A 53,829-nucleotide genomic window follows, 5' to 3' on the forward strand; every position below is an offset into this window, starting at 1 on the left:
CTGGCTCCCTTCTGGCGCCTCCCTGCCCAGGCCTGGGGCCTAGCTCTGTGGGGGCCCCCTCGCCTCCCCCAGAAACACAATCCCTCCCTCTGCCCCCTCCCAGCCTCCCAGGGGCATATCTCATGCCTCCTGCACAGTCGCTGTCAGCCCAGCCCCGGCTACGATTTCACACACACCACCCTTCCCTCCTCATTCCCGGTTTCCCAGGACACCTCCCTCGGCCCCACCTGATGCCTGCCTCTGGTGACCTTGAGTCCTTCCTGAATAGTAGGGTGGGTGCCAGGGCCTGGCAGGCACAAACGTTGCCCAATCCCTGAGAATGCCAACTTTGAAACTTGATCGTTCGCACGCTGAAGAAGAAAGAGCTGTTTCTGTTCTTCACTGACGTCCTCCCGGCCACCCACGTCAGGACTGACACACATTTGCTGTCTTGTCCACTTCAGCCCTCTTTGCACCCTGAGAGGCGACCCTCCGCCTGGGCAGCCAGCCCTTGGCTGGCACGTACTGAGGGAGTGTGGTGTGGCCTCCCCGTGTTCCTCCCAGAGCTAAACGGCTCTGAATAATGACGCCACTCAGATGGAAAAAATTTCGGACCCCCGGGGCCACAAAGGGGCAGGGGTACACAGCAGCCGAATATGGGAGGCTTTCTGGAAAGGTGACCGGCAGGAAGGCAGACGGGCGCCCGAGGCCTGGCACCCACCCCTGCTGAGGGGGCAGGAGACAGACCAAGTCCTCCTAGAAGACAGCTTTGGTGGGATTTCCGGCAGAGGGACGAAAAAGTCTGGCTGTTTGGGGAAGGACGGGGGAGCCCAATGTACGAGGGATGTTGTTAGCTCGCTCATCTTCCTCCCCCGAGTCAGGGACTGGCCATAGGGCCCACCCCTCCCGTCGGCACTGGTGGTGTGGCCTCTGCCCTCACATGACCACCCAGAACTCCCAGCCAGGGCCTCCCAAAGACCAGTAGTGGGGTAGAGGATTCAGGCCTGGGAGGGGGAAGGGGGCTGTGAGGTGGCAGGCATGGGCTGGCGGGCAGGAACAGGTTTCAGCTGGCTGCCTGCACCTTCCCTGGAGCTGCGTCATCCCACTTGATGTCTGTCACAGGCCATTAAGCTCTCAGCAGGTGCTGTGCTTGACTGAGGCTGGGGGCGGGGTTGGGGACAAGGAGGAGCCCTGAGAACACACCAGCCTGTTCCCTCCCGGGCCTTGGCTCACTGGAGATAAATGCTCTTCTTGGGAATCTTCATTCCCCCTCGACAAAGCTATGCCCTCACAAGCCCCTGGAGATTTCCTGTGTGTGCGTGCGCGCGCACACACACACGCACACACACACACACACACGCATAGCATCCAGGCCCTAAATTCTGATACTTCTTCCCTGGTGGCCCCCAGATGCCCCCTGCTGCCCCAGGCCTGCCAGTGAGAGGCCCTTTGGATGCCCCTAGTCTGCACACAAAGCCCTCTTTGCATCCCAGGGCAGAGTTCTCTTGACAGCCAGCCACATGACCCAGCCCTGCGGTTCCTGGTGAGGCATCCCTCCCAGCCTCTGTCCCTCCCTCTTTCCACCTCTCTGGGCTGCAGGGAACTGAGCTCTTCCAGCTTCCTTTATGGCTTTGAAAGCAGAAGGGAGAAAGCACGAGACTTATTCATGCCAAGGACCCCAAGAGCCCTGAAATAGGGATCTCCCCCCGTAGAAGGAGATGTGTTCATGCCCATCAGATCAGGGGCTCCTCTGCTTAAAACTCTGTACCCACTCCCCTTAGCTCACAAGCACATCCACTCGGCAGACAGAGCCTGCCAGGGCCAGACCCTTGGAGTCTTCTCAGCCTATGTCCCGTCATTCCCCAGCCCCTGGACACCCAGATGTGCTGGACTGTCAGCTCTTCTCCCCAGTCAACCTTGGTGTCTCAAGCCTAATGCCCCTCTGCACATGCTGTTCCTTCTGTTTTGAATGCCTTTTCCACCTTGTCCACCTGGAGAGTTAACTCATCCTTCACCCTTCAGGTTGCCTCTGCTAGGAAGGCTTCCTTAATAGCACCTACTATTCCCTGCAGACTTTGATGCCCCTTCTTTCGATCCCTTGTTCAAAGCATTTCCCACATCATAGTTTAGTGGTTAACAGGCCCATCTTCCTCATTAAACTACGAGCTAAGGGGTAAGGGACTGTGTTTAATCTATAGCTTCTATCCTAATGCTGACACATAGTAAGTGCTTAAGAAATATTTGTTAACTGCATGCATGACTTAATAATGGGGCAGAAGAGATCAAAGTAAGCAGAGAGGAACACCAGTTCTCTGAGGAGAGGAAGCAATTCCAGTGGTCGATATCAAGGAAGGCTTCCTGGAGGAAGTGAACTGTGGAGACATTCCAGGCAAAAGGAACTGATTGGTTAAGGCAATGTGGTAACCATAGCAAAGGTCTTCCATCAGGATCAAGAATGTGTGTACCCAAAGTTCCCTGAGTGTCTACTCTCTCCCAGGTCTCACTCTGAGCCCTTACACATGGCATGGTCCCATTTTATCTTTCCAACCACCACGGGAGGGTGGCGCTCTAACGATCCCCATTTCACACGAGGAGAGTGAAGCTCAGTTACTGGCCCAAAGCAGATAGGTTGGATTTGATGAAAAGTAGAGGGGCACCTGGGTGGCTCAGTTGGTTGAGCGTCCAACTTCGGCTCAGGTCATGATCTCGCAGTTAACGAGTTCGAGCCCCGCACTCTGTGCTGATGGCTCTGTGCTGATGGCTCTGTGCTGATGGCTCTGTGCTGATGGCTCGGAGCCTGGAAACTGCTTCGGATTCTGTGTCTCTCTCTCTCTCTGCCCCTCCCCCAGTTGTGCTCTGTCTCTCTCAAAAACATAAAAATATTAAAAAAAAAAAAAAAAAAGAAGAAGCAGAGCCCCCAGGAGTGGCGGAGGATGTGGGGTTTGACCTTTTATGACGCGGAAGCTACTTAAAATATCGATGCTTCTGAGTCCAAGATCATCAAAGCAGGCAGTGGGGAAGGGAAGATGGGTGTAAAATGGGGGGAGCAAAAATGGACTGAATCCGCAAAGAAGGGCTGGGGCTCAGCAGGATGAACAGGCAGCCACCTCCAAGCCACCAACCTCCATGACACAGGTGACCTGCAGAAGCAGCAGGCCCCCTTTGTCCTGGAGCCAACCACACACCTGTCCCAGGAGCTAGACGAGCTGGTGGTCTGTGGTGAACCCACTGAACTGGTGGAGGGGGTGTGTGCTGAGCCTCGGGGGGATGCCTGCAGGCGAGAAGCAAGTCAGGCAGAAAGGCCGGCAGCACAGTGAGGGGCTGAAGTGGGGGGACCGAGGAGGCAGGGCCCCGGAAGATTATTTTGGGCGTGGGCGTCTTGGCTCTCCTTCCTGGGCTGATGCAGCTCTGAGGGTACCTGTGCCATGTTCAGAGTTGAGCTACTAGGTGGCCTCCTGCAGGTGCCCCTGGGCCCTCTCCTGGCCCGTGTGAGGGGCACATCTTGCTGTTTGGGTCTAGACTCTGCTCTAGAAGCCCAAGGCACTGGCAGCTGAGGGCTGAGATAAGCTTCTGGGCTCAGGGTGTAACATTTGTCCATTCCACATGGCTTCTGAGGCCCCACTATGTTCTGGACACCAGGCTGGGCTGGGGACCAGACAGGCAGTGCGTGTCCCCGGGCCCTGCCTGCAGGGAGCCAGTGTACAGTCTGGTGGGAGGCAGGGGAGGAAGCTGGGCACCGGGCAGTTGAGGGGAGAGGGGCATCAAGGAGAGAAGCCTCCCCAGACCTGGGAGGACATCCAGGAAAAGTGGCATTCAAGGATGAAGCTGATCAAGTCCCCAGCTCTAACAACCATGGACAGGTTGTCCAGGAAATCAGCCCTGCAATTGGCAAAGTCCTGACCATGGGACCTGTTGGGCCAGCAACTCAGTGTCCTCTTAACTGTATTGTGCGGGAACACGAAAAGAACGGAACAAACCTGTGGGTGGAGAGTTAATAATTGTAACATGTGGACGTTATTTGGATCCTGATTTTTCTTTTTATTTTTTTAAGTAATCTCTACCCCCAACACGGGGCTCAAACTCATGCCCCCTGAGATCAAAAGTCACATGCTCTACCGACTGAGCCAGCCAGGTGCCCCTGGATTCTAATTTAAAAAAAAAAATTTTTTTTTTGGGGGGCGCCTGGGTGGCGCAGTCGGTTAAGCGTCCGACTTCAGCCAGGTCACGATCTCGCGGGGTCCGTGAGTTCGAGCCCCGCGTCGGACTCTGGGCTGACGGCTCAGAGCCTGGAGCCTGTTTCCGATTCTGTGTCTCCCTCTCTCTCTGCCCCTCCCCCGTTCATGCTCTGTCTCTCTGTCTCTAAAATAAGTAAATGTTAAAAAAAAATTTTTTTTAATTAATTAATTAATTTATTTATTTTTTAAAATTTTTTTCAACGTTTATTTATTTTTGGGACAGAGAGAGACAGAGCATGAACGGGGGAGGGGCAGAGAGAGAGGGAGACACAGAATCGGAAACAGGCTCCAGGCTCTGAGCCGTCAGCCCAGAGTCCGACGCGGGGCTCGAACTCACGGACCCCGCGAGATCGTGACCTGGCTGAAGTCGGACGCTTAACCGACTGCGCCACCCAGGCGCCCCCTGGATTCTAATTAAAAAAAAAATGCTGATGGATCAGTCTACGCAGGCTGCCGTAACAAGATACCCCAGCCAGAGAGGCTTAAAAACAATACAAATTTATTTCTCACAGTTCTGGAGGTTGGAAATCCCAGATCAAGGCACTGGCAGGTTTCCCTTTCCGGTGAGGTCTCTTTTCCTGGTTTGCAGCTGGCCACTTATCTCCACGTGGCCTCCCCTCAGAGGGAATGTGGGGTGGGGGGAGAGGTGGGTATGAAGAGATTGTTCCTATTCTTCTTCTAAGGCCACCCATCCTTTTTTTTTTTTTTTTTTTAAACAGTCAAGTTTTTTTTTTAATGTTTATTTTTTTTAATCTTTTTTTTTAATGTTTATTGATTTTTGAGAGCAAGAGAGAGAGAGAGCGCACGCGATCAGGGAAAGGGCAGAGAGAGAAAGAGACACAGAATCCCAAGCAGGCTCCAGGCTCTGAGATGTCAGCACAGAGCCCGGCGTGGGGCTCGAACTCACAGACCACGAGATCATGACCTGAGCTAAAGTTGGACACCCAACCAACTGAGCCACCCAGGCGCCCCTTTTAATGTTTATTTTTGACAGACAGAGCATGAATGGGGAGGGACAGAGAGAGAGGGAGACACAGAATCTGAAGCAGGCTCCAGGCTCCAAGCTGTCAGCACAGAGTCCGATGCGGGGCTCGAACTCACGGAACCTGAGATCATGACCTGAGCTTCAGATGCTTAACCAACTGAGCCACCCAGACGCCCCTTATTTTTTTTTTATTTTTTAATTTTAGAGAAAGTGAGCTGGGGAGAGGGGCAGAGGGAGAGAGAGAGAGAGAGAGAGAGAGAGAGAGAGAGAGAGAGAAAATCCCAAGCAGGCTCCATTCTCAGCATGGAACCCGACTCCGGACTCATTCCCACAATCCTGGGATCATGACCTGAGCTGAAATCAAGAGCTGCAGGCTCAATTGACTGAGCCATCCTGGCGCCCCAGGCGACCAATCCTTATAAGGACCTTACTTTTCTGACCTCATTTAAGCTTAATTACTTCCTAAAAGCCCTATATCCCCTATACAGACACATGCTGGGCTAAGGCTTAATAGATGAATTTTAGGGGGGGGACACAATTCAGTCTGTAGCAGATGACATTTATGAAGAATTGGCACTTTGAATGTTGACTAGGTATTTGGTTATATTGGAGAATTATTAGTAAATATCTCTCGGGGTATGATAATGCTAATATTATTATATATATATATATATATGTACATGTATATAACATATATATGTATGTATGCATATGTAGAATAATATTACCCTATGTGAGTATATAATTTATATATATAAATGTTTTATATGTATTTATATATATAAAATATATACACACACACACAACATACACACATATACGTATATAAAATCTCCTTATCTTTTAGATGCACACCAAAATATTTATGGGTACAATCATCTGACCTCTGGGATTTGTTTCAAAATGATAAGGGGTAGTGAATGTGGCCGTAGATGAAGCAGTATTAGCCATGAGTTGATGATGGTTGTTGGGTCTGGGTTATGGGTTTTGGGAATGCATTATATTTGTCTACTTTTGTATGTGTTCTAAATTCTCCATAATAAAAAGTAAACACAAAAAGCGAAGAGGGTTATCGAAGTTAGGGAGGAGCCAAAGAAATTGCTAGAAGAAATTGCTCTGAGCTAGTGAAGCAGTTGGGTGTGTGAGGCCCCAGGGGTTTACAGGTGCTGGAGCGTGAAGGTGTGCCAGTCACTTCAGATATCAAGATGATTGAGGCTCTGTCCCCACACTCCAGGACAAAGACAAGTCTTGATGGAGAGCCCTGGTTCGGGACCAGCGAGACTAGAACCCGGTGGGAGAGGCTTGGAGGGCCAGTAAGGCTTGAAGAAGGGGAATGCAGGCGATGGGCATTTGTTGTGGAAGGGCTGGGAGCCCAGATGGTAGACGAGGCATCAGGCAGAAACGACCCAGCATGCTAAGACAGGGAAGTCTGAGGAGGACACGGCAAGAACGTGATCATCCGGGTTCTCAACCAAATCTTTGCTGGAATTGTAGGCCACTCATCTTTGCTTTGGAAATCTGACTACTTTTGCGTTCTTACTGGGTGACTTTGGGCAAGTTACTTAATCTCTCTGATCCTCAGGGTTTGTTTTTTGTTTTTGTTTTTGTTTTTGTTTTCTGTACAATAGGGATAGTAATAGGACCTACCTCATAAGGCTATTGTGGGATTAAATGAGAAAATAGTTGTACAGCACTAAAAAGAGTGCCTGAGTTAGCTGTTATTATCTGAGTTTCAGGGAGAAAGCCACGCTCCCCTGGGGCAAGGAGATGGAGACAGCGGTCATTAAAAGACTGAGACCCAGTAGAGAGGTGAGAACAGCACTGTACCCCTCCCTGCTAGCCCTTAACAGGTTTGTGATCTATTTTTAATTAAAAAAAAAAAAAAAAAAAAAAAACCTGTTTCCTCACAGCAGTGAGCAGGTCAGATGCAGAAAAGAAGCTGCTGAGAAAGCCCCAAGTAAAATCCATTGGGCCTTATGAGAAAGTGTGGTTGGCCAAGCTCAGCCAAGGGCTGGCTCCAAAAACTACCTCTGGACCCCACTGCCCCCTGGGGGTGGCCTCTGGAATGGGGTCTACAGGAGTGAAAGGTCAGACCCTGGGTGGGTGGGCGGGGCCTGAGTGGGCTCCTCCCTCTAGAGGAAGCAAGGGCCTTTCCCCTTTGGGGCTGTGGCTCTGGGACCACTTCCTCCTTCTTACTCTGAAGCTGGGAGCAGGCCTCCTGAGCCCTCTGGAGCACATTCCGGGATGCCTTAGCCCATCTGTGACCCCGGGTGGGGGTGGCTGAGGGTGCCGTTGGAGGCCACCTTCTCTGCTTCAGGGGTAGTTGAGGACCACCCTGGAGGTCTGCAGAATGGAGCAAGAGAGTAAGGAGAAGCTGGCATCTGTGTCCAGTCTGGTGACTGTGTTTGAGAACAGCAGGTATGGGGTGGAGGGGGGTGGGAAGGGTCACCAGGGCGGACTGGTGGCCTCCCTTTAGCTCCTCTGCCCACCCTGGGCCCCCCTCTGCCCACTGCCAGGCCCTGGAGCACATGTTCTGCCAGTCTTCAGGCTGAGGATCAGGGCCAGGACTGCCCTGGGGCCTCACAGCAAGCAGTTCTCTCTCTGGGCCCTTCCTGGACACCTCCTCCTGTCTGGGCAGTGCCTGGGTTTATCACAGCATCAGGCAGTGTCATTGGGCACCAGGAACTGGGCAGAAGTGAGAGTGTGTGTGTATATTTTTAAATGTTTATTTACTTATTTTGAGACAGAGAGAGAGACGTGCATGCAAATGGGGTAGGGGCAGAAATAGAGAGACAGAGAGAATCCCAAGCAGGCTCTGTGCTGTGAGCACCAAGACTGACCTGGGGCTTGATCTCACGAACTGTGAGATCATGATCTGAGCCGAAACCAAGAGTCGAATGCTTATCCAACTGAGCCACCCCAAGAGTGCGTATATTGATATGTTGGGGAGAGTCCAGATGTGTGTAGTTATGAGCGAGCGAGCGTGGGCGGACCAAACAGTGTTTGGACTGCAGGACTCCACCCATTGGAAATACTAGCTAATACTTATCAAGCACTTACTCCTTATAAGTAGGACAACCATATAATTTATCATTCAACTCAGGGTACAATTAAAACTGAAAGTGGATGCCATTCAATTTTTTTGGCAGAAGGGAGAGGGCAATAGGAAAAGCTGAGCCTGTATCAGGCAAACCAAGATGTATCATCAGCCTACCTTTGGGGCATTTTTCTATGTGATTTTTGTTACTTAATTCATTTAATTATCTAACAGCCTCCTGAGAGTAGTTCTGTTTCTATTCCCATCTTATAGATGAGACAATGGGTGCACAGAGAGGCAAGGGGGCTTAAAAAGCTTTAAGTTCACGGGTAGGGGCTTCCATTTGAAGGAAAAAAAAAAAAAAAAACTGGGCCAGATGTGTGGAGGTCATTGGAGGCCCTGGCAGCGGTGGTGGTGATGGTGTGTGTGTCTGTGAGTGTGTCTGTGTGTGACATTAGTCTACTCTGCCGGCATTCCTTAAGCCCAGGACTGTGCGAGGGACTGTTGTAGGTCCCTCTGGAAATAGACTCTAAGATAGAAATTTGCTTCTGGGGATAGTTTTGGGAATAACACCTGTTGGGGCGAGGGATACAGCATAGGGAGAAGTTGAACTGTGTGCACTTGAAATAGAGGCCTCAGGCTGTCCCAAGTTGCTCTGAAGCTGAGATGTCCCTCAAGTCGTTCTAACTGAGGCAAAGGGATGGGTCTTTATACCTCCACATGGGCTAGTCATTGGATGTGGACTTGACCTGAGATGAGGCAGTTGTCTTCCAGGGAGGGCAATTCCCAGTCGGCCACCATACCACCAACAACTGGGGAGAAGAGCTCCTCAGTCCTGCAGGGGGCGTGGTTGGTACAACACAGCATCACACAGAAACTGTAGCAGACACAGGAGCCGAAAGACTGATCCCTGCTGGGATGATTTTCGTCTTTGGATGCCAAGCTCATGAAATTACTATGATGCCAAGTCATAGACAATAGATATCCTGAGTGAAGCCTAGATTCTGAGTGCTGAGGGCACTCAGAGCAGATGAAGACTTCTGTGGCCTTCTAGGTGGATGTGGCATAGATGTGGACCTAGAAGAGCAATTCAGCTTCCTGAGCCAGGGACCTTACCCTGACTCTCCCAGAGTCCTTTGCCAAGCACGTTCTGTTCAGCACCAAGGACAGCTCCAGGCACCGCCTTCCTGGACCCCCACCCCCACCCCCTGCTCCCTTCTGTGTGGGGAGAGAGCACCACCTCACTCAACATGCCAGGCATGCTCAGTGGAGATCCTCAGCAGGTGTGTGGTGCCCAGGCCACACCAGGCAAGAGGAGGCAGCCCTCAGACCAGAATGGGGTCAGAGGAGGCCTTGTCTGCAGGGTGAGAGTCACCTCTTATCATGTGAGAGGCCTTGTGCCAGCAGCCTTGGCTTTGGCTTTCTTGTGAGGTCTTCCAGCCCCCTAGCTGATCTGAAACTGAGGGGGGAAGAGGAAACAGAAGCTGGCCTGGCGCACTTGGAGGGAAATGCAAGTGCTGAAATGCAAGGGAAATGCAAAAGCTGAAACCAAATGTAGAACAGAAAGCCTGAGGCCCAGCTGTTTCCGCGGGTTGAGGAACCAGGCACTGAGGTGCCAGAGAAGGGTGGAGGAGCCCATGAGGAGCCACTGGGGACCGGGTTCCAATCCTCTCTGCCACCAGCTAGCTGAGTGACTTGGGGCAGACATGTTGACCCGCTGGACCTGTTTCTTCTCGACCCAGAAGGGGAGGGGCAGTTTAGGGATCAGATGCCTGATCTGAACTCCACCTTTGCCACCCCTTCGCTGCAAGTTACTTATGCTGCAAGTTACTCTCTGTACCTCAGTTTCCTTAGCTGCAAAGCTGGGGTAATGAAAACCTGTCTCAGAGTTTTGGAGATTCTGTACCTGTCTGGTCCTCCATTGCCCAGACTAGCTGTCTCATCGCAAGCCTTTCCATACTAAAGGGAATGAGCACAACCCAAACCGTGGGCTATAACTCAGTGAAGGTTACTAAATACTTTAGCTGGTCTGTAGACCCTGCACTCAAAGATACCCTTCAAAGGCCCATCCCGGGAGGAACAGGGAATTGCTGCCAGACTGGCTTCCCCCCACCCTCCACCCACCCACTAGAGGTGTGGAAGGCACGGCTCCCATTGCAAAGTCCCAGCTTTAGCAGTCCTGCCCTCCCTTTAGAGTGTTCCATGGCTCCCTCCTTCTCTCCTAAGATTTTAGGGCCTTTCCTGCTGCAGAGACTTAACATTAAAACAGACATGAGGTGTACAAGTGAGGGTGACCTGTGGCCACCTAAAAAACACTATATGCAGAAAGAGGGGTTCCTCCTGGCATTTTAAACAGGGAAGTATGTAGTTTCCCAGAAAACAAAACAAGTCTACGCTGACTCATTTTGAAAACTGGAGTTCCCTCCAAGAAGATGTTGGAAAGGAAGTGGATGTTTTACTTAGCAAACTCCTCCTGAGTGCCAGGCACTCAGGGGCCTCTTCACACCTGTGATGTGCACTGATCACTCCTAAATCCCTGACCAGGGAAGTGCTAGTCTTCTTCCTACTTTGCAGACAGGAAACTCTCAGATCTGTTCTGTTCATTTCAGGACTCCAGGAGCAGCAATCAAAGTCTCCAAACTGGAGGCTGAACGTCACCTCCCCGGGTACAGCCTTACCCCGTCTGCAGAACCATGGAAGGAGTCCCACGTTGGGGAGAGCCTGGGGTCTGAGCCCAGGACAGTCAGCAGGAGGTACCTGAACTCCCTGAAGAACAAGCTGTCCAGTGGAGCCTGGAGGAAATCTTGCCAGCCCGAGATCCACCCTGGGCCAGGGACGCAGGTGCCTGAGGTCTGGAGCGGATGTGGGGAGCTGGGGGACCCCTCCACGGACTTCCCTGCAAATTCTCTCCCAGCCCAAACCAGCACTTCTCCAAGCAGGGTCTTTTTTTTTTTTTTTTTTTTAAATTTTTTTTTTCAACGTTTATTTATTTTTGGGACAGAGAGAGACAGAGCATGAACGGGGGAGGGGCAGAGAGAGAGGGAGACACAGAATCGGAAACAGGCTCCAGGCTCTGAGCCATCAGCCCAGAGCCTGACGCGGGGCTCGAACCCACGGACCGCGAGATCGTGACCTGGCTGAAGTCGGACGCTTAACCGACTGCGCCACCCAGGCACCCCTCCAAGCAGGGTCTTATGTCACCAGAAATCAGTTGAAAGCTGGATTCTACTCCCTTAACAGCCTTTGATTACATGCCTACAGTTCACCCCATTGTTCCATTGTTTCACATTCCCTTCACTGTAGGAGTTTTTTAGGCAAAGACATTGAAACTCAGATGGCTTAGGGGTGCCTGGGTGGCTCAGTCAGATGAGCATCCAATTCTTGACTTTGGCTCAGGTCATGTCCCAGCGTCGTGGGATCGAGCCCTGCATTGGGCTCCAAGCTGAGCATAGTAGAGCCTGCTTAAGATTCTCTCTCTCTCTACCCCCCTCCCAACTCTCTGTCCCTAAAAGAAAAAAACAAATAGCCCCATAAAACTCAGACAGCTTAAAAACTTGTCCAAGGCCACACAGCTTGTGTGAACCTGGCATCCTTCCCTGGAGTGGCCTCAGTTTACCCACCACAAGAGGCAATAATCCCCAACTAGAGATAGAGATTAGTGCTGATCCTACCCTTAGACTGATCCTGGACAGGTCACCTCCCTTTTCTGCATTTCAGCTTCCTTGTCTGTGGAGTTCAAGGGCTAGGCTGCGTGGTACTGTGTCCCCCGGGAGCCAGACTGCCAGTGATCACACCCCAGCTCTTCTGCTTCCTGTGTGACCTTGGGCAAAGCACTGTAGCTTCTTTGTGCCTGTTTCCTCATTTATAAAATGGGAATGGCGATCACAGTAGTATGTTGCGGTTACCAGTTGCTGCGTAACAAGCACCCCAAAATGTGGTGGCCGAATACGATTTATTATTTCTCACAGTTTTGTGGATTGACCAGAACATATGGATGGTTTTTCTATTGGTCTCACTTGGGGTTTGTCTTAGTCAGGTTGGGCCGACAAAATACCACAGACTGGGTGACTTAACAGAAATATATTTCCTTGCGATTCTGGAGACCGGAAGTCCCAAACCAAGGTGCTGACAGGGTTGGTTTCTGGCAAAGCCTCTCGCCTTGGCTTATAGACGGCCATCTTCTCACTGTGTCCTCATGCACATAGTCTCCTAGTGTCTGTCCCTCCTCTTATAAGGACACCTAATCCAATTGGATTAGGACCTCACCCTTATGACTTTATTTAACCATGATTATCTCCTCAAAGGCCTTATCTCCAAATACAGTCATATTAGCAGTTATGGCTTCAACATATGGATTTAGGGAGGGGAGCACAATTCAGTCCATAAGAGGGTCTCTCACGTGGCTGCGGTCTGATGGTGGCCGGGGCTGGAATGCCCAAGATAGCTCAACTCTCAAGCCTGGTGCCTGGGCAGGGACAGTGGAAGGCTGGATTCAGCTGCGGTGCTGGCATTGCTGGGCCTTTGGCTCTCTCTATGTAGTCTCTGGGCCTCAACGTGGCCTCTCTATCAGCCAGACCTCCAGAAGTGGTGGTTCATGGCTCCCAAGAAGCTTCCAGGCCTCTTAAGCCTTAGACCCAACCTCACTCCTGCCCCATCCTTTGTTAAAGCGACCCCAGCGCCGGCCCAGATGCATTGTGGGAGGCCATGAGTGTCGGGAGGTGGGCGCTCACTGGGGCATCTTTGGAGACTACATTGGGGTCCCCAACAGAGGAGACCAAAAACTGTGTCTCTCCTTCTCCTCCTGTTCAACCGCCCCCCCCCCCCGGCCCCCCCTCCCCCACAGATGCCAGAGGAAAAGAGAATCGTCCAGGAACTACTGGAGACAGAGAAGGCCTATGTGGCACGCCTCCATCTGCTAGACCAGGTCAGTGGCCAGAATACCACCTCGTCCTGCCCTGAGCCCCAGCACCCAGGTCTCCTCACCCCGCCCCTGCTCTGCCTTCTGTACACCTCACCAGAGCTGAGAGGTAGGGTCTGGGATTTGATTCTAGGGCGTTCAGTCCCCGTTGGCCAAACTTAGGGCACAAATCAGGAAGTAGCATTAATGCCACTTGCCATTTCACCCCCAGCGCTGGGGCTGGCCTCACGTGTAGCAGAGTGCACACATCCTTCCAGTCCCCATGCCTCATCTGTCACCCCAATGCTCGACACCCTCACCGTTATTTATTTATTTATTTTTTTTACTTTTTTTACTTTTTTTAAACTTATTTTGAGAGAGAGAGAGTGCAAGGGGGGGAGGGGTAGAAAGAGGGGGGAGGAGAAAGGATCCCAGGCAGGCTCCGTGCTATCAGCACAGAGCCGGATGTGGGGCTCAAGCTCACGAACCGTGAGACCGTGACCTCAGCTGAAGTCAAGAGTCAGACGCTCGACTGACTGAGCCACCCAGGCGCCCCAGGAGCAGGATCTTTAGCGTGGCGAAGTTCAAGACCTTGACAGATGCAAGATGGACCCATCTCTGACACTCACCAGCTGCCAGCCTCTCTGACCAAGTGTGTCTGAGTCTGGAGGCCTTCATTTGCCCATCTGTAAAATGGCCAGAATACAACCCTCCCTATCTCTTCCTGAGGTTGTTTCGAGGATGATGGGAGACTGAAGAGGTGAAAGCATTCAGTAACCTAGGTGGGGGTGGGGGGGGGGCTAAAGCCCCTGGGCTGTGCTTGTCTCCCCCTGGGCTGCTGTGTGGGTGGCTCTTCTCTGCCACAGGCCCAGTGACCGCAGGGGCCGTTCCAGGTGTTCTTCCAGGAGCTGCTGAGGGAGGCCCGCAGCAGCAAGGCCTTCCCCGAGGACGTGGTGAGGCTCATCTTCTCCAACATCTCCTCCATCTACCAGTTCCACGCGCAGTTCTTCCTCCCGGAGCTGCAGTGGCGGCTGGACGACTGGTGAGGTCCCCCACGGAGCCCTGAGGCCCCCTGACCGCTGCCCCAGCCAGGTCAGGGTGCAGCCCCCGGGGCACGAGGTTTGGCCTTGCTGCGTGGCCATAGCAGTCTCCTCCTCTGGGCTCGGTCTGTGTCTGTCCTCAGAGTAAGGGGCTTGGACAGATGAGTGCTGAGGGGCTATGTGTGTGTGTGTGTTCTGGGGAAGGGGATAGATCAGGTCCTTGCTAGGCTGAGTGACTTAGGAGGCAGTGGAAATAGCCCTCGCTGACTGAGGGCTTCCTACATGCCCGGCCTTGGGCTTCACACCTATTAATGTTACTATTACTCCTCTAATTTGCAAATCAGCCCACTACGTGATCATGGTTACGCAAGAAACTGTCTTCGTTTTCAGAGGTGACCATTGTAGCGTTTGGTGATGAAACTACTCGCTGTATACATTTTGCCGAAGCAATGCCATGACGTCCGGCATGTCTTTTAAAATTCTTCAGCAGAGAGGAATGTCCGTAACTGTTAAATCCAGTGATGGATACATAGAGGTTCATTATTATGTTCTTTTTAGTTTATGGTTGCTTGAGGTTTTTTTTTTTTTTTTTTTCACAATAAAATGTTGGTTTGGGTGTGGTGTTTTTTTTTTATTTTAATTTTTTTAAATGTTTATTTTATTTTTGAGAGGGAGAGAGAGAGAGAGACCCAGAATCCGAAGCAGGCTCCAGGCTCTGAGCTGTCAGCACAGAGCCCAATGCGGGGCCCAAATCCACAAACCGCGAGATCATGATCTGAGCCAAAGTCAGACGCTTAACCTACTGAGCCACCTAGGAGCCCCTGTGGGGTTTTTTTGTTTTTAAAGACAACCCTATGCCTAGCATCATTCCCATTTTTTTCCAGTGGGAAAAGGAAGGGACAGTGAGGGTAGGTGGCCTGTCCAAGAACACACAGCTAGAGTAAATGGAACAGTTAGGAATCAAACTCAGGGAGGCCAGCTCCAGATCGCGGCCCCTCACTGCTCTGCTGTAACGGTCCCTGGGCTGACCTTCGGGCCTTACCACAGGATGACCCTGGATCCGTTCTTATCTCCTGAGCCTCAATTTCCTCATCTCTAAGATGGACCAGTGACCATCTCTTGCAGAGTTAAATGAGATGAGACATGTGGCATGTTTTGAGCAGTGCTTAGCACGTGGCCCTCGCTGCTGTCACGTCGGGGGCCTTGAGTGGTTACTGGATACGTGTTGTGGGCCCAACACTATGCTAGGTCTTTGGGGTGAAAGAGAATAGCATCTGCCCTCCAGGGCTCAAGGTCTAAGGGAGGTTGGACCGTACATGTTTGGGCGAATGCCTACACCCAGAGGTGCAGTGGAAAGACTGTTACGGGGAGTTCAGAGAGCCTGGCCTAACCTGACCCTGCCTGAAGTCAAGGGAGGAGGTCCTCAGGCTGAAGGCAGTACCTAGGTGGCCCTCTTGCAGGACAGCCACCCCCCGCATCGGCGACGTGATCCAGAAACTGGCCCCGTTCCTGAAGATGTACAGTGAGTATGTCAAGAACTTTGAGCGAGCCGCCGAGCTTCTGGCCACCTGGACTGACAAGTCTGCACCCTTCCAGGAGGTGATCACCCGCATCCAGGTGAGGTTGGGTGAGGGGCGGGACAGAGCCTGCATTGCCATCCCCCAGTGTGCACGGGCTCAGTCTCCCTGAGTGACTCTGGCCACCTCCAGGCTCAGCTGTTTGCACACGCTCCGGCATTAGTCGGCCCTGCCCACGCTCGTGGCCCTTGGGGCAGCCTGCCCCCCACCCCTGTTCTCGCCTCCACTCTTCCTCTCCCCATCTCTTCCCCAAGAGCAGCGAGGCCTCCGGCAGCCTGACTCTGCAGCACCACATGCTGGAACCTGTGCAGAGAATCCCACGCTACGAGCTGCTGCTCAAGGAATACATCCAGAAGCTGCCAGCCCAGGCCCCAGACCGGGCAGATGCTCAGAGTGAGGACACCCGTCCCCCCCAGAAATCCAGGGAGCTGGGGAGGCCTGAGCGACTCCCATTTATTTATTGAACACCTGCTAACATGCTTGGAATGACTATCAGCTATCAGGCACTTCTTAGACATTATCTCTACCATTAACCTTTTTTTGGTAGACATCAGGCCAAGAGAGATCAAGTGACTTGCCCAAGGTCACACAGCCAGAAAGGGGCAGGGGTGGCATTTTTTTTTAATTTTTTTAATGTTTTTTATTTATTTTTGAGACAGAGAGAGAAAGAGCACAAGCAGGGGTGGGGCAGAGAGAGAGAGAGCAAGACACAGAATCCAAAGCAGGCTCCAGGCTCCAAGCCACCAGCACAGAGCACAACGCGGGGCCCAAACCCACAAACCGTGAGATCATGACCTGAGCCAAAGTTGGACGCTCAACCGACTGAGCCACCCAGGCGCCCCCAGGGGTGGCATCTGAAGCTATGCCTGTATTATGCCAAAACCCATGGTCTTTCCAAAGCACCCTCTGGGTCTGGCTTGGTTTGGCCAGCAGTGAGAGTCACAGACGCCTAAGCCCTGTCTTCAGTGGCGTCCACTCTCTCCACTCTGGGTGGGAAATGGCCCCCATGATCCAAACATCTCATGTGCCAGGCTACACAGTCAAGGCTGCTCCTATGGTTACTCATGGCAGTCCCCCTAGGCCACTTTGTTAAGCCTCAAGGACTTCCTGCCTCAGCCCCCAGCCCCAGATTTTCAGGAGATAACGCTGGCCCTGCGTCCCCCTTCAGAAGCGCTCGACATGATCTTCTCAGCCGCTCAGCACTCCAACTCAGCCATCACTGAGATGGTGAGCTGCCAGCCCTCGTGGGCGGGGGTGGGCGTGGGGCCCTGTACCGCAGGCCTCTGCGGGGGCCCTGTACCTCCTTCCTGCAGCTCTCAGCCTCCCCCAGCCCACCCAGGTCTCTATCTGCTCATCCCCTGATCCTACCCCATGACACCTGGCCCTCTGCTGTCCTCCCCTTCACATCCCGTCCCTGTCCACACAAGGCAAACCTTCCAGAAGCAGGTGGGCCCTGCCCGGCTTTGGCTGAGGGTGCACCCCCTGTCCCAGGAGCGGCTACAGGACCTGTGGGAAGTGTACCAGCGCCTGGGCCTCGAGGATGACATAGTAGACCCCTCCAACACGTTGCTCCGTGAAGGCCCTGTCCTCAAGATCTCCTTTCGCCGCAGCGACCCCATGGAGCGCTACCTTTTCTTGGTAGGGGATGGTGGGGGGCCCATCCCGCATGGGGAGGGAAGTCCGGGGGCCACACTGCCCCAGGTCCTGCCTGCCTGGTGTCTACCGGCACCTCAGGAGAAACAGGGAAGAGCCCGCCTCTCTGTCCTTCCCTGATTTGGCATCCAGGTGATTTGGGACAGGTCCCTTGCTGCCTCTAGGCCTCAGGGATTTCCGACTGAGGGGTTTCCCAGACAGGCCCTGGGAAGCAACAGAGTCAGATTTTGAACCCAGACTGTTTGGCTCCCAACTCTGAGGTGTTAATCTGTGCTCTAGGGAATGCGTAGCAGGAAGGAATTAGGTTACTGTTAAGAACTGCCCAGATTTGCACTGAAGAAGCCAGGGGGTCTCCTGGAAATCTGGAAACTGGCCCTGCCCGGAGGTCTGGAGGAGGGAGCCCTCGCCACCCTGAGCCTCCATTAGAAAGTCCTTGTGAGTTTGATGCCCACAGATATGGCGGCCCTTCAGTGACAGTCCTAGGTGGATTAGGGGCCAGACCACCCCTTCATCATCACACCTGTGACTCCCGTGAGTAGCCCAGAGTGTGGCGAGAGGAGAGGGAGACACAGTGGTGCCCCGCCCACCCCCAGGGAAGCCCTGCCCTACCACCCTTCCTGCCCCGCCACTGCGCACGCGCTCACCGTTTGTGTCTCCTGCAGTTCAACAACATGCTGCTGTACTGTGTGCCCAAGGTCATCCAGGTGGGCGCCCACTTCCAGGTGAGGACCCGCATCGACGTGGCCGGGATGAAGGTGAGTGAGAGGCACCCCAACCACCGTCAGGCTTCATCCCAGAGGTGGATTGAGTATGGGGAGTAGCAGGAGGGACCACGCTGTGTTCTCAACCCAGGAACCCTAATCTGGTAGGTCCTGGGCCACCGTGGAGGTGGAAAAGTTTGGGGTTGGAGGTCTCCCCTGTGGGCTCCCGTAGGCCTGGCCCACTCTTTGGGGCAGTGCCCCCCACCCCGTCCTGGCCTCGCTCTGCTTTCCCTACCCTCTACAACAGTGCTTTGAAAACTTTAATACATGCATGAGTCCCCTGGGAGTGTTGTTAAAATGCAGGTCCGGATTTAGTAGGTCTGGGGCAGGGCCCAAGATTCAGCATCACCCCCGGGTGATGCTTCTGCTGCAGGTCCGCAGGCCAGATTTGGAGTTGTAAGGGTCTACACTGTCAGCTCAGCTGCTGGATCGTGTCATGTCCCCATCCAGAGGTGGCCACAAATGAGCGAGGAGGGCAGCCCATAACATTGCCCCATGGATTGGGCGCTGCATCATCCCATCAGATTCTCCCGGGATCCCTGCAGTGTAGGGACTGTTATTTTCCCTTGCAATTTTGATTTTTCCTTTTAAAAATCACACTTTTGTTACTTAAAAATATAGATAACACACATTCCAGGGGCCCCCGGGTGGCTCAGTTGGTTAAGTGCCGGACTCCGTGTCGGGCTCAGCCCTGGGCATGGAGCCTGCTTGAGCTTTTCTCTCTCCCTTTCCCTCTGCTCCTCCCCCCATCTCAAAAAAAAAAAGATCGTTAAAATTTTTTTTTTTAAAAAGATAATACAGGGGTATCTGGGTGGCTCACTCAGTTGAGTGTCCGATTTCAGCTCAGGTCGTGATCTCACAGCTCATGAGTTCGAGCCCCGTGTCGGGCTCTGTGCTGACAGGTCGGAGCCTGGAGCCTGCTTCAGATTCTGTGCCTCCCTCTCTCTCTGCCCCTCCCCTACTCATGCTGTCTCTTTCTCTCAACAATAAAATAAACATTAAAAAAAATTTTTTTAAAAAGATAATACATATTCCAAAATCAAATATAAAAAATATATACAGTGAAAAGTCTCCTCCCCACTCCATCCTCTAGTCCCCCTTCCTAGAGACAGTCTTTCCTTCTTTTTTTAATCTAAAAATTTTATATAAAAATGTTTTAATGTTTATTTATTGGGAGAGGGAGAGTGTGTGTGGGCACGAGTGGGGGAGGGGGAGAGAGAGGGAGAGAGAATCCTAAGCAGGCTCTATGCTGTCAGCACACAGCCTGACACGGGGCTCTATCTCTGGAACCATGAGATCATGACCCGAGCAGAAATCAAGAGTCGGACGCTTAACCGACTGAGCCGCCCAGGCGCCCCTAGATAGCCTTTGCTTCTTATGAGGCCTCCCAGAGGCAGTTGTTACCTACACAAACTAATAACATGTTTATTACTGCTTTTTCACTTTTGTTTCGCATAACCAGTGAAACTGTTTTTCGTAGACACCGTCCTGCACTTCGCTTTTTTTTTTTTTTTTTTTTTAACATTTGTTCATTTTTAAGAGACAGAGAGAACGGAGCATGAGCAGGGGAGGGGTAGGGGCAGAGAGAGAGGGAGACAGAATCCAAAGCAGACTCCGGGCTCTGAGCTGTCGGCACAGAGCCCGACGCGGGGCTCGAACTCACTGACCGAGAGATCGTGACCTGAGCCGAAGTCGGACGCCCAACCGACTGAGCCACCCAGGCGTCCCCTGCACTTTGCTTTTTTAACTAACTGCTAACTCTGGTGATTGCTGCACGTGAGTTAAGATACCAGCTTCCTCACCCTCCGTGTAGCCACAGAGTATCCCAGTGTGTGGAAAGTACTGGAATTTGTTGGTTCAGCCAACCCACCGCTGAGGGACCTTTAGATCGTTTTCGGTGAATCCCTACCAATGAATTAACTACGTAAGAGACTGCGTGTGAGTATATCTGTAGTTAATCCCATTTAAAAAAAATTAAAGAATAAACCATGGTCCATCTAGACAATGGAATATTATTCAGTGATAAAAAGAAATAAGCTCTCAGACGTGCAAGAAACTTAAATGCATTTTGCCAAGTGAAAGAAGCCAGTTTGAAAAGGCTACGTGACATTCTGGAAAAGACAAAAGATCAGTGGTTTCCAGGGGTGGAAAGGAAAGGATAAGAAGGTGGAGCACAGAGGATTTTAAGGGCAGTGAAAAACTACTTTGTATGATACAATATGATACATGCCACTACATATTTGTCCAAACCCACAGAAGGGACTACACCAAGAGTAAATCCTAATGGAAACTATGGGCTTTGGGTGACAGTGCTGTGTCAACGTAGGTTCATCAATTCTAACACATGTGCCGCTCTGGTGGGGGTGTTGATAATGGAGAGGCTCTGTGTGTGCGGGCGCAGGGGGTATATGGGAAATCTCTGTATCTTTCTCTCAATTTTGCTGTGAACCTACGACTGCTCTAAAAAAAAATTAAAAGTCTTTGAAAAGAAAACCGAGGCCCAGAAAGGTTATATTTTGCTTGGGGGTCACACAGCAAATCCTGGTCTGAGCGATCAAACCAGGTATAGCCGCGGCCAGAGCCCCTGTACCTAATCACCATACTGGACTGCCTCCTGTTAAGGCTTCAACTCAGAGGGGCAGACTTATGCTGAATCACAGGCATAGTGGAGTAAGTGGTGGGGGAACCTTCTTGACAACTCCTCTCTGATCACTCCTGAGTCCCGGAGCGTCCTGAGGGCTGGGGCTGGGAGAAGCAGAGGTCAGGTCCGGGCTGTCCTGGTACCCTTCCATTTCTCCATCTCTTACCCCTATCACCACCTCCCTGTCCTCACCCAGGACCTGTCCTAGGAGGGAGGTTCAGGTAGGAGTTGAGCCAGGACCCTCCGTCCTCTGGAGAACCCCTGGGCCTCAGAGAGCCCTCAGCAGGAGGGCCTTGCCCTTGCTCCCGACTAGGCTTGCCTGGCATTTGGGGCCCAGTCAAGGGGCCTGGAAATGAATGCAGCCTGAGAGGGTAATGAAAGCCAGTAGAGGGACCTGGGCAGCCTGTGGGCATTCCAGCCCACTCCCCGTGCCTGAGTTGACTGAGGTCTTTTATGAATGCAGCCCCTCACCCTGGGACATCCAGCTTCCCTTCCTCAGTCTTCAGAATGTCCCAGAGGCCGGGGTGTGTGTGCAGGCTTGTATGTCTGGGAGCCTTGGTGAGGGAGACTGAGAAAGGCATGTTTAAGGAGAATAACAGACAGACAGAAGTGGAGACAGGCGGCCTTGTCTCAGGGCTGGCAGAGACCCAGGCATAGAAAAAGAGAGGCAGAGATTGACAGAGAGAAAAGCCAAGAAATAGAGAGGCCGAAACAGAGTCATAAAGAGAATATACACGGAGAGAGGACTGAGAGCGTCAGACCCTTAGAGAATGTGTTGAGGGGTCAGTATGTGCCGGGTTCCTGGTGCCTACCAGTCCCACCGAGTACGTTCCCTGCACAGTGTGTCTGATGTTCCATTGGCCACACAGCACCTTCTCTTGAATGGCTCAGGCAGGGCAGGCACAGAGCTATCCGCCTGTCCACTTCTGTGCAGGAACCATTTTCTGAGTCTGAAGTCTAAAGGCAGTTCTGGCCTTTGATCACCATGATGGTTCCCACCGGTCTATGACCCCCTCGCCTCCTCCCTTCTGGATATTGGGGGGGCCTAGTTCTCACCAGCTGATTCTCCCCAAGGTCTGAGTTGGTCCTAATGTTGTGCTGTCCTGCACGAGGCCAGCCTGGGGAGAAGGAAGGGATAAAGGCACACACATACCCAGAGTCTCCATGTACAACTGTGCAGGTTGGGCACTGCACCAGCATGCCTCCCCTAAGATGAGCAAATCTCATCTGGATTGTCTATTTACAGTTCTTACTTCTAAGTTTTTATTTATTTATTTTTGAGAGAGAGATGGGGGAGGGGGGACAGAGATGGAGAGAGAGAGAAAATCCTAAGCAGGCCAAACGCTGCCAGCGCAGAGCTCGATCTCACAAACCTCAAGATCATCACCTGAGCCGAAATCGAGAGTCTGGGGCTCAACTGACCGAGCCACTCAGGTGCCCCTTTAGTTACAATTCTTATTGTCCGGCAGATGGCAGTCAAGCGACTTGTTCCAACGAAACCTCAACATTATGCCAGTTTGCCAACAGATGTCAGTAAAGCGTTTTGAAGAAGGGGTGTCTTTTTCTAATTAGCACAAAGGCACCGTAGGGGTTAGCAGGGGCCTGAACCGGCCCAGACCTGGGGAGTGGTTGACACTGGACACAGCAGAGCCTGGGAACTGGCCTCCAGAAGCTTCCATCCTGCCCCTCTGCAGAGGGGATCCTGGAGTCTCAGGCCAGGAGCTCCCCTCGGTTCCCCTTTTTCTACTAAAAGCATCATATTTCTTTTTAGCTCTGGATCCCAAACCTCAGATTTCTCTTTTTTTTCCCCCCTCCCCTCTCTCTCCATTAGTCATGGAGTCTTGCCAGATTTCCCGATACTGTCCCCCAGGGAGAAACGTTCTCTCTTCCCAGGTAGCAGGCAGGCCCCTCGTCCCCTTGCACACAGCTGCGGGAGGGGCTTTCTCCGACACCTCTCCAACAGCTGCTCCAGGTATAAATCCTCGGAGCCTCCCCATTGCCAAGAGTTTGAGTCCAAACCACATCAGGCCCCTCCTAGAGGGAACAGACTGATTCTGTGGGCCTGAAGGTGAAGGAGACCTAACGTGGGGCAGGATGTACCCAGGGTCACTGTTCTCCGGGATGCGGTGGGCCACCCTGAAAGTGGGCAAAAGCCTGGCCACCACATGGCTGGGAGCCAGCAGAGAGTCTCGAGTGTCAGTGGAACAACAAAGTTCTGCCACACTAGGGCTCTTGTCTATGTCTTAGTTTCCCTTTGTGACTCTCTCTCTCCACACTGCCTGGAAGAGGTCTGTGCTTGTAAGACTCTGGGAGTGGCGTGGAAATAGATGTTCTTGCCCCTTGGGGGCCCCAAACCTGAATTTGAATCCTCATTCTACCCTGTAGATGCCGTGTGAGCTCAGGCAGGTCTCCTGCCCTCTCTGAGTCTCCATCTCCATATCTCCTAAAGGAGGGTGTAACATCTCTCTCTCTCCCAAGATTGCTGTGAAGATTTTCTTTAAGTTCCTATTACAGGCATTTTTGAGCCAAGAAAGTAGTACAATGAACCCCTGTACGCTCATCACCCGGTTTCAACAGTTGTCAACCCCAAACCAGCCTTGTTCCCTCAGGAGTCTCCTTCCTAATCCCCTTTCCACTGGATTATTTAAGAGCAAATCTCAGATGCATAATCATTTCACCTATAAACACAGTATGTGTCTGAAAGAGAAAGGACTGTCCTTTTTTTTTTGCCATAAAAGGTGACAACGGTACTGTTATCACATCTGGCAAATGAATAATAATTATTTAATAATATTAAGATCCTTTGGTTTTCCTTGACTGTCTCATAAATGTCTTCTCACAGCCGATCTGTTTGAATCGTTTGTGATATGTTTCTTACATCCCTTCTAATCCATTACACATCCCTTTCCTCTTTTTTCTCCTTTGTTAATTGAAGAAACCAGCTCATTCCCTGGAAGCATTTTGCAGTCTGGATTTTGCCGACTGCACCCCTGTGGTGTCATCAACGTGTCCCGCGGTCCCCCATATTTCCTGTAAACTGGCAGAGAGCCTAGAGGCCTGACCAGATTCAGCTATGCAAGACTCTCGCTGCCTGTCGCTGTCCTCGAGAGGCGTGTAGAGGCTAAGTGCTAGGGTGGATCAGTGGGTTCAGCAGTTGTGCGAATAAAAAGGGAACAGGTGTGGAGAAGCCCTGAGGTCAGTGGCCGGGACATAGTCAGCGCTGTCTGACTGGCAGCCTTCACAATGACCTTGGACCTGTGGGGTTCTGGGACAAGGGGACAGTGAAAGGCAGTAGAAGTGGGGGGTCTGTTGGGTTCTATGAATTGGGCAACCAATGTCTTCCTTCACTGTGTGGGGTAGAGGGTCTTGTTCTAGGCTTTAGGTTTGCTCTTGAAAAAGCTGTGTCCCCAAACCCAATTTATGACCCAATTTGCGTTTCTGGGGAGTCCTTTGTGAGGAACTGTCACTCCTACCTCACACTGGGCCAACTTAGCCGCGGCTAAAATTCCAGGAGCCTTGACACCCCGTGTTCTCAGAGTGCAGCCTGGCTGCGGGTGCCTTTGCTTGGTTCCGCGGGTGTAGGGAGGCCTTGGACAAGGTTGCGATGCCCGACCCTCGATTTTGAACCGTCCCCTGGGCACAGTCCGCCTCCATCCACCCCGCGGTGTCTGGGGGGCAGGGGCTGACAAACCTGAGCGAATCCCCTCCCTCCCAATGCCGAGCAGGTGCGGGAGCTGACCGATGCGGAGTTCCCCCACTCCTTCTTGGTGTCTGGGAAGCAGCGCACCTTGGAGCTACAAGCGCGGTAGGCGGGGAGGGGGTGGGGGGATGGGCCCGGCGGGAAAACTGGGAGGGGCTCCTCTCAACACCGTGTTCACTTTCCGAGCAGGTCCCAGGAGGAAATGATTTCCTGGATGCAGGTATCAGAACGATCCAGGGCCCCTAGGATTCTGACCCCACACTACCCACCCAGGCTGAGGGGGAGGGTGGGGTGTGCGTGTACATGTTCATGGTGGGGGGGCAGGTGTGTGTGTGTGTGTGTGTGTGCGCGCGCGCGCGCGCGCGCGCCCGCGCGCGCGCATGCCCAGCTGCTCCCTGTGCTTCTTCAGGAGTCGGTCTGTGGTAGTTTGAAATCAGATCTGGGGTCAAATCTTGCTGCCTTTCCCTGCCTACCTGGGTGGCCTTGGGCAAGTCACTTAATGTCCTCAGTTTTCACATCTGTCACCTGGGGCTAACACTCTCTCCTCCCTTGAGTCAGCCAGTGTGTGCTGAGAATCCAGTGCCTCGCACCCAGTAGGCTTTCAGCAATGTCTGTTGGCGGTGTGGATGGATGGACAGATGAGCAAGCCCTCCCTTTCCCCCCCCCCCCCCCACCCAACCACCTCCCGTACCCCCTCAGGCCTGCCAAGCAGCCATTGACCAAATTGAGAAGCGGAACGAAACCTTCAAGGCTGCGGTCCAAGGCCCGGAGGGAGACACCCAGGAGCAGGAGGTAAGTGAAGCCTTTGCATATCCCTCACTGGAGCCACCAGCCTCACACATGCTTATTCCCTCACTTTGCTCTGCCCAGCCCGGCTCGGAGGGCAGGGGAGTGTCACCCACCAGGAGTGATTCAAAGGAACCAGGGAAAGCCCACCCACCCCAAACATCAGAGACTCGGTGCCAAAGGTTCTCCCATTAGCAAAAAATTCCTTTGGGAGCCTCTGTATGCCACAATCCCTAGGAAAGATTTCACATCTACGCAGCTCGGACTGCTAGCCGGAGGTCTGGGTTGAACGTGCCTGAGGAATGTAAGACCAAGGGAAGGTGGGGGGTCGGGGGGAGAGGGAGAGTGTCTGTGACTGGATTTCTAATCTGAGTTCTGAACTCTGGCTTCCTGGGTGTCTTTGCTGAGTCCCTTGACCTCTCTGGGCCTCAGTTTCCTCACCTGTGAAAGGGGAGTAATAGTGACTGACCTAGCATATAGTCTGTCAGTTCGGTCAGCTTCATGTGGAAGCTGCTGGGAAGCACAGCACACGCGACCCCTGCCACGAGCAGGTGGCCAGAGGGCCCCAGGGCGAGGCCAGAAGGGGGTCACGAGCAGGTGGCCAGAGGGCCCCAGGGTGAGGCCAGAAGGGGGTCACGAGCAGGTGGCCAGAGGGTCCCAGGGCGTGGCCAGAGGGTCCAGGGGGAGGCCAGAAGGGGGTCACAAGCAGGTGGCCAGAGGGTCCCAGGGCGTGGCCAGAAGGGATTCATGAGCAGGTGGCCAGAAGGTCCCAGGGCGTGGCCAGAAGGGGGTCACGAGCAGATGGCCAGAGGGTCCCAGGGCGTGGCCAGAAGGGGGTCACAAGCAGGTGGCCAGAGGGTCCCAGGGCGTGGCCAGAAGGGGGTCACGAGCAGGTGGCCAGAGGGCCCCAGGGCGAGGCCAGAAGGGATTCACGAGCAGGTGGCCAGAGGGTCCCAGGGCGTGGCCAGAAGGGGGTCACGAGCAGGTGGCCCGAGGGTCCCAGGGAGAGGCCAGAAGGGGGTCACGGAGTGCCCACCCTACTGCCCAACAGCTGCAGTCTGAGGAGCTGGGCCTCCGGGCGCCACAGTGGGTCCGGGACAAGATGGTGACCATGTGCATGCGCTGCAAGGAGCCCTTCAACGCCCTGACGCGCCGCCGCCACCACTGCCGAGCCTGCGGCTACGTGAGTCGTCCCGCCATCACCCCTGCCTCCACCCGTCCCTCCCCTGCCTTCCCCTCCCTGGCCCAGGGCCCCTCTCCCCTCCCCGCCAACTCTGCGGGCTCCCACCCACGCAGCCCAGAAGCATCAGGTGCCGACTCTGAGCCAGGGATGTGAGTGTTTGGACCTCCCGGTGCCCACCCGTGAACCAGGGGCTCGTCATCCCCGTTCTGCAGATGGGGAAACGAGGCTCAGAGAGGCCAGACGATGTGCTCAAGACACTCCCCAAAGCTGGCCCTGCCAGCTCCTGTTTGTACCACCATTTCCCGAGAGCCCAGACCCAGCACCGGGAAATGGGTTCCCGTTCCAGGTGGGGCGTCCACACCCCTCAGCCCCTCGCGGGCCTTGCGCCCACCACCTCATCAGCCCCATGCCTGTCTTTCCTGTCTTCTTAACCGACCCTGGCTAACTGTCCCCTCCTCTCCTGGCAAGCCCTCGGTGCTCCAGCCCCTGGTCAGTTCTGTTCCTCACCGTGCCTCAGTTTCCTCACTCGTACCGTGGGGATTGTAACACCTACCTCCAGGGTGGTAGTGAGGACCCAACAAAGAAGGTTCAGTGCCTTCCCTCTCCTTCTCCTCCTTTCCTTCCTCAGCAGTTCAGGAGGGGCCCACTCAGAGGAGCAACCACCAGCTGACTGAGGAAGGAACCTGTCCACTCTCTTACCAGCTCCGGCAGGGTTATCAGAGACAAATTTTGCTTTGCTTTTTAAGCACCTGCTGTACTTGAGCTGTTCTCTGTCGACAGTCAACATCACAACCCCCTCCATTTACTCTGCAAACAGAGAAGCCCTTTACAACCTCAGTCTTTAATGACCTCCAGGGGACAGGAGACCAGCCTGGCAGGTTGGGGCCAGTCAGGGAGGTGTCCCCAAAATGTATTTAAATGGCAATTGGGACACAAAGGAAATCTCTAGGACTGGGAACACACCTGTGTTCAGATGTAAGTGACAAGTTGTATCGGAACCTAATGGACAGGATCTGGGGATTAGCTACTGTTCTTGGTGACTCACGTCTGTAAAGAAGGGTCGTGTCAATTCACACTTGCGACTTTGTAAGTACTTCCTCAAAAATTATTAAAAATAGTCAAGAAATGCAAAGAGGCACAAAGAATAACAACACCTATGTACCCGCCTTCAAGGCACATGGAAGAAAGACGACATTCTGACCAAAAAAAAAAAAAAAATGAAATGTATAATCCTTAATTGGATTGTGGATGGCAAAAACAAAACTAGCCACAGAGGTCGTTCTGGGGAACGTCGGGGAAATTTGATCACGAGCCATCTATAGAAAGTAATATTGTATCGATGCTAAATTTCCCAAGTATGATCATGACGTTATGAATAGGGAGGAAAATGCCCTTGTTTTTAGGATATGCCAGCTACATATTTGAAGGTGCGGTGTCATGAGGACTATAATTTGCACTCAGGCGATTCAGGGAAAAAATACATGGATAGAGAGGGAGAGATAAAGCAAATGTGGCAAAAATGTTAGCAATTGGTGAGTGTGATGGGGGCAGAATCTTATGCTATTCTTTCAATTTGTCTGTAGGTTTGAAATTTTTCAAAATAAAAAGCCGGTGGAGGAGACAATAAATACACACTAACCGTGTAAACACTTTAAATCTCAATAAATTAAAATACTCCCAAGGTCGTTGAAGCCCCCCCCGTGTGGGGCTACGTGAGAGCCCCTTGGCCCAATTTCAGCGTTTCCCTTGCCCGCACCTACATTTGTATTCTGTGAGTCATTCTTTCAGTGGTTTGGGCGCCCAGTTTCTGTCTCCCCACCTGCCAGACGGGAATCCTGGTGAGGGTGGGGCGGACCAGGCTTTCTGTGGGGCCCGGGCCACGTGCTGTGCTGGGCACCCAGACGAGCCCCCTCGTCTCTGTGTTTTGGCCCCCGCTTCCAATCCCACATCCTGGGCTCAGCGTGACACCCCAGTCTTCCTGGAAGTTACATCCCGCAGCACCCATGTTTCTCTCTGATTCTTGTCATGCCTCTTTCTCCTGGCCTCCCCAGCATGACCCACATTGGCCTGTCTGGGGGCTTTCTCTGGGCTGGGCTTGGGGCGGGCCCCGCTCCACAGAGTACACATGCTGGGTCTTCCTGGCAAGAACGACCAGCTCATCTTTTTTTTTATTTTTTTTTTATTTTTAAGTTTTTTAACGTTCATTTATTTTTGAGAGAGAGAGATGGAGCGTGAGCAGGCGGGGTGGGGGGGGCAGAGAGAGAGGGAGACACAGAATCCGAGGCAAGCTCCAGGCTCTGAGCTGTCAGCACAGAGTCCGACGCGGGGCTCGAACCCACAAACCGTGAGATCATGTGATCTGAGCTGACGTCAGATGCTTAACTGACGTTAACCTCAGCCCGTTATTTTTCTATGAAAACATGCTTGACTGTAGGATTGAGTGGAATGCAAAATGTGCACGAATCCTAAAGCTTAACCATGGGGCTTTAAATACCTGTCCCGTATGTGGAGGGCCAGCCAAGTGGCCCTCGGCAAGTCCCTTGCTGTCGGGAGGGGATGACAGCCCCAGCGCTTCCACCTGGTGGGGCGGTGGGAGAACCAGGTGAGATGCTGAGGGGAGAGAGAGCTTGGAGAAGCGATTAGGTGCAGCCGTGTGTGCAGGGAAGCCCCTGGGATTCACAGCCGCCCTTACGAAGGGGGAATCAAGAGGCACCTGCAGTGGGCACCTGCCTTCGAGCCCCCGGCTGGGGGAGCCCAGAGCCTGAGCTCTCCCCTCCCCCGTGCCGTGGCCTCCAGGCCCCGGGGCTTCTGCCAGCACAGGGGACCACCTGTCTCTGCCTCCATCCCTCTCCCGGAGCTTGCTCTGTCTTCCTCCTGTCCCTGGTTGCTCTCATGCCCCCGCCCCCCAGGCCTGGGTACAGACGCGGTCCTCCCCTGCCTCACCCCCCAGGTGGTGTGTGCCAAGTGCTCCGACTACCGGGCTGAGCTCAAATACGATGACAACAGGCCCAACAGAGTCTGCTTCCACTGCTACACCTTCCTCACCGGCAGCGTGCTCCCCGAGGACAAGGAGGACAGGAGGCGGGGCATCCTGGAGGTGAGGGCCAAGGATCTCCACCCAGCAGCCGTGTGCAGGCGCCCGCCACGTGCTGGCACCGTCCTCGGTGCAAAGGAACAAGCCAGCTGCGGTCACATTTCCCATCCTCCTCTCTGCCCCTGGGCACCCCTCCCCTTCCCCCGCAAACAGAGCTGGGCCTGTCACCAAACGGAAGCAACCTTTGGCTCTAGGCTGTCATCCGGACTCTCCACCTGTCCTCTGGCCCCATCCAATAATCACAACGACCTCTCCGCACAGTTCCTGTCTGTATGCCCATGCCCTGCCCCGGAAGTCTCCGGAGGTGAAGAGGGCCGGTGTCTCTGATCCCATTTCACAGATGGGAAGACTGAGGCTGCAGGTCAGGGTCCCACTTCTGGAAAGAGGCAGACTGGAAACTCCATTCTAAGTGGAAGGGACTTCAGGGACCTGTCCCATGGAGACCCAGGCCCAGAGAGGCAGCTTATCCGAGGTCACCCAGCAAGTTAGGAGCCAGCTGTCTGGCCTCTGCCACGTATGTTCTCTCTGCTGCCTTGGGGCTGGTGGAGCCACTCTCCACACCCACAGATGCTCCCCAAGCTGCTCCCTCCCTGCCAGTCGACACCTGTGGGGCACGAGCCGCGTTCACTTCCTGCCACAATGTTCCCCAGCCCAGACACTGGCCACCACTGCCCCTCTGCCTGGTTGAAGGCCAGGTTGACATCCCACCGTCCCAGGGAGGTGGGAGAAGACCCCTTCCCCCCATTCCAGCTGAACACAGCTCCCAGGTTTCAAGGTGGTTCCCTTCCGTGGACCTCTGCCCGCTTTCCAGTTTTCCCCACTCCCTGCTCGTGCCTTCCCTGCCCGCTAGGCCACAGGCCCACTCCCTTCTCAGGCCCCCATTCTGTTCCCTGGGGCAACTCGCAGGTGAGAAGCCCCTCCTGGCACCTGCCCCAAGCTCCGGCTGGCCGGGTTTGGACCGCAGCCCTGCCACCGGCCAGCTATGTGACCACAGGCCCGCGACGGGACCTCTCTGAGGCTCAGGGACGAGCAACCCTTCCTTACAGCGTTGCCGCAAGGCTGCGAAATAGTGATTGTCAAAGCCCCCAAACCAGCGTCTGTCACAGAGTGGGCGCTCTGTTCCCTGACAGCCTCTGTCTCTGGTTGTAGAAAGGGTCTGCGGCAGGGTCGGAGCAGAGCCTAATGTGCAGCTTCCTGCAGCTGGTCGGGGACAAGTGGGGCAAGAGCGGCCCCCGGGGTTGGTGCGTGATCCCCCAGGATGACCCCCTCGTCCTCTACATCTACGCTGCCCCTCAGGTAATGCCAGCGCCCGCCTCCCAGACCTTGGCCTTCTCGCAGTTCATGTGTGTATGGGGTGGGTATTGTTGGCCCCATGTGCCCGAGGAGGAAACTGAGCCCCAGTGAGGACATGCTTCCCTCGCGTCAGGGTTAGTGGCTGTCAGAGCTGGGCCCAGACTCTGTCCAGCGGGCAGCCAGTCCTCTTCTTCCTGGATGCCCTCCCGGCAGTCCACCTGCTTCGTGGGTGTTTGGGAAGTGAGAGGTGGGGACGTGGCTATCACCTTCAAATCGGCTGTCTGAGGCATTGGGGCTGAACAGAAAGACGGCGGCCCATGGCTCTCTCCTCCCCTCCCAGGACATGCGGGCTCACACCTCCATCCCGCTGCTGGGCTACCAGGTGACTGCTGGGACCCAGGCAGACCCCCGGCTCTTCCAGCTGCAACAGTCAGGCCAGCTCTACACTTTCAAGGCTGAAACCGAGGAGCTGAGGGACCGCTGGGTGAAGGCCGTGGAGCGGGCGGCCAGCGGCTGGAGCCCCGGGAGGCCCGATGATGGGGACCTGTCTGACTGACCCACAGCTGGCCACTCTCCCCTTCAGAGTCCGGCTCCCGGCACGGGCTGACCCTGCGACCTCTGTCATCCACGGTTCCAAGCTGATCTTTCAAATAGCTGATTTCCAGGGGCGCCTGGCTGGCTCAGTCTGTAGAGCATGCGACCCTCGATCTCGGGGGTGTAAATTTGAGCCCCATGTTGGGTGTGGGGATTACTTAAAAATATAAATAAACTTTAAAAAACAAACAAACGACTGATTTCCAGTCGTCAGTGCCCAGACCGTGTGTCTTGACTTGGAATTCAGAAAACGTGGATTTGTTCCTTTGGGGAGGGGGTAACTGAGCATCCCTGTTTGCTCAAGGGCTGAGGTGGTGCTGGGGACATAGGACTTAACAGCGCTAAGACCTGGAAAGTCCCAGATAACCCAGGACTGTTGGTCACCAGTATGGTTCTCAGCCTGGGCTGTACATTAGCATCACTTGGGGACCTTTAAAAAATACCAAAGAAGGGATGCCTGGATGGTTCAGTCGGTTAAGCGTCCGACTTCGGCTCAGGTCACGATCTCACGGTCCGTGAGTTCGAGCCCCGCGTCGGGCTCTGGGCTGATGGCTCAGAGCCTGGAGGCTGCTTCAGATTCTGTGTCTCCCTCTCTCTCTGCCCCTCCCCTGATCGTGTTCTCTCTCTCTCTCTGTCTCAAAAATAAATAAACATTAAGAATACATTTAAAAAAAATCCTTAAGGAAAGAAATGAGGAAGGGAGCCACACAGATATCAGAGGGAAGAGCATTCCGGGTGGAAGGAACAGCAAGTGCCAAGGTCCTGAGGTGGGAGCCTGCCTGGCACATGTGAAGAACAGTGAGGAGGTCAGGATGTCTGGAGCAGAGTGGGCAGGAAGGAACTAAGAGAAGACATCAGATCATAGTCAGATCATCCCTAAACTAAAGGTGAGGTCAGGGGAGGCAGATGTGGGGGCCCTCCAAGGGCTGAGTGAGATGGAGAGTCGTTAGGGGGCGGGGCATCTGATTTAACAGACTCCCCCCTGCTGCTTGTTGTGACAGACTGAATGTGGCAAGGGTGGAAACAGTTTAGAGGCTGTGACACCAACCCCCCCGTGAGAGAGGCGATGAGAAGGGACTGGATTCTGGATTTATTCTGAAGGTAGAGCAGAGATTCCCTCACAGGGTGAACGTGGTGAGAGAGGCGGAAGGAGCCAAAGGTGACACTGAGTGAGACCTCTGACCTGACAGCGTGGAGGACGGAGCTCCTGTTGACTGAGATAAGAAAGCCGTGGAGGCAGCGGGTCAGGGGGCAGCAGCACATCAGATCTCTGACGTGGACAAGTCATAGCTGAGGCACCCACTCCTGGCCACATCCAGTGGTGGCGTGCCTGAGCCCGGGTACCAGGTCTGGACTGGGGATGCAAACGTGGGAGCTGTCAACCCAGAGATGGGGGTCAAAGTGTACATCAAACAGGGGCGCCTGAGTGGCTCAGGCGGTTGAGCGTCCGACTCTTGATTTCAGCTCAGGTCATGATCTCACAGTTGGTGAGTTCGAGCCCCAAGTTGGGATCTGCGCTAACATCGCAGAACATGCTTGGGATTCTCTCTCTTACTCTCTGTGCCCCCCCCCTCTTGTGCACACATCCTGTCTCTCTCTGTCTCAAAATAAGTAAATAAACTTAAAAAAAAAAAAAAAAGACTATCAAAGCATGCGTGAAACAGAAGGAAGAGGTCCAAGTCCTGAGCCCTGCACATCCCAACATTTTAACCTTTTGACCTACGTTTACAATTCTGAGAATTTACCGCAAGGAGACAGGCCAGTGCGACAAGATTCATGGATATGATTTACAATAGTTCTCCCAAACTGAGGACTACAGAAATAACCCATCCAAATGGGGAGACCTTTGCCCATAAACTTATGCCCATCCAGAGGGACTCAGACAAACTGCTGTATCCATGCAGCGAACCATGCGGCTGTTGGAAGGGAAGGCTTAAATGTTAATGTGCTGCCTTGGGAAGACCGCCGGGATGCGTTAAGCAAGGAACAACCACAGAAGGATCGAACACTTTTAAACGCTCACTGTGTGTCAAGCACTGTGCTAAGGCCTGGGAGGCGATTATTTCATTCGATTCTTCTGTTTTCTCCTTTTTTTTTTTAATGTTTATTTGTTTTTGAGAAAGAAAGAGAGCGTGTGAGCGGAGGAGAGGCAGAGAGAGAGAGGGAGACAGAGAATCCCAAGCAGGCTCCGCACCCATCAGCCCAAAGACCCATGTGGGGCTCGAAACCACCAACCTTGAGATCACGACCTGAGCTGAAATCGGATGCTCAACTGACTGAGCCACCCAGGCGCCCCTGATTCTGAATAATATTAGAAGTAGGTGCTAATTTGGATCCTCATTTTACAGATGAGAAAACCACGGCTTCATTGGTTGAATAATTTGTTTGTGGGCACATAACATGGGGTAGCGGAGGCAGCATTCCCAACCATTGTGCGGTGGAACATTCCAGTCCTGCTTGGATGGAGACGTTTTGTATCTGCACCATCTTTTAAGGGCTACCCAATATACTGCAGGAGTAGATGATTTGCTTTCTTCTTTAGGTGCTTCTGTGGATTTGGATTTTTTTCACTATCGCATATCACTTCTATAATCCCAAGGACAAAAGTGGTTTCCCATGTTAAGAGGAACATAAAGGAAGGAACAAAGGAAGACTCACCTGTTCTTCTCCAGGGGCCCAACCTGCTACGCAGGGTTGCTAAGACATCAGTGCCAGAGCCCAGGGGCTGAGTGGCCTCAGGGAAGCACTACCTGGGAGCATCCAGTGAGAAGGGGATCACTTGTTAGGCCACTTGTTAGGGTCATGGAAATGTGGAAGGACCAGAGGGTAGGGGAGGGCCTGGACTTGGCAGAACTCGGCGGTCCCACCGGAGAGCCATGGACACTGAGAGGGTTGTCCCCTGGGAGCCCAAATGGCCCCCTGTGACCCGGGCAGCCTTTGACCTCTCCCGGCATCTCCTCACCCTGGATTCCTCACTCGCTGACACTGTGCATCCCAGGCTCCGGCTGTCGGGCGGCAGAGGCTCCGAGGGCTTTGAATTTCTTCTGCGAAAGGTCCCTACCTCTAAAAAGCTGGAGGTTCCCCAGCAGTCTGGGAGCTCTGGTGCCCATGCACCCCCACCCTGGCGGGAGAACTCAGAGGGAAGAGAGAAGGCTGGCGGGTGTCAGGGCGAGGGCATCTCTGGAGGGCCCGGTGGACCCCGAGTCACCTGGAAGGCCTCCCCTTCTGGGAAATCTCCCTTCCGCAGGCACAAGGAGGTGGCGTTGCTGCCAGCACGCTGGGGCTCCAGGAATGGCATTCATTCATTCACTCATTCATTTCTGCCTGTGTTCGTCATTGCTGGCGTTATTATTTTACGATGTGGTGAGCACTCGGCCCGCATCATCTCACTTCATTCCGTAACGGCCTTTTGGCATTGTTTCAAGTGACCACGTTTTACGGATGAGCAAGACTGAATAACCTGTCCGTGGTCACCCAGCCGGGGAGTAACGAATGTATTCAAGTTCAGACCCAGGCCCACCGGATTCCAAAGTCTGACCCCAGCTAGCACTAGGGGGCAGTATCTCCCAGGGATTAATGGGTCCGGGCCACCACACAGCTCTGCCACTTACGGGCTGCGTTGTCTTGGGCGAGGCTTCGCCACTCCGTGTGGGGGTTTCCTCACCTGTCAAAGGAGGGATAACCATGGTCCTACCTCTCTAGGGACTGACGTGTCAACTGAATGGATACATGTCCGGCATTCAGAACAGTGACGGGCCACCCGTGATTATTACAGGCATTCACAGGTATCAGCTCTTTCCTCCTGCTCTGTCTGCCTCCTTATGCTGTGATGCCCGTATTTCTGGAGGATCCGGGGATAAAAAGTTGAAAAAAAAAATCAAAGTCCTGGCTCTAAGGGAGCTCAGTGTCTAGGTCATTAAAATCACTTGGGAATCTTTTGAAACACTCCCGATGCCCAGGCTGCACCCCAAGCTCAAATAAGAAGCCCTGAGTTTGGCTGGGGCTGTGGCATCAGACTTTTAAAGCTTGATGGTGATTCCGATAGACAGCTCACTCCGAAAGGGCAGGACCGGTTCCTGAGCCGGTCATCTCTCGACACCGCTTCGCTCCTTCAATCACACCAACGCTGTACTGTTCTATCCAGTTTGCATTAAGACTGGTATCTATCTCCACCACTGAAAATGTAAGTTCCTGGAGGGCAGGGACTTTGTCTCTTGTTCACCATGTTTCCCAGCCTCTGGCCCACAGTCCGTCCTCGGACCGTTGGGATGAATTGTGTGGCTCAGATACGGCAAGGCGGTCACCGTACTTACTAATCGTTGCTATGGCCACACTGATGCAGTTCTAGAACCTTCACGCCTGCCCTTCCCCAGCACTGACCCTCTTTTATTCATCCCTGCACCCCAGAACTTGGCAGAGGGAGCTCTATAGACTCTTCATAAAAGAGTTCTAGGACTCTCTTATGTTTTGAGCGAGTGCTCAAAACCTATCCTCTGGCCTGGATTCACACTAGCTCGGTCAGGCCACGTGCTCTTTTTCTTCCACTGAGGCGCCTGGAGGTCAAAGACGTGAAATGACGTGTGCAAGGCCACGTGGCACTCCTGTGGACTCTCTCAGGGACCAGGACGAGATGCTCCTAACTCTGACTGTGGCCTCATCCCTTGCCTCTCTCCCATGGCTGGACCCCAGGGCCCCGCTCCTCTCTGAAACTGGTCACAGTGGGAGAACTCACCATGGAAATCGGCAAATCGGCCCCTCTCACCCCTCCGCCCCCTGAAAAAAGAGCTGGCTGTTCATTTTCGCCATGGGACACCCAGCCTGGCACCCTGAGCCCACCTGCCCATGTCTTGAGCTTACAGCCCTCAAGGGTGGCCCAGATGCCCGATCATTATTCATTTTTTGAGACACAGAGACAGAGTGTGAGTGGGGGAGGGGCGGAGAGAGAGGGACACACAGAACCCGAAGCAGGCTCCAGGCTCCGAGCTGTCAGCCCAGAGCCCGACGCGGGGCTCGAACTCCTGGACCGTGAGATCATGACCTGAGCTGAAGTTGGACGCTTAACCGAATGAGCCACCCAGGCGTCCTCCCAAGAGCTAACGTTTAAAGAGCACTTACTGTGTGCTTTCCACATATCAGCTCATTTAATCCTTACACGAGTCCATTGTACAGACGAGAATAAGGAGGCGCAGAGAGATTCGGCCACTTGCCCCACATCACACGGTGGGGAAGCAGAACTGGTCATAGAGGCTCTGTGACCTCTCTGGGAAGCAGCAAGAAGCACATCAGATTTCGAATTTTAAAAACATGATGTTGAGTCCTGGTTCTGTCACCCCCTTGTGACTTCATTCTGCAGGCCCCAGCTTCCTTCCTCATTCATAAAACAGGATGACCGACACGTGCACTGCGCATTAATAGGCTTGTTTCAGGGTCAAAAGATATCATGGGTGTAAAAGGGCTTCAAAGGCCGTAAAGGGCTGAGGACACGAGTGGATGATTAGCATACGGTTCTCCTTTCCCATTTTCATGTTCTCTCCGGCTTCTCGGAAGGGTTCTCTGCCTCAGTGGGCCCAGTGCGTGTGGCGCCCAGTAAGCTCCTTCTCGGAGGCGGAGGTGCTCGGGGAGTGACTTCTCCTCCTTTATTCTCTGCTGGGCCCCTATTTCCCAGGCTTTTCAGGGAGACTCATCACCTGTCCTCTCTCCCACGACCATCGAGCACAGTCTCGGAGGGCGGAGGGTTCACTCCAGCAGGCACTTAACCTCACATCAAGACCAGCCCTGGAATGAAGTCCACGAGCACATCTTAGACATTATGGTAGAAACCAGTTGGAAATTATAATTTGTTTTATAGAAACTGGCATAAGGAAACTTTCCAGAAACATATCTACTTTTGTGAAACAAGGCAATAAATCCTGGTCTTCGAAAAAAAATCATTTGTCTTTCAAAAATCATTTTTAATATATTTCATATTTTTTTTTCATGAAAATACATCACTTTCTTGGAAATACAACTTACAATAAAGCGCCCGGATCTTAAGTGTATGGACTGATGACTTTCCACATGTGTTCACGCACATAATCACCACTCAGACCGAGGCCCAGGACCCACTTCTAGCACCCGGGAGGGCTCCCTCATGTCCCGCCCCCAGGCAATGCCTGCTCCCACAGTATTGATTTATTTTTGGTACAAAATTCAACGGGGCGCCTGGGTGGCACAGTCGGTTAAGCGTCCGACTTCAGCCAGGTCACGATCTCGCGGTCTGGGAGTTCGAGCCCCGCGTCAGGCTCTGGGCTGATGGCTCAGAGCCTGGAGCCTGTTTCCGATTCTGTGTCTCCCTCTCTCTCTGCCCCTCCCCCGTTCATGCTCTGTCTCTCTCTGTCCCAAAAATAAATAAACGTTGAAAAAAAAAAATTAAAAAAAAAAAAATTCAAAAGGGGCAAAGGATAAGTTGAAAAATCTCCCTTCTATCCTGCAGTCAGATAGCCATTTTTTACCCTAAGAGTCGCTATTACTGGCTTCTTACAGATATCTCCAAAGAAAGGAGACAGGTGTGCCCACGCACAAACACACACAGTTATGTTATATTGTGTTATGTTACGTTACAGTATATATATTCTCTCTCTCTCCTTTATACAAAAAAAGCACTTGAGTATGCAATTGTCCTGTTCTTTATGTTTTTTAACTTAATACATCTTAAAGCACTGGAATCATTTTAACAATCGGCAGTATCTTTACCAAAACGCTGCCCCTTACAAACACTTGGTTTACATAAACTCCAAATTTTATTACCAAATAATTCTTAAAAATGTTTTTTAATGTTTATTTTTGAGAGAGAGAGAGAGACGGAGTGCAAGTGGGGGAGAGACAGAGAGAGAGGGAGACAGAATCAGAAGCAGGCTCCAGGCTGTCAGCACAGAACCCGAGGTGGGGTTCGAATTCACTAAACCGCAAGATCATGACCTGAGCCAATGTCGGGCGCTTAACCGACTGAGCCGCCCAGGTGCCCCTATTATCAAATAATTCTATGCTCTGCCTTACAGCTCTCTGAGGGTCCTTAGGCAGCTAGTCCTGCTACTACATCAAAAAATACGATTCGGGGCGCTCCTGGGTGGCTCCGTCGGTTGAGTGTCCAACTCCAGCCCAGGTCATGATCTTGTGGTTTGTGAGTTCGAGCCCCGCGTCAGGCTCTGTGCTGACAGCTCGGAGCCTGGAGCCTGCTTCGGATTCTGTGTGTCTCCATCTCTTGGCCCCTCCCCTGCTCATTCTCTGTCTCTCTCTGTCCCTCAATAATAAACTAATGTTTAAAAAGTTTAAAAGGTATTTCTTTAAAAAAAATGATTCAATTAGGCAAATATGATTCATGTAACTTTTCACAGCCTACCCAAACCATCCTGGGTTTGTATATTGGTCTTATTGGTATTATCTTTTCCTTTTGTAGCCCTATCAACGACAATATCATACGTTTATATTCTCAATAATTCATGAGTTCTTTTTTTTTTTTTTTTAAAGTCTAGTTGTACTTTATTGAGAAGTTAAAGAGCACAAAATAGAATGCAATGCAGGGATTTTTAAGAACAACAGAAACATAGAACTGAATATGTCTCTTAGAATCCATTGGCTGCACAAGATTTTCTATTGACTTTTTTTCCCCTTAGACTCTGGATTGCCGTTTAGTTATAGGAGTCAGTGTCTTCTTACTTGATTGAGATTCCTTTTTTTTTTTTTAATATAATTTATTGTCAAGTTAGCTTACAGTGTGCACAGTGTGCTCGTGGCTTTGGGAGTAGATCCCTATGATTCATCACTTACATACAACACCCAGTGCCCATCCCAACAAGTGCCCTCCTCAATGCCCATCACCCATTTTCTCCTCTCCCCCGCCCCTCCCCTATCAACCCTCAGTTTGTTCTCTGTATTTAAGAGTCTCTTATGGTTTGCCTCCCTCTCTGTTTGAAACTATTTTTTCCCCTTCCCCTCCCCCACGGTCTTCTGTTAAGTTTCTCAAATTCCACATGTGCGTGAAAACATGTATCTGTCTTTCTCTGACTGATTTATTTCACTTAGCATCATACCCTCCAGTTCCACCCACGCTGTTGCAAATGGCAGGATTTCATTCTTTCTCATTGCCAAGTAGTATTCCATTGTGTATATAAACCACATCTTCTTTATCCATTCATCAGTGGATGGACATTTGGGCTCTTTCCGTAATTTGGTTATTGTTGATAGCGCTGTTAATAAACATTGGGGTACATGTGCCCCTATGAATCAGCACTCCTGTATCCTTTGGATAAATTCCTAGTAGTGCTATTGCTGGGTCATAGGGTAATTCTATTTTTAGTTTTTTGAGGAACCTCGATACTGTTTTCCAGAGCAGCTGCACCAGTTTGCATTCCCACCACACCAACAGTGCAAAAGAGTTAATAATTCATGAGTTCTAAAGGACATGTGTGAGAGACCAAAAAACCAAAACCAAACAAAACAAAGACACACACACACACAAAGTGACTAAAATGTGGAACACAAATTGTGGAATTTCTCAAAGGCCTGCATTATTGGAGCTTATTAGTTTGGGGTGAATAAAAGGGAAAAGAAATATTTTGTACTTTCAGATGCATTAAGCAGTTTTCCAGGAATTGGTCAAGAGAATCCTCTGGTGGTATATAAACTTCCCCAGGGGAGACAGCAGGTCAGCTAAAGGTGCAGCGGAGGGTGCTGGGCTGGGCTGGGAGTTCCAGGAAGCAGAGTAGGGTGCGGTCAGGAGCAGGAAGGCTAGGAGATAATCCAGGGGTGCCTAGGTCGCCCAGTCAGTTAACCATCTGACTCTTGTTTTTGGCTCAGGTTATGAACTCACTGTTCAGAGGTTCAAGCCCTTCATTGGGCCCTGGGCTGACAGCACGGAGCCTGCTTGAGGTTCTCTGTCTCCCTCTTTCTCTGCCCCTCTCCTGCTCACACACTCTCTCAAAAATAAATAAATAAACGTTAAAAAAAAGTTTAAAAGATAATCCAAATCAAAGTCTTCAGATGCAGCAGCAAGGCCAAAGAGCATACACAGGGCCCCAAACCAAAGACACAGCCAATGGGCAGAGCTTTGGAGCTGGACTGGCTGAGCACAGAGTTAGAAACAAGTTGGCAGGCACCAGATTGTTGCCAAGAGTGAGGCCATAGCTCATTGGTCTCTAGGTGCATGTGTGGGACATGCTGACCCACCGTATGGACTTTGTGGAGCATTGTTACAATAACGGCCCCCAACGGAATTAGCCCCACCCCTGTCTTTTGGAATGTTTCTAGTATCATGTGAAGAAGCCCAGCATGAAAGACCCCAGGGAGAGAAAGGTTTAGGCATCCCAGCCCAGCAGGTCTAGACCACCCAAGTGAGCTGAGCAGTAAGCAGACTGCAGCTACACAAATAAGACCAGAAGAAGAACCACCCAGCCAACTCACAGACCTGCAAGAAAGTCATTCAGTTTTGGGATGGTTTGTTACACAGCATCAGATAGCTTATACATCCCTTTACCCTATGAATTTACTATGTGAGTCTACAAAGGGTCTCTCCTGTTAGGCAAACTCAGAATTGTGAGACCCAGAATTACAAGTATCTTACGTGTTAATAATTATGTTCATCTTCCCATGTACTATTTAATTTAATGTCATGACAATCCAGTGAGGAAGAGGAAGAATGAATGTGCCATATCTTCATTAAATGTGTGAGGAGACTGAGGCACAGAAAGATATATTACTGTCCCAGGATTACTGATTACTCAGCAAGTCAGTAGGGATACTATTATGGACTAAATTGTGTCCCCCCACTGCCAAATTCATCTGTTGAAACCCTAATCCCCCCAGGTGACTGTATTTGGAAACAGGGCTTTTAAAGAGCTAATTAAAATTAAATGAGGTCATAAGAGTGAGCCCTGAGGGCACCTGGGTGGTTCAGTCTGTTGAGCATCCAACTCCTGATTATGGCTCAGGTCATGATCCCAGGGTTGTGGGATCAAGCCCCACACCGGGCTCCACACTAAGTGGAGGAGCCCGCTTGAGATTCTCTCTCTCTCTCTCTCTCTCTCTCTCTCTCTCTCTCTCCCCTCTGTCCCTCCCTCCCTCTGTCCGTCCGCCCCTCTCTCCCACTCGTGCATGCATTCTCTCTCTCTGTCTCTAAAAAATAAATAAAAAATTAAAAAAGTGAGCCCCAATCCAATAGAACTTATAAAAAGAGGAAGAGACATCAGGGATGATATACGCAGGGAATAAGTCAAGGGAGGACATAGAGAGAAGTTGACTGCAAGTCAAGGAGGGGGGCCTCAAGAGAAACCAAGCCCTGCTGACACCTTAATCACAGACTCACAGGCTCCAGAACTATGAGAAAATAAACTTAGGTTGTTATGGCAGCCCCAACAGATAGTGATGCTCAAAATTAGGTCTTTCACTTTCTTAATAAGAATATTTTACAACAATGAGGTACCATTTCTTACATATCAAATTGGCAAAGATTTTTAAAAGATAAGCTATGTAGTCGCAAGGATGCGAAGAAATGGGCTTTCCCAAACGCCACTAGTGGGAGGCCAAATTGGTACAACTTTCCAGAGGGAATATGGTAATCCATATCAAAGGTCTTTAAAATGTATTCACCGGGGCGCCTGGGTGGCGCAGTCGGTTAAGCGTCCGACTTCAGCCAGGTCACGATCTCGCGGTCCGGGAGTTCGAGCCCCGCGTCGGACTCTGGGCTGATGGCTCGGAGCCTGGAGCCTGGAGCCTGTTTCCGATTCTGTGTCTCCCTCTCTCTCTGCCCCTCCCCCGTTCATGCTCTGTCTCTCTCTGTCCCAAAAATAAATAAACGTTGAAAAAAAAAATTAAAAAAAAAAGAATACAATAGAATACAGTGAAAGGGTGTGACTTCACAAGGCTAGGTTGTAAAAGGCATTGCAGCTTCCACCTTGGCTCCTTGGCCAGACTCACGTTGCGAAAGTCAGCTGCCATGTCACCAGGATGCGCTAAGCAGCTCCTTAGGTCCATCCTTAGAGGAACTGAGGCAGCCAGCCCTCAGCTGGAACTACTTTGCCGGTTACATGAGTGAGTAACTTCAGAAATGGACCTTCCTTCAGAGGACTGCAGCCCCAGCCAACATCTGACCGTGGCCTCCTGAAAGACCGCAAGTGAGAACCATCCAGCTCAGTCCTTCTCAAAGTTCTGATCGACAGAAAACCTAAGAGAAAATAAATTTTTCTTGTCTTTTGTCGCTATGTTTTGGGGTGATTTGTTATACAGCCATATATAATTAATACAACAACCTATATGTTCATCAAGAGGGGACTTGATTATAGCACATGCCTACAATGAAATACTACTCAGTTGTTAAAAAAAAATGAAGAAGCCCCCTTTTTAAAAAAAAAAAATTTTAATGTTTATTTATTTTTGAGAGGGAGAGAGAGACAGAGCGTGAGTGGGGGGAGGGGCAGAGATAGAGGGACGCACAGAATCCAAAGCAGGCCCCAGGCTGCTCTGAGCTATAAGCACAGAGCCAGAAGCGTGGCTTGAACTCACGGACCGCGAGATGATGACCTAAGCCCAAGTCAGACCCTTACCTGACTGAGCCACCCAGACACCCTGAAGAAGCTCTTTAGGTACTGACATGGGAAGTCCTCCAAGATAATATGTTAGGTGAAAAATGCAAAGTGCAAAATACTATATAGAGGATGGTACCATTTGTGAAAAATTCTCTATACATAGAGAATACCTATGTATTCTCTATAGGTGTATAGAGAATACACCTGTATTTTATACTTGTGTGTGTATATATACATACACATATACTATATACATATGTATAATTTATATACATGCAAAATATCTCGAGAACAGAGGTGGGGAAATGCCTTTGAAATTTGAACCTTATGAATATATCCAAAAAAAAAAAAGTTTAAAATGTTTAAGTAGTGCTTTCTCTTCAACACAGAAGTTTCACTTCTAGGAATTTATCCTTAGTAAATAATCATGGCAAAGATTTAGCTGTGAGGGTGCTGTCACTTCATTTACTATCGTGAAAATGGTGGGGCTCCTGGCTGGTTCAGTTGGAGGAGCATGTGATTCTTGGTCTTGGGGTCGTGAGTTCAAGCCCCATGTCGGGTGTAGAGGTTGCTTGTAAAAATAAACTTTAATACATGCAAATGGTAAACAACCCAAGTAGTCAGCAATAGGAAGTTTATTGAATAGCTTATGCCACTCTCATACTGTGCCACCATCACAAATGGTGGTGGAGGGGCACCTGGGTAGCTCAGTCGGTTGAGTGTCCAACTCTTGATTTCCAGTTGGTCATAGTCCCAGGGTCGTGGGAGCCTCCCTGCTTAGCTCAGAGCCTGCTTGGGATCCTCTCTCTCTTTCTCTCTCTCTCTCTTTCCCTCTGCCCCCTCTGCTGCTTGCATGCTCTCTCTCTGAAAAGACAAGAAAAGGAAAGGAAAGGAAAGGAAAGGAAAGAAAAGGAAAGGAAAGGAAAAAGAAAAGAGAAGAGAAGAAAAGAAAAGGAGAGGAAAGGAAAGGAAAGAAAAGAAAAGAAAAAAGAAAAGAAAAGAAAAGAGAAGAGAAAAGGAAAAAGAAAAGAAAAGAGAAGAGAAGAAAAAAGAAAAAAAAGAAAAGAAGAGAAAAGAAAAGAAAAGAAAAGAAAAGAAAAGAAAATGGTGCCGGAGAGAACAATTCTGTGCCCGGTGAAGCGATCAGCGATCATGATATAGTAATTGATAAGAAGTTATGAAATGGTACCACTTAATCTTATCTTTAAAGTAAATGTAACCATACAAACATAGAGGGAGGTGTAGATCAAGACACATGGATAGATACAGATTGAGAAATGTTAACAGTGGTAATCTCTGGGAGGTCTGACTCGTTAATTTTGTTTTCTCCTTTTTCATCTGTGTTTTCAAAAACAAACATGTGCTACTTTCGGAAAAATACAAAGGCTAAAAGTTTGTCTCTCTATTGTTTTTTTTGTAAAGATTCATGGATGATCCTATAAATAGCAGCTCTGGGTAGAGAATTCGCAACTTTGTTTTTTAAAGAGGACAGTTCTTCAAGGGCAAAGATCGCCGGACCTTCATCGGGTAGAGAAAGCAGCCCACCCTGCTAAGAAGTCCTCGAATCTGGTCACGACGTTGACGCCTTCCCAGCCCGCTGTCCAGTGGGGGCCGCATCTGGAAGCTGTCCTCAAACTACTCCTGATCAAAACTGGTAGGCAGAGGAGGTCCCAGGATCTCTAGAGGAAGGTGGTCATCACTGAGCTGTGATCTTGAGACGAGTCTCCAAACTCCATTTCCAGAGTCAGCACATTGAGCACACTGTTTTCACGTCCACCGTAGGTTAAAAATCGCCAAGTGTTGGGGCGCCCGGGTGGCTCAGTCGGTGAAGCATCCGACTCTTAGTTTCCGCGCAGGTCATGATCTCACGGTTTGCGGGTTCGAGCCTCACGTCGGGGCTCCGTGCTGACAGCGCGGAGCCTGCTTGGGATTCTGTCTCTCCTTCTCTCTCTATCCTTCCCCCACGTATGCTCTTTTTCTCTTTCTCTCTCTCTCTCTCAAAATAAAAAAATAAAGTTTAAAATAAATAAATAAAGAGGCAATCAAGGTAAAATGAGGTCAGATGGGTGGGCCCCAATCCAATACGACTGGTGGTGTCCTTAGAAAACGATGCGATGAGGACACGGATGGGCATGGAGGGAAGCCAACCAACCCCGCTAACACCTCATTCTAAGGGGTGGATGGTAAGAAAATTCTAGCCGCAGGACGGCAAGAAAATTCATTTCTGGTGTTTAAACCACCTGGCGGTGGTACTCTATTACGGCAGCCCTAACAAACCAACACACCAAATCCCCCAGAGATACACGTTTACGGAAGACGGAGAACATGTCCGTCGTCCACAGCGAAGACCCTTATCTCCTGGTGACAGCTGTGAGGTGTGGAGCTGACGGGGATTACTGGGGCACCTGCAGCCGCTCAGGTCCACCGCTGTTGGCCGCGCGGTAGCACCCCCCCTTTCCAGCAGGCCCAGAAGTAATCCCAGTGCCCTGCCGGCCCGAGGTGCACCCGGGACCTGGCTGGAGAGATGGCCTCCAGTTCCCCGTCAAGGCTGCAGCCCTGCGTGGAGCGGCAGCCTGGCCCTGAGGCCACAGCACAGTCTCACCAGTCCCCTCTCCAGGGACCACTTGGGACCCTGACAGTCCTTTCGGAGGGGCCCTTCCCAGACCTGCCCACCACCTGTCTGCCCAGAGATTCTGGCTGCTGAAGTTCACCCCACGCTGCCATCAGATCCTGGAATACGGTTGCTGGTCTGGAGGGAATGCGTGGTCACCACATCCCAGAGACTGCCCTTTGTGGGGCTTTAAAGGCCTCTGGGCATTCTTCCTCTCAAAGGCCACGTCCCTCAGAAGTACTCAGATCCACCCACTGGCCACGTCACGTATCATCTGCATAAACTATAGAAGCTGAGTCGCAATTGTCTAGTTAACCTTTTGTAGACATTTAATCGTTTCGTCTTTATAATATGCTCTTCTTGCTTGGAAGCTAGTAACCGGCCCCCCCTGTGGCTCAAGTGTCTCCGTGGATGTTTGAAAAGCTGGCTGGTCCTGGGCACCGTAGCGATTGATGCAGCTGTGGGGGGTCCCTAGGGCCCCTTCTAAGGAGGTCCAGTGGGTACTGGGTGTGCCCGACCCAGGAGGAGCCCCCAGGCACCCAATGTCCAGTCCCAATGCCCCAATCTCCTTCCGGGGCTGTAGGGTAAGAGGGCCGCCCTTTTCCAAGCATCTTCCTCCTCTTTAAACTTGTTCCTTGGCGAGCTGGCACCTCCCCTTGCTTCCAGCAGATTTCCCCTGGGCTGGAAAAGCCAAGGGCTAGGAAATCCTTAGCCATCATGGCATCCAAACCTCCCCCCATTACAGAGATGAGAAAACCGGGGCCCAGAGGAAAGAGAGTCTTCTCCCGGAGCACCCGTGCATTTTGGTGGATCTCGAACGCAGCACTCGGCCCTAGGTTGAGAGGGAGATTTTGAGATTGCTCACACTGTAAGCAGTGTGTTTCCACCCTTCTCTGACCATTGACAATCCCAGGTTTGCTTTCCGCCCAGGTCAGTGTTTTTCTCCCAGCTGTGCTGTATGTCTCTCTCTCTCTCAACAGCACCCCGCTGGGACCTTGGGGAAGGCTTTGCCCCAGGTGCTGAGGGTCTGGGGTTGCTAGACACAAAACAGGATGCCCAGTTAAATTTGAATTTCAGAGAAACAACAATTTTTTTTTTTAGTGTCAGGATATCCCGAATGTTGTTGTTTATCTGAAATTCAAATTTAAGTGGGCCTCCTGTATCTTTATTGATGAAACCTGGCCACCCGCTGAGGGTCCTCTTTCGTTTGAGTCAGGCCCTTCCGCCACCAGCAGCTGTGTGTTTCCTTGTCACGCCGCAGCGGCCCTCCAGGCAAATGTTTTTGAACGGAAGAGCATCACGGTTCGGGGGAATCCCCCCACTGTCCCCGTAACGTATGTATTGGCAAAGAGCGATGCCCGTGAGAGGAAAATAAAAGAGGCCACGGGAGTTCCTCCCACCCTGGGGACAGCCCCGGCCATGTTGGCTCTGGGAAGGCAGTTTTAACTGGACGGCTTGCTCTCGACCTCTCAGAGAGGCTCAGGCTGTGGTGAGAAGCTTTGCGATACCAGAGGTCAGACCTTCCCAGCCAGCTCCTCTGGGGGTCTGTTACTCTTCCTCCCCACCCCACCCCCTTCTGAGAAGAGGTCTACTGGGAAGAATGGGCTCCTGGGCTGTGAGCTGGGCAGGTGGCTCGACTTCAGGGATCATGATTGTGTCTTCGTCAGGGGGTCATTGTGGGTAATACAGGAGGAAATTCATGCAAAATGCTTGGCACACAGTAAGCGCTCCCTATCAATGGTGGCTATTGTTCGAATAATGCGAAGGGCTTTTACTTCACCCCCAAGCCAGGGCGTCTTCGTAAGAAGGCTGCTGTCAGTTCTCTGGGCTCCCGCAGTTTGTCCTTATGAAACAGGGGGCCCTCCAAAATGGGCACATCCCCTGGACAGGCATCAGCCTTAAGCTGGAGTCAGTTCTTCATCTGGGCCGGATTTTCAGTTGCCCGGCCGGGCCCCGAGGAGGCAGGGCTCAGAAGAAGTTGGCTTCGAGGGTTGAAGAAATAAGTTTCCTACCCTGGTGTCCCTGAGGGAAGGCAGGCCACAGTTTGTGCCTGACGGTGGGAGCGGCGAGGGGGCTTGGGGTTGTGTCCCTGGAGAGGAAGAAAGGCGGGGCCGTGGGAAAGGGCCTGCGAAACACACGTCCTCGGTTTCCTCTTCTGGAACTTCCGATACCAGGCCCCAACAAATGCACTTTGGTTGGAACCCATGTGGGAAAGCCCCCGGAGCCAAAGCTCTGTCCCTTTAACATCTGCCTCCGCCGAGCGCCCTGGAGTTGGGACACTCCGGCTTCTTAGAAAGAAACTGAAACCCCTTAGGAGAAACTCCACCACTTCCCCTTCCTCAGTAAGAGGAACTTGGAGTTGCCCTGACAGGAAAGTCTTGGTGGGGTTTCTCGGAAGCTGCCGCCGCTTCTCTACTGAGGAAAACCGCAGGCCGGTGGGGGCGGGAGCGGGGGGAGCAGGGGGCCAGGCCAAGGGCCAGGCTGGTGGAGAACCAGCCATTGACAAAGTCACAGCCATCAGATAGGCTCCTGGGGAGCTGGAATATTTTCTCTTGGGCACCACCTGCCAACTTCTCCTTGGCGTCCTCACGCTGCCCCCCTTTCGCTCAGCTGCCCAGGCTCTCTCCCCACGGAAGCCACCCCCTCCCCCATGCCACAGGCCTTTTCACCAAAACACCCTGCCTCTGGGCTCTAGATTCCCCACTATACGCGCCACCTGTCAAAACTCGTCCCTCTAGTTCTACCCCTCAGAGAGGCACTCTCTAGTAGAGGCATTGGGGGTACCCAGTGGGCATAGGGAGCAACATTCTGGAAGAGGCCATACCCTCTGTGCTGTGTCAGAGAGCCTAGGGAGTGAAGGAAGGACATCTACCAGGCACGCACGCATGCCTGACTTAACAGTGGCTGCTGTTTGCTTCACTCGTTTCTAGACTGGACACAGGCTTCTCTCTGGGGAACGGGGGTGTCTCTTCCCCCCGCCCCGCCCCGGACATGTCTGGGGGCACTGCTGCAGTAAGAAGAAATAGTACGTAGGCACCGGTCACATCCTAGGCCCGGCCCCAGGAGAAGCCGAGACACCCTCAGGTCCTGAGCTTTAGTACAAACACATCAGTATAATACAGCCCCAGAATCTGGCCATAGCGCCCTTGCCGACAACTTTGCATGCTTTCCCGCTGCCTGGAGGACAGAGCCCAGGCTCTGTGGCCGGTGTATACGACCCCGTGCTGAGGGCCCTGGCTCTCCTCTCCCGCTTCTCTGAGCTTGGACCTGATGAGCTACAGCCTCCTTCACCCAGCTGTCTCCTGCTCACGCAAGTCCCAGGGGGCCACGGATGGCCTAGAGAGGCCCTCCCTGCTCCCAGCCCCAGGCTAGACGGGTTAGGGGCTGCCTCCGTGACCCCACTGGGTGCACCACTCCCAGACTTTATCTACATCACCTTGTGGTTTCTAGTCTCTTGACCATCGCCCAGCCCGTAGGATCCTGAGGGGCAGCGACGGTGGGCTTGGCGGATCTCAATGAACATTTGGTGAGGGAGTAAATGAGTGAATTTAATGCTATCTGCCAGGCTGTGTGGCTGAGAGCCCCCACGTGCCCACAGGCCCAGACATCCACGTGTGGATGTGGACGCCCACGTAAAGTGGGAGGAGACACGTGCATGCCTGTCATGGTGTCCCTGAGATGTGTGTCTGTGGGTCCCTGCCTCTCTGCACCAGCATCATGGATTGTGTCCTTCTGGCCAGCAGGTGGCGCTGCGCCCTTCCTCTGCAGTGTTCATCCGCCCTGACCGGCTCTGGCTGTCATCACCAGAGGGGCCCTCAGCAGGCACAGCAGCCTCCCATATCCCACAGGGGGACCAGGACTGCCTGGGTCTCATGCCGAATCAGTCTGGTCTTCCAACTGAGCAGCCAGGGCTCTGATACCACGGTTCAACCCCCGTGTCCATGGCACTCTGTATGCCCAATGCCAAGCTGGACCTCACAGGAGAGCCTGACGTCCAGGCAACGGAAAAGCATAAAGGTTAAAAGAAAAGCATGGGCTCACACTCCCAGCTCTGGCTCTGGCTGTCTGTGTGACCTTGGACGGGTCCCCTACCCTCTCTTAACGCGTTTCTCTGGTAAGTGGGAATCACGGCAATCTGTACAATGAAATAATCAATGTAAAACATGGGCCACCGTGGGGCTGTACCATAAGGCAGTGGCTCTCAAACTGTAACCTCAGAAGGCTTGTTAAAATAGATTGCTGGGCACCCCTTCCAGAGGTTCAGATTCAGTAGGTCTGAGGTGGGACACGTGAATTTGCCTTTCTAATGGGTTCTTGCCATCTGGAGACCACACTCTGAGAACCCCTGGATCATGACCCGATCCTATGATGCTCATAGGCAGTCAGGGGAGACACACACAGGACAAAAGCATCCGGCCTCTGGTGAGATGTAATAGAAACAGAGAAGGAGGAGCAAATTCTGAGGCCTGCAGGGGCCCAAGGGAGGAGTGTGTGTGTGTGTGTGTGTGTGTGTGTGTGTGGCGGGGGGCAGGGGTGACTGGGCAGTAAAGGGGAGGGGGGGTCTCTGGACCTGGCTGTGTTCTCTCCTCCAGCCCCGAGCAGTCACACTGGAGGCGGTGAGCCCAGGGGCCAGCTGCCGGACAGCAGGACCGCCTGGCTGTCCCTCGAAGGGATGGGTCGATCAGTTCTCTTTTCCCAGCTTGGCCTCTGCTGTGCTTCCTCAGCTTCTGGGAACCCACATTTCCTTTCTCCGTCTTTTTTAAAATACTGCTTTTTAATCAAATTATCATAAAGGCAACGCATGTCCATCTTAGAACATTAATACGATATGAAAAAATTATAAAGAAGAAAATGAAAAGAGCAGTCCAGGGGCGCTTGGGTGGCTCAGTCGGTTAAGCGTCTGACTTCAGCTCAGGTCGTGATCTCATGGTTCGTGGGTTCGAGCCCCGCATCGGGCTCTGTGCTGACAGCTCAGAACCTGGAGCCTGTTTCTGATTCTGTGTCTCCCTCTCTCTCTGCCCCTCTCCTACTCTCTCTCTCTAAAATAAATGAACATTAAAAAAATTTTAAAAATCATCAGTCCAAGATCCAGTGGCTCAGAGATCATCACTGTCAGTCTATTTCTTTCCTTGTGTATGTGTCTCATGCACAGTATTGTATCCACTTAACATCGCAGCCGATGTGTTGTCCTTTGCCATTGAAAGTCTTAGGGCACGTGATTTTAAGGACAGCACAACAATCTAAGTAGAGGTCTTGATCAAATGCTGCCAACATTTCAAGTGACATCCCCGAGGGAACTTTCTAGAAAGGAACTCGCTGGGTCAAAGAGCATGAAGAGTTTTATTTCTTGTTTATTTATCTTATTGATTTGTATATCTTTTTTGAGCACGAAAAGTTTTAAGACCCTTGATACCTATGGATAAAGTGCTTCCTAACCCCATCGTGCAGGTTGTCGGTCCCACCTAAGATGGGAAGGTCATGGAAGCTGCTGGACCCCATTCACAACTTCTGAAATGAATCAAGGCAGGGAGGGAAGAAGGGCCCGGCACTGTCCAACGCTGACACCAGCCCAGGCGGCGCCATGCTCCGTGCCATGCTCCGGATGAAGGATGTGGTACCTCTGTCCAGACACAGCCTGGGCAAGACTGCCCTCCTGCTCTTGGAGCCAGAATCCCTCTTGAACCCTCGCTTTCATACCTAATGTCCAGTCGGCCTGCAAAGGCTGTTGGGGCTACTTTCAGAATGTCCTCAATGTGCCGACTTCTCCCCACTCTACCCCTACAACATGACCCAACTCTGCCTGGGTGATCTCAATAGCCTGGCATGGTCTCCCTGCCCACCCCCCACTTCTTGCCTCATTACAGTCTCCTCTCCCCAGCAGCCGGAGAGATCTTTTTAAAACCTAGCCCAAACCAGGTCAATCCTCAGCTCAAAACCCTCCAGTGGCTCCTATCTCACTGGGGGTAAGAGCAAAGACCTTAAATGACCTATAAGGCCTTTAAGGATCTGTGCCTCCCCCACTCCCATGACCTCCCTGACCTTGCCTCATATCGCTCCCTCCCTTCCCTACTCACTCAGCTCCCTAATGTTCCCCTGAACACCCCACGCACACTCCTGCCTCAGGGCCTTTGCACTTGCTGTGCTCTCTGCCTGGTATATTTCCTCAGCTATCCACAGGCCTCCCTTGCCCACGTGTCATCTCAAAAAACAACCATCAGCAAATATGACCTATTTTGGAAAGGCCTTCCCTGACCATGCTGTCTAAAATAGCGCCCTGGCCACTCCGTTCCCTTACCCTGTGTCACGTTCCTTCAGGAGTACCTCTCACTTCCTTGATTATCATCTGCTGGCCTCCTAGAAGAAAATCCCCATGAGGGCAGCACTCTCGGCCTATTTTGTTCACTGCTATATCCCCAGCACCTGCTGGACTGCCTGGTGCACAACAGGTACTCAGTGAACAGGTCGAATGGGAAATTGAACGAAAGGTTTCACCATCCATGTACGTGTGTGTTTTCTCCTCTAGGCTGCTTCTTGCTGCCTCTCAATCGCCAGCTTGTGGGCGGCTCCCAGCACAAAGTACTACCCGTGTCGTGTTGGCCGTGCAAGCGAATGCAGGAGGAGAGGAAGAAACTCCAGGCAGGGCATGAGAGACCCCTGCACCGGGGCCGGGGACCTGGAGTTCCAGATGAGCCCTTGCCACTCAAAATCACTGAGGCCTTGGGCAAGTCACTTCACCTCTTTGGACTTCGGTTTTGTCATCCATAAGACGGGCGGGATGATGCCTGTGCTGCAGGCATCACACGGCTGCTGTGAGGGTTAACTGACAACTGTGGGTCAGCAAAGTCCAAAGGCAGCCCGGCTCAGGCCACCCCTCCTCTGTGAGGCTCTGCCCCATGCCTACCCTCACCCCACCGGCCACTCCCTTCTCTGAGCGCTCGCGGCCCCCGGCATAGATACGTGCGTGCGTGGGAGCCCTGCGGGTGTCTGCCCGCGCGGTGCATTTACCAGACTGCTAGTCCCCCAGCCTGTGTGCCCTCAAGACGGGGGCCAGGCCTCCCCATCTTTGCACCCATCCGCCAGGCACCGTGCCCGGCAGCCGAGCAGTGCCCCTTGGACATCTGATAACTGACCAACGGACACATTTGTTGAAAGCTCTAGGTGCATTACTGGGATATGAATGAATAAGGGTAGGGATTTCGGACCTCACAGAGGACTGGGGGGGAGGCAACCCAGCCAGGGGCTCTTTGGGGTTTGGGGCAGGAGGGCCTGCTGGGGCCTCAGGGGCCTTGACCTGAGAGGAAGGGAAGAAGACAGGCCGGCCGCCTTCTCTCTGGGACGGTGCCTGGCCAGCTTTCGCCCCAGACATCTGCCACACCAGCCACATCTTCTGGGCTACGGGGCGGAGGCCTGGCTACCCACCTGCATTCCTCGCTCTGTCTGCCCATGATCTCATCCTGGCCCTGCAGCCGCCCACAGGGCAGGAGTCCGTGCCCCACTTTGCAGATGAGGAAATGGAGGTTCACGAAAATCGATGCCCTGCCCTGGGACGGGTCATCCTTCCTGGGCTCGGGCAGGCGCTCTGGCGGGCCCAAGGCTCCAATGGGACAGGTGGGGTGTGGTCATGAAGACCACTTCACGCTGTCCGGTCAGGTTTGAAAAGCCCCCATTGTCCTGTCCACACACTCCATAAACTCTAGTCAGTTGATTGATTGACTCTTCCTAGCTGCCTGGGGGTGGGGATGGGGGGGGCATCCAGCCAGGCCCAGCTGCCTTCCCTCTGCGGGCTCAGTGACCCAGACACGGCTAGTGACATACAGGCCCTGCCCAGGAGGGGTGTGGGACGCAAGGATCGAAACTCCTTTTAGGAACGAAATCTTGGAGGCAAGGTTGAGAAACTAGCATCTGGCCAAGGCCTAGGGGCGAAGGAGCCCAGGTGAGCCGACTCAGTCCTCAGGAATGGGTGGGGTCTGAAGGGGAGGCGGGCACTTCCTGCAGCCCCAGCCCAGGGTCCTGGTTCAATCCTTATTGGGGAGTTTCCTGGCGACAGGCAGTGACCTGTCGGATGCCCGTGTGGGAAGCAGCTTGGCGTGGCCCGCACCATCTCATTAGTGGTGATTCACCCAGGACTCACCTGGCTGTCAGGGACCTGTCCCACTGCCCGCCAAAACCAGCCTGGCCGGCACCCTCGGAGGGGCAGAGACCTTG

General features: G+C 52.4%; 1 protein-coding gene across 3 annotated transcripts; it reads left to right on the forward strand.

The window, feature by feature from the left end:
• Positions 1-7,370: 7,370 nt before the first annotated feature.
• On the forward strand, positions 7,371-37,382 carry FGD2 (FYVE, RhoGEF and PH domain containing 2). Of its 3 annotated transcripts, XM_086706729.1 has the most exons (17): positions 7,371-7,617; positions 10,846-11,077; positions 13,080-13,160; positions 14,027-14,175; positions 15,634-15,790; positions 16,005-16,143; positions 16,919-16,977; positions 17,242-17,388; positions 18,066-18,158; positions 24,531-24,610; positions 24,695-24,725; positions 25,205-25,297; positions 26,343-26,474; positions 29,425-29,571; positions 30,718-30,864; positions 35,158-35,240; positions 37,121-37,382. In XM_086706729.1, exons 1-17 carry the CDS (start codon positions 7,550-7,552, stop codon positions 37,209-37,211), a joined length of 1,929 nt encoding a protein of 642 aa, XP_086562855.1. In that variant the 5' UTR covers positions 7,371-7,549; the 3' UTR covers positions 37,212-37,382. The 3 variants fall into 3 exon arrangements, with proteins under 3 accessions (XP_086562855.1, XP_086562853.1, XP_086562854.1); XM_086706727.1 differs by lacking the exons at positions 35,158-35,240; positions 37,121-37,382 and adding an exon at positions 31,202-31,675; XM_086706728.1 differs by lacking the exons at positions 35,158-35,240; positions 37,121-37,382 and adding an exon at positions 31,244-31,675.
• Positions 37,383-53,829: the final 16,447 nt, after the last annotated feature.

This window comes from Puma concolor, chromosome B2, assembly GCF_028749965.1.
Source record: "Puma concolor isolate L17-30 chromosome B2, mPumCon1.1.hap2, whole genome shotgun sequence".
Taxonomy (NCBI): domain Eukaryota; kingdom Metazoa; phylum Chordata; class Mammalia; order Carnivora; family Felidae; genus Puma; species Puma concolor.

Excerpts from the sequence above, each read along its gene's own strand:
- FGD2 (XM_086706727.1), top strand. The coding sequence starts at position 7,550 with ATGGAGCAAGAGAGTAAGGAGAAGCTGGCATCTGTGTCCAGTCTGGTG. Across the intron at positions 14,176-15,633 it reads CAGTGGCGGCTGGACGACTG|GACAGCCACCCCCCGCATCG; the intron begins GTGAGGTCCCCC and ends GCCCTCTTGCAG. Across the intron at positions 18,159-24,530 it reads TCGACGTGGCCGGGATGAAG|GTGCGGGAGCTGACCGATGC; the intron begins GTGAGTGAGAGG and ends AATGCCGAGCAG.